This window comes from Loxodonta africana, chromosome 14 (genome assembly GCF_030014295.1).
Source record: "Loxodonta africana isolate mLoxAfr1 chromosome 14, mLoxAfr1.hap2, whole genome shotgun sequence".
NCBI lineage: Eukaryota > Metazoa > Chordata > Mammalia > Proboscidea > Elephantidae > Loxodonta > Loxodonta africana.
The window spans coordinates 85,414,875-85,486,963 of record NC_087355.1 but is presented as its reverse complement, the minus strand read 5'-3'; the positions used below and the strand labels follow the sequence as shown (position 1 = coordinate 85,486,963).

General features: G+C 40.3%; 1 non-coding gene across 1 annotated transcript; it reads left to right on the top strand.

The window, feature by feature from the left end:
• The first annotated feature begins 43,080 nt into the window (after window positions 1-43,080).
• Window positions 43,081-43,190, top strand: LOC111750119 (U6 spliceosomal RNA). Its single transcript, XR_002785274.1, has one exon. It is a non-coding gene; the product is annotated as a U6 spliceosomal RNA (small nuclear RNA).
• The last annotated feature ends 28,899 nt before the right edge of the window (window positions 43,191-72,089 follow it).

Genomic DNA, 72,089 nt, shown 5'->3' with positions numbered 1-72,089 from the left:
GCCACCCAGGGATTTCTATAGGGTGATGTAGTAGTTTAAACTGAGGAATGCAGTGCAGGGTGGGAGAGGAGAGACTGTGGTAACTAGATGAGGATCTGAAGATCAGGGGTTCTGCTATCAGCCGATCTAGTTCAAACCCAGGCCCTGGAGCCCATTAGAGGTGAGATGTGCAGCCAGTTCCCTAGTTATTATGAACTCAATTTTTGAATCTATGAAAAGCAGATAATTATAATTCCCACTGAATAGTTTTTGGGGAAGGATTAAATGACACGGTGCAGTAAAGCACTTATTAGTACCATGCCCAGAGCATCTAATTGCCAAAGAAGGTAAGATGTGACTATTTTTTAGATAATTGCCATTGCTGCCATCATGTTGTTGCTGTTAGTTGCCACCGAGTCGGTTCTGACTCATAGTGGCCCCATGAGCAACAAAACGAAGCACTGCCTGGTCCTGCACCATCCTTACGATCGCTGTTAGGCTTAAGCCCATTGTTGCAGCTAATGTGTCAATCCATCTCATTGAGTGTTTTCCTCTTTTTTGCTGAACCTCTACTTTACCAAGCATGATGTCCTTCTCCAAGAACTGATCCCTTCTGAGAACATGTCCAAAGTATGTAAAGCGCAGTCTCACCATCCTTGGTTCTAAGGAGCATTCTTGTTGTGCTACTTCCAAGACAGATTTGTTTATTTTTTGGCAGCCCATGATATATTTGGGTATATTCAATATTCTCCAACACTACAATTCAAAGGCATCAATTCATTTTCAGTCTTCTTTATTCATTGTCCAGCTCTCACATGCATAGGAGGCGATTGAAAACATCATGACTTGGGTCAGGCACACCTTAGTCTTCAAGGTGACATCCTTGCTCTTCAACACTTTAAAGAGATCTTTTTCAGCAAATTTACCCGATGCAATGCATCTTCTGATTTCTTGACTGCTGCTTCCATGGATGTTGATTGTGGATCCAAGTAAAATGAAATCCTTGACAACTTCAATCTTTTCTCCATTTATCATGGATGTTGCTTATTGGTCCAGTTATGAGGATTTTTGTTTTCTTTATATTGAGGTGTAATCCATACTGAGGGCTGGGGTCTTTGATCTTCATTAGTAAGTGCTTCAAGTCCTCTTGACTTTCAGCAAGCAAGGTTGTGTTACCTACCTAATGGATATTGTTAATGAGTCTCCCTCCAATCCTGATGCCCCATTCTTCTTCATATAGTCCAGTTTCTTGGATTATTTGCTCAGTGTACAGATTGAAGAGGTATGGTGAAAGGATACAACCCTGACACACACCTTTCCTCACTTTAAATCAGGCACTATCCCCTTGTTCTGCCTGAACAACTGCCTCTTGATCTTTGTACAGGTTCCTCATGAGCACAATTAAGTGTTATGGAATTCCCATTCTTTGCAATGATATTCATAATTTGTTATGATCCACACAGTTGAATGCCTTTGCATAGTCAATAAAACACAGCTAAACATCTTTCTAGTATTCTCTGTTTTCAGCCAGGATCCATCTGACATCAGCAATGGTATCCCTGGTTCTGTGTCCTCTTCTGAGTCCAGCTTGAATTTCTGGCAGTTCCCTGTGGATACACTGCTACAGCCACTTTTGAATGACCTTCAGCAAAATTTTACTTGCATATGGTATTAATGATACTGTTCAATAATTTTCACATTCGGTGGTATCACCTTTCTTGGGAATAGGCATAAATATAGATCTCTTCCAGCCAGTTGTCCAGGTAGCTGTCTTCCAAATTTTTTGGCATAGATGAGTGAGTACTTCCAGCACTGCATTCATTTGTTGAAACATCTCACTTGGTGATCTGTCAATTTCTGGAGCCTTGTTTTTCACCAATGCCTTCAGTGCAGCTTGGACTTCTTCCTTCAGTACCATTGGTTCCTGCTCATAGGGTACCTCCTGAAATGGTTGAACGTCGACCAATTCTTTTTGGTATAGTTGCTCTGTGTATTCCTTCTGTCTTCTTTTGATGCTTCCTGAGTCGCTTAATATTTTCCCCATAGAATCCTTCACTATTGCAACTCGAGGCTTGAATTTTTTCTTCAGTTCTTTCAGCTTGAGAAATGCCAAGCGTGTTCTTCCCTTTTGCTTTTCCATCTCCAGGTCTTCGCACATGTCATTATAATACTTTTGTCTTCTTGAGCTGCCCTTTGAAATATTCTGTTCAACTCTTTTACTTCACCATTTCCTCCTTTCACTTTAGCTACTTGATGTTCAAGAGCAAGCTTCAGAGTCTCCTCTCTGTTATCATACCACTATTAAAATTGTCACAACTATCATCATTTTAACAATTTTAATTGACATATTTCTTGGTATTGTCAAATATTAAAGTCATCCGATTGTTGGGGAATAGATCAGGGTACAAGAAGATTTCAGAGAAAATGACAGATTCGAGGCAGAGTCCACCAGGAAATAAAGACAAGTCCATCATTTCAAAAAGAAATCTGCTTCAGTCAACGTTTGTGTAGCTGTAGAAGTATTAACACATTTAATACTCAAAACAATCATGAGATGGGTACTAAATCTTGTTGTTATTAGGTGCTGTTGAGTCAATTTTCAACTCCTAGGAACCCCATGTGTCAGAGTAGAAATGCTCCATAGGGTTTTCTAGGCTGTAATATATACAGTAGCAGATTATCAAGGCTTTTCCTCACAAAGCCACTGGGTGGATTTGAACCACGAACATTTTGGTCAGCAGCTGAGCACTTAACAGTTGCCCCATCAGGGTTTCTTTGGGTACTACTATGATCCCCTTTTTAGTGATGAGAAAACTGAGGTATCAAGGAATTAAGTAGTTTTCCAGGGAGCATACAGTTGTTAAGTAGAAGAGCTGGAATTTGAACCTTGACAATCTGTCTCCAGAACAGGTGTGCTTAGCCACAATTGGCACTGCCTTTGCTATGCTACAAGGACCAGTGGTCAAGACGACTGGAATACTACTACCATTTGGCCGTTTTCTGATTTCTCCCTGTGGGTTGTATTATAATATAACCCAAAGGGACTATTACTCTAGAAACAAATTACTAGAGAAACTCATGGAAAGGGACATGACACAAAGCCTATATTATCATTTTTTCCTTTCAGGTTTCAACCTAAAAGATGCACCCTGCATTCTTGTGTCGTACAGTTGCGTGTACTCTTCAATCATCAGGGCATGCAAAGAAAAGCTATGTTCACAGATGGATGGTGTCTGCAATCAGCCTTGAACTCCCTGTGTCCAAGTGAAGAAATGATTTTCTTTAATAATGCAACATGGGATGCAGATGGATAGCCAGATTACTCTACAGTGTCTGAATGCTCCCCAGCAAAATGAACAAGACTGGAGTCAATTTGGTTTGTGTGGAGAAGTGCTATTGCTCAAACTAGCCAACCATCACTAACGTTTGTGGATAAAGCTGATGAGTTCAGAGGTCTTGGGGATGAGCAGAGCAGTGTGGAATCAGACAATACATACTCCTTGTACCCTTCAAGGCCAGCTCAAATGTCACCTCCTCTCTGAGCACTGGAAGCAGAACAAATGACTCACGGAGCACTTGGCATCTACTTCTATTTCAGTGCTGATCACAGCATATTAGATAGTAACCCTGGTACCTCTTCAACCCCACCAATCTGTGGATCTTGACAAGAGTTGCTTTAACAGCTTTTCCTTCCCAGAGGCCCAGAGTGAGGCTGCAAAATAATTTCACATATAACTTGAAAATGACAATTCCCAATGCTGTGGCTAAGGAGCTCTTGCAGCACAGTGGTTAAGTGCTTGGCTACTAACTGAAAGGTCAGCAGTTCAAACCCACTAGCTGCCCTGCGGGAGAAAGATTTGGCAGACTGCTTCCATATAGGTTACAGCCTTGGAAACCCTATGGGGCAGTTCTACTCTGTCCTATAAGGGCTCTTTGAGTTGGAATCGACTCGATGGCAACAAGTTTGTGCTGTGGCTGCTCCCAACTTCCTGCCTGTTCAACTTCCATCTCCTGCTAATCCCACTTGCTGCCACTTCCACCTGAAGGCTGCAGTATAGAATCAGACTATGTCTATCCTACAGTTTCCCCGTTGCCTGGTGCCCCACGCTAATGCCAGTGCCAGTCAGCTCATCCTCTTTCAGTAACACAGCTGCAGTCTACCCCTGCCCCTGCTCCACCCATCTCCTCTTCAGTATGCAGTTGTCTTCATTTCCTTCCCACTCTATTGTTAGAGGCAGCTGATGGAATCTTCAGGTGTATTGAAGTTGCAACAAAGCAGAGTTGCTTGAGTCCTTATTAATAGCATTCACCCAGGTTTTCCAAATATTCCAAGGAAGACTCCCCTGTGTCAGAACCCAAGGCACACAGATGGAACAGGGTAGAGCTGTGCTGGATAGTTTAATGAACAGCCTCACTACCTGCTCGCTCTTTCCTTTCCACTTCCGGTCCTCCACTCAGGCCCTCTAAGCCTGAATCCTTGATCATTTATGGAGCCCTTTTCTCTCATGAGGAGCTGTGGCAGTGCGGTGGTTAAGCGTTGGACTGCTAATAGGTAGGTTGGTGGTCTGGACCCACCAGCCACTCTGTAGGAGAAAGATATGGCAGTCTGCTCGTGAAGATCACAGCCTTGGAAGCTCAATGGGGCAGTTCTACTCTGTCCTACATGGTCGCTATGAATCCGATTCCACGGCAACAGGTTTGGTTTTGGTTATACTGGGGCTAACTGTGATGCTTGGTGAAGTAGAGAGGGTCAGCAAAAAAGAAGAGGACCTTCAAAGAGATGGATTGACACAGTTGCTGCAACAATGGGGTCAAGCAACACAACGATTGTGGGGATGGGCAGTGTTTCATTCAGTTGTACATACGGCCACTGTGAGTCAGAACTGACTCGATGGCACCTACCAACAACAACTGTGATGCAGTAGGTATGAGCTATAATTGCTAACCAAAAGGCCAGCAGTTCAAATCCACTGGCCGCTCCCTGGAAACTCTATAGGGCAGTTCTACTCTGTTCTATAGGGTCACTATGAGTTGCAATCGCTTCGACGGCAAAAGATTTCTAAGGGGCTAACTGTGCGTAGTTATAAAAAACTAAAGTGCTCTTCCTTCTTCCAGGAATGCTTTTCCCTCTTATTCACCCAAGGAGCCCTGGTGGCGCAGTGGTTAAGGGCTTGGCTGCTAATCAAAATGTCGGTTGTTCAAATCTACCAGCCATTCCACAGGAGAAAGATGTAGCAGTCCGCTTCTGTTAAGATTACAGCCTTGGAAAACTATGGGGCTGTTTTACTCCGCCCTACAGGGTTGCTGTGAGTCCAACTTGACAGCAAGGGGTTTTGTTTGTTTGTTTGTTTTCTCTGATGGCCTTGCTGTCTTTCCTTGCACCCTGCTGTTCATTGGCCTTGGCCACCCCAGTTTGCCATTTAGATCTGTATAACTGTGAACCTTAGCAACCTCATGTTCTTCCTCATGTTTCTCCTAGATGTCATGGAAGTAAGGGGATGTGACCAGTGCAACTGGATTGTAGTGAAGAGATTTGGCAGCCCAAGCAATGTGGGTACTAGTGGGAATCTGTTATTTGCCTTCGAGATTGGAGTGGGAGGAAGAATCTAACCTTCATTGTTACAGCCCAAGAACCACAGTTTACACAAAACACCTAAAGGGTTTATAAAAATGAGAGAGCGAGTCACAAGGGCTTCACCCCAGAGAAAGGGAGCAGAGATATGGGGTCAACAAGCTCCACATGTCAGCATTTGTGAATCTCACCTCCAAACCATCCAGCACAACAGCTGCATCTTTATTTGTGGGTTTGTTTTAAATCATTATTTATTCGAACTCCTGTTTATGTTTGTATTATCATCTATAACACAGAAGCCACTTGAAAAATGTTATTTTGACCACATGCTTTGCTATAAAATGCATATTTAAATGAATAGTTATTTTACACATTTGATAAAAAACTTGTAAAATGAGTACAGGATGTTTTATTTTCCAATACAAACTGAGGCACAGCTTGCCAATCTCAAAGTCAAAAGCCCCTGTAAGTGCATAATCCTGTACACAAAGGCTGTAGCAAATAATTACCCTGACTCTTTCATTGAGAGAAGCTTAAGTAGCCCGTCCGTCTATTCGTCCATTCACCCATCCATCCGTCCGTCGCTCTGTCCGTCCATCCATATATCCACCTACCCACCCATTTACTCTTTCCACTCACCCACTCCTCTGTCTATTCATCCATTTGTCCATTCACCCATCCATCCACCCACCCACCCACCCACCCATCCATCCATCCATCCATCCATTCATCAAACTATTCATGCATTTATTTATCACGTATATATTCAGTGTTTATTGTTGTTGTTAGGTGCCCTTGAGTTGGTACCGATTCATAACGAACCTATGCACAACAGAACGAAACACTGCCTGGTCCTGCGCTATCCTTACAATCGTTGCTTGAGCTCATTGTTGCAGCCACTGTGTCAATCCACCTTGTTGAGGGTCTTCCTCTTTTCCCCTGACCCTGTACTCTGCCAAGCATGATGTCCTTCTTCAGGGACTGATCCCTCCTGACAACATGTTCAAAGCATGTAAAATGGCAGTCTCGCCATCCTTATCTCTAAGGGGCATTCTGGCTGCTCTTCTCCCAAGACAGATTTGTTCGTTCTTTTGACAGTCCATGGTATATTCAATATTCTTTACCAATACCACAATTCAAAGGTGTCAACTCTTCTTCGGTCTTCCTTATTCATTGTCCAGCTTTCACATGCATATGATGTGATTGAAAATACCATGACTTGGGTCAGGTGCACCTTAGTCTTCAGGGTGACATCTTTGTTCTTCAACACTTTGAAGAGGTCCTTTGCAGCAGATTTACCCACTGCGATGCATCTTTTGATTTCTTGACTGCTGCTTCCATGGCTGTTGATTGTGGGTCCAAGTAAAATGAAATCCTCGACAACTTCAATCTTTTCTCCATTTATCATGATGTTGGTCATTGGTCCAGTTGTGAGGATTTTTGTTTTCTTTATGTTGAGGTGTAATCCATACTGAAGGCTATGGTCTTTGATCTTCATTAGTAAGTGCTTCAAGTCCTCTTCACTTTCAGCAAGCAAGGTTGTGTCATCTGCATAACACAGGCTGTTAATGAGTCTTCTTCCAATCCTGATGCCCCGTTCTTCTTCATATACTCCAGCTTCTTGGATTATTTGTTCAGCATACAGATTAAACAGGTATGGTGAAAGAATACAACCCTGACGCACACCTTTCCTGACTTTAAACCAATCAGTATCCCCTTGTTCTGTACGAACAACTGCCTCTTTGTCTATGCAAAGGTTCCTCATGAGCACAATTAAGTGTTCTGGAATTCCCATTCTTCGTAGTGTTATCTGTAGTTTGTTATGATCCACACAGTCGAATGCCTTTGCATAGTCAATAAAACACAAGAAACATCCTTCTAGTATTCTCTGCTTTCAGCCAGGGTCCATCTGACATCAGCAATGATATCCCTGGTTCCATGTCCTCTTCTGAAACCAGCCTGAATTTCTGGCAGTTCCCTGTTGATATACTGCTGCAGCCATTTCTGAATGATCTTCAGCAAAATTTTGCTTGAGTGTGATATTAATGATATTGTTCTATAATTTCCACATTTGGTTGGATGACCTTTCTTGGGAATAGACATAAAAATGGATCTCTTCCAGTCAGCTGGCCGGAAAGCTGTCTTCCATATTTCTTGGCATAGATGAGTGAGCACCTCCAGTGCTACATCTGTTTGTTGAAACATCTCAATTGATATTCCATCAATTCCTGGAGCCTTGTTTTTCCGCCAATACCTTCAGAGCAGCTTGGACTTCTTCCTTCAGTACCATCAGTTCCTGATCATATGCCACCTCTTGAAATGGTTGAATATCGACTAATTCTTTTTGGTATAATGACTCTGTGTATTCCTTCCATCTTCTTTTGATGCTTTCTGTGTCGTTTAATATTTTTGCCATGGAATCCTTCACTATTGCAACTCAAGGCTTGAATTTTTTCTTCAGTTCTTTCAGCTTGAGAAACTCCGAGCCTGTTCTTCCCTTTTGATTTTCCATCTCCATCTCTTTGCACATGTCATTAGAATACTTTACTTTGTCTTCTCGAAAGGCCCTTTGAAATCTTCTGTTCAGTTCTTTTACTTCATCAATTCTTCCTTTTGCTTTAGCTGCTTGACGCTCAAGAGCAAGTTTCAGAGTATCCTCTGACATCCATCTTGATCTTTTCTTTCTTTCCTGTCTTTTCAGTGACCTCTTGCTTTCCTCATGTATGATGTCCTTGATGTCATTCTACAACTTGTCTGGTCTTCAGTCACTAGTGTTCAATACGTCAAATCTATTCTTCAGATGGTCTCTGAATTCAGGTGGGATATACTCAAGGTCATATTTTGGCTTTTGTGGACTTGCTCTGATTTTCTTCGGTTTCATCTTGAACTTGCATATGGGCAATTGATGGTCTGTTCCACAGACGGCTGCTGGCCTCGTTCTGACAGATGATATTGAGCTTTTCCATTGTCACTTTCCACAGATGTAGTCAGTTTGATTTCTGTGTTTTCCATCTGGCAAGGTCCATGTGTATAGTCACCATTTATGTTGGTGAAACAAGGTATTTGCAATGAAGTTGTCGTTGGTCTTGCAAAATTCTATCATTTGATCTCCGGCATTGTTTCTGTCACCAAGACCGTATTTTCCAACTACTGATCCTTCTTCTTTGTTACCAACTTTCACATTCCAATCACCAGTAATTATCAATGCATCTTGATTGCATGTTCGATCAATTTCAGACTGCAGCAGCTGATAAAAATCTTCTATTTCTTCATCTTTGGCCCTAATGGTTGGTGTGTAAATTTGAATAATAGCCATATTAACTGGCCTTTCTTGTAGGTGTATGGATATTATCCTATCACTGACAGCATTGTACTTCAGGATAGATCTTGAAACGTTGTTTTTGACGATGAATGATGCAACACCATTCCTCTTCGATTTGTAGTTCCCAGCATAGTAGACTATATGATCGTCCAATTCAAAATGGCCAATACCAGTCCATTTCTGCTCACTAATGCCTAGGATATCGATGTTTATGTGTTCCATTTCATTTTTGACGATTTCCAATTTTCCGCTATGGCTGCTCACCAAAGGGTCGGCAGTTTGAATCCACCGTGCACTCCTTGGGAACTCTATGGGGCAGTTCTACTCTGTCCTATAGGGTCGCTATGAGTCGGAATCAACTCGACGGCACTGGGTTTGTTGGTTTCATACTTCATACATTCCAGGTTCTGATTATTAATGGATGTTTGCAGCTGTTTCTTCTCATTTTGAGTCGTGCCACATCAGCAAATGAAGATCCCGAAAGCTTTACTCCACCCACGTCATTAAGGTCGACACTACTTTGAGGAGGCAACTCTTCCCTAGTCATCTTCCGAGTGCCTTCCAACCTGGGGGGCTCTTCTTCCGGCATTATATCAGACAATGTTCCGCTGCTATTCATAAGGTTTTCACTGGCTAATGCTTTTCAGAAGTAGACTGCTGGGTCCTTCTTCCTAGTCTGTCTTAATCTGGAAGCTCAGCTGAAACCTGTCCTCCATGGGTGACCCTGCTGTTGTCTGAATACCGGTGGCATAGCTTCCAGCATCACAGCAACACACAAGCCCCCACAGTACAACAAACTGACCGTGTTTATTATGTGTCAGAAAATGTGGTTGACCCCGGGATATGTTATGAGCAAAAAAGGAATTGATTCCTTCCTTCAGTGAGTTTACAGTCAATGGAGAGACAGCCAATCATCAAATTATAAAACACACATATACAGCAGATCTAATAGAAGCACGCTACACAGTAAAACTGCTCAATCAACACTTTCTCATTGAACGAGTCTGTCAGGTCCCATGTATCCTGACCATGCATCACTCTTCTCTCTTAAGTGGTTCCCTTACAGCCATCTCGTCCTCTGTGCCAATGCTGTGGTTGGCCAGGGAAAGGGGGCACTGGGGACTTTAGCATAGCTCTGTTGGACCAAGCACTGACTTGTTTTTTTATCATTGTTGATGATATACACAGCAAAGCATACACCGATTCAACAGTTTCTACATGTACAATTCAGTGACATTGACTACATCCTTTGAGTTGTGCAACCATTCTCACACTCATTTTCTGAATTGTTCCTCCCCTGTTCACATAAACTCACTACCCCATGAGCTTTCTATCTACACTTTTGAGTTGCTGTTGTCAATTTGATTCCATGTAGTTAGTTGTTCAAAACAGCGCAATGCTCAAGGCAGATATTATTTACTAATTGAGCCAAACAGTTGTTTGGTTTAAAGAAGACCTCAGGAGGTATTTTTGGTTTAAGGTTTAAAGATTATCTCAGGGCAATAGTTTCAGGGCTTCATCCAGTGTTAATAGCTCCAGGAAGTCTTGATTCCATGAGAATTTGAAATTCTATTCCACATTTCTTCCCCTTTGATCAGGATTTTTCTATAGACTCTTTGATCAAAATGTTCAATAATGGTACCCAGGCAGCTTCCAGTTCCTCTGGTCTCATGGCAAAGGAGGCAGTTGTTCATGGAGGCAGTTAGCCACACATTCCATTTCCTCTTCCTATTTTTGACTCTCCTTCTTCCTCTGTCAAGCACGAACTTTCTTTGCTGCTGTTCTGGATGTGACCTTGATGCAAAGCGAGTGCTGTGCTTCCTGTCCATTTCAGAGAACTTCCTCCTTTCCTGGGCTTGCAGTACTGGAGGGAAAAAGCAGAGAAAAAAGCTGCAGTTAGAGCTTCTCTGAAGACTTGTTGTTGTGGAAAAAGAAGGGCAGCCTCACTTGCTGAAAGGCTAAAAGTCAAAGAGAGCATGTTTACTAAATAACTTGTACACTAAGTCTACGCGCATCTGTGAAAACCCCAAAGCAGAACACTGGCTAACGTTAGCCGAATGCTCACACCTCCTCATCAGCCCTTGCCAAGCTTTCTGAAGCTCATGGTTGGTCTGCACCTAACTACAGCTAGCTGAAGTAAAAAGGCCAAGCCATGCTGGTGAAGAATGAGCTTTTTGGATCAAGTAGAGACTATGTTGGCATCTCCTATCTGGAGGGGAGATGAGAGAGCAGAGGGGGTCAGAAGTTGGTGGAATGGACATGAAAAGAGAGAGTGGAGGGAAGGAGCAGGCTGTCTCATTCGGGGCAGAGCAATTAGGAGTATATAAATTTTTGTATGAGACTGACTTGATTTGAAAACTTTCACTTAAAGCACAATAAAAATTAAAAATAAAAACAAACAAACCAGCTGTCGTCGAGTAGACTTCTACTCTTAGCGACCCCACATGTGTCAGAGTCGAGCTGTGCCCCGCAGGGCTCAGTGGCTGTGACTTTCCGGAAGTAGGTCACCAGAGCTCTCTCCTGAGGTGTCTCTGGTTGAATTTGAAATGCCAACTTTTCAGTTAGTAGCTGAGTGCTTAACTCTGCATCACCCAGGGACTTCTGCACTACGTAGATGCTCTTTATATTAGCCACAGTGGAAGTTTTAAATAAAATTTAATTTTTTTTTCTTCAAGGAGTCACTACCCACCCTAAATTCATACATGTTTCCTTAGGCTGTTATTCTGTAAGTTAAACACATACACATGCACACATACATATATACACATGCACACATGCACATGTGCACATACATGTGCAAAATAGAAATTTAGAATTTTTTACGATAAAGCACAATGCTATCAGTGACATCTCAAATTGCCAAACGAATAGGACAATACATTCTCCTCCATGCGGTGAAAGTGTGTTTTGGCTTAATAAACACTGACGGGGGACCAGGTGGATCAGGCATTGACACCTGGGTGTATACTTTCATAATAGCGTGACCTTGGGAAATGACCTCGTATCTTCGTGTCTCAGTTTCCTCACCTGTAAAATTTAGAAGTCCATATATTTGAAAAAATGGGTGAAGCCAAGGAGAGGGTGTGATAAGTTTTAGGATTGCAATAAAAGTTAGCGCTCTACCATAGGCTCATCATATTTGAGAAAATAATGATGCTTAAGCCATTCTGACAACTCAGAGCACATAAGTCTATTTATCTTTTAACTATAGCTTTTAAAGAACCAAATACGATTTAAAAATCTGAACTTTGTATACATCTGTCTTGATCTGATTACATAAGAACTTACCTGTTTTAAATGTGCTGAGATTCTAAAGCTGATTTCATTATTTGCTCCCCATGGTTCAAATCTGAAGTTAGTGGATAAAAGCAGAGGGAGGCAACACAGTCTGAGCAGACAACAAATATCTCAGGGGGGAAAAAAAAGCTAGATTAGGGTGAGGAAACTTGGACTAAAACACCCAAGCCATGGCTGTTGAGTTGACTCTGACTCATAGTGATCCTATAGGATAGAGTAGAACTGCCCCATAGAGTTTCCAAGGCATGCCTGGTGGATTTGAACTGCCAACCTTTTGGTTAGCAGCCGTAGCACTTAACCACTATGCCACCAGGGTTTCCAGACTTGGACTGGAGTCCTGGATTTTCTACAACTTTCAGGCATGTTGCTCAGTATTTCAGAGTCTCATTGAAAAGAGCATCAAAGTACCTTGCATCATAAAGTTGCAATGTCAACACAGGAAATATATGCAAAGCGCCTAGCACATCCTCACTGTGCTTGTACTAAGATCTATGTGCACAGTCTATGGAAAAGCAAAGTCTCACCACTGCAGCTGTGTCTATATGTGTTAACATTCATCTATGCTTCATTGGTAGAAAACTGGCTTCAGTTAGGCTATTAGGACATTTTTGATATAGATTTCTAGTTAAAACAAAAACAAAGCCAGTTGCTGTGGAGTCAATTCCAACTCACGGTGACCCCACGTGCATCAGAGTAGAACTGTGTTCTATGAGGTTTTCAAGGGCTGTCATCTTTTTAAAGTAGATCACCAGAACCTTCTTCTAAGGCACTTTCAGGTGGACTCAAACCTCCAACCCTTCAGTTAGTAGCCAAGCACTTAACTGTTTGCTCTACTCAGGGGCTCCAGTTATAACAAAGAATGTACTAAAATGATTACAGAAATATGCATGCAGCAAAAAACACACCTAGATCATGCCTCTGTGAGTAAATCCGAGGGGTTTGGGTGCATATTTTCTGATATTGAATTGGTAGGTTGAAAGCAGCTGTACTAGTTTAGTTTCTTATCTTCTGAACCAATAAGTCCTAAAATGATGCAACTGGAATTGTAGTTATCATTGTCCATGAGATACCCGCCTATTATAGCACTTGATTACTATATTGTTCGTATGTTTCCTCCTCCCAGATGTGAGCAATTTCAACAAAGCAGTTTTGTCTTGTATATGTTTTAGTGCTGTGGATAAGAGGTTAGAAGCTGGAGACACACAGCTGAGACTGGTCCCAGCTCCCCAACTGCATGGCCTTTGGCAAATCACTGAAGTTGTTTGAATGCCATTTTCCTGATCTGTAAAAGGAGGGGTAAGTATGATGGAGATTATAGGGCCGTTGTAGAGACTAGGGGAATGTGACACACTTAGAACTAGATGGTGCAAATGGTTTGCATTGAATTGCTAACCTAAAATTCATGGTTCCAACGCACCCATTGGCACTGCAGAAGAGATCTCCTTCTCGATCACAGTTCTGCTCAGTAACACATGGGGTCACCATGAGTCTGAATTGACTTGATGGCAACTAACAATAACAATAAGCCGATCACTTATATCGTTTCAACAGGGCCCGGCAAAATGCTCAGCAAATGGTAGGTACTCCATATAGAAAGGATGAAGAAATAAATGAGTGAACGGATGAATGACTGATGTAGAATATTAGAAAATTCAGAACAATCTGGACTCCTAATGTGGGTAGTTCTGTGCCCATGTTGCCTCATATTCGGGCTCTAGTCCTGTTTTCAAAATGGGTTGGCATGGTCTAAATCAACCCCCGTCTCTTCTGCCTTTGCTCTTCTACGATTCAGAGCTGATTGTGAGGGCTCCTCCTTTGAATTCATGCTGAGTGTTTCTGAAAAACACACAGTGTCTAAGCAATTGGTTTCATCATGAGAGTGACCTGGGCTTGAGGCCAAATGCACATAAGAGAAATTATGTTGAAAACAAATGATTTCCAGAAAAATAAATTTGCGAACTGTTATGTTGAGTGCTGCTTTTCTTCTTCTCTTAGGGCACTTTGATTTAAAGAGAGAGAGAAGAGAGCCCTTTCTCAAATGCTATTTCTTGGATATTTTTTATTTTTTAAATGTTTTTGTTCCTTCTGGCAACAGCAAAATGAACAAGTAAGGTATGGGGAGAAAAGGCAGCCCTGTAAAAAACAGCTCAGGGGGAGTGGACTTTCAGACCCCATAAATATCTCCTAGGTGAGTAGGTGCTGCCTTCCTTTGAGCCAGGGCCAGGCAAGCTGGTAAGTGCTGTAGAGATGTGAGAAGCTGTGGTCTTGTTTGAAGAAGTCGAAGGAAGCAATCCCAACCCTGTTTCAAGGACTAGGGTTTGCTGTGTGGAGAACCCAGTAAGTGGCATTTCACGATGAAATTCTCCACTCCAATCTGGGATCAGATGTCTGCTGTACTGGGAAAGAGATGCCTGCCTTACTAATGATTTTTTTTTTCCCCCTAAAGGGGAAGAATTAAAGCATTAGGCTTTGCAGTGGTTAAGATCTCAGCTGCTAACTGAAAAGTTAGCAGCTCAAACCCACTAGCTGTCCAGCAGAAGGAAAGACCTGTTGATCTGCTCCTGTAAAGATTACAGCCTAGCAAACCCTAAGCAAGAGTTCTACTCTGTCCTATAGGGTTGATGAGTCGGAATCAACTGTACTGCAACTTTTGTTGGTTTTGTTTTGTGGCATTGAAGGAAAAAGGAAGAGGAAAGGAAACGAGAGAGATGGTAAGCGGAAGAGAGGAGGCGGAGGAAGGGAGAGAAAGGGGAAGTGAGGGAAGGGAAGGGAAGAGAAGAGTAAAGGGAGGGGAGTGGAGAAGAGGGGGAAAAAAAGGGAGAAGAAAAGCAAAACAACATGTGGATATCTGTGCACGGGGTCATGCTCTAAGGATGAAGGAGGTTTTTCCACTACAGAAGGTGGTAGACTTGAGCAGTTACCCCTTCCACTTGATTCTTAAACTTATCAATGTAATGTTGGCATAAACTTAACGTCAGCAACAGCCTAGAAGAGTCAGAAAGGATGCTGTAAACTTAGCACAAATCAGTTCATCACGGGCCATTTATGCCATGCTGCAGAGTTTGGGCTTTATTGTATTAGCAGTGGAGCAAGACTGAAGGAAATTTAGGTATTTGGCATGATTATTTACTTACTTGCTTACTATTTATTTAGAAAATTTCTATACTAGCATGGTAGCTCAAGCTTAGAAGTATGGTTAAAGGTTGTAGGCAAGGAATACAAAGAGACTACTCTTGGGATTGTCCAAACAAGATTCAATAACCGAGAGTGTTCATGTCTGGGACATGGATGTAATAACTATTTAGGAGGTACAGGAATGCACAGGAAGAAAGAGGGCTTAGTCATTTATCTGGTGTGAAAATGAAGGGAATAGGAAGTGATACCCAAATTTCTCTCTAGATGATGAGATGTCTGATAGTGCCAGTTGCCATGATCTAAAACCAAAACCAAACACGTTGCAGAAGAGTCTATTCCAACTCGTAGAGACTCAAAAGGACAGAGTAGGACTCTCCCATAGAGCTTCCAAGGCTGTAAATCTTTAAGGAAGCAGACTGCCACATCTTTCTCCCTTGGAGTGGCTGGTGAGTTCGAACAACTGACCTTTTGGTTAGTTTCTGAGTGCTTAACCACTGTGCCACTTATGAACTGTAAATTTTTCTTTCTCCCTCTCTCCTTCTTTTTTACATTTATAAAATTATTTAAAGTATAAATTTATTTTTAAAAAATCCTATATCCCAGACACTGGGTAGGGAGATTGCATTTTCCAAGATGGCTACACAAGTATATCCCATCCCATGTTCTTTCCACAGCGTGATGGAGACACTCCTCCATTAAGCCATGAGTTCCAGGTTTTTTTCTAGGTTGCTGTCTCTTGAATGTGGACATGGGCCAGACTTAGTGTCTTATTTCTAATGAACATTATGTTCATTAGAAGTGACTCTGTGACTTTTCAGATTGGGCCATGAAAGGTGATACAGGTGGTACCTGTCCCAGTCTCTCTCAGGTCACTAGCCCTTACAACCCAGCCACCATGTTGTGAAGAAGCCAGACCACAGGGAGAGGCCATATGTAGGTGTTCTGGCCAACAGCCCCAGCTAGAGACTCAGCTAATACCATCAACCAGATGACTTGTGTGTCGGTAGAACCTTCCTGAGATTCCAGCCTGCGAGCCGCCCAAGCTGATGCTGAGTTAGGTAGAGATGAACTGTCTCCACCACACCCTACCAAATGTGAAGATCTCTCAGTAAAATCCATGCTGCAGCTGTTTTAAGCCATGATGTTTTGAGGAAATATATTAACAGTTATGGAAACATAATATAATATTATGAGATTGCAAAACTGAATAATTCTAATTCTCCTTTCCCAATAACATGTTTCCATAAATTAGACCCATAAACATCTATATTATAAAATGAGATTAGTATCAAGGAAAATAGGTAAAATAGAGAGATAACAACCTTATTAATGATTGATGCCTACTTCAGATGCCCAACGCTTACTTTCAAGCACATACAAAATCTTGGAATTTGCCGTACTTGATGCTTAGGGTGGTATGTTCACCGTACGCTAGGTATTGGTAAATATAACCCTTTTTAACAAGGAATCACTATGGCTGAGATGTCTCAACAGAAGAGAAAGAAAAGGAATTCTCTGCATCCTGCTACACTGTTTGAAGGATGCTTTAAGCATTTACCTCCCAAGCCCACATGGAGTGAAAGAAGAAATCTTGGCTATTCCTTGCTGCCTGAATCCCTACCAACAGCTAACTTTAACGAACCATCCTTGCCTGTTAGTGATTGATGGAGAATGTGTATGCCTTGACGTGTAAGTGAGCAGGTGTCATTTTGTGTGTCAGGCCACAAGTCTGGAGAAACCACAAAACAGACCCCAATATGCTATTAGAGATTTTGGGGCCAGACAGCAGAGATCTGTACATAACTTCACCACTGGGGCATCAGCCATAGTCTTAAAAACATTTTAGGTGACAAATGTTGGACAAAAAGCATTTGTGCAGCAATGACAAGCTAAACCAAAAATAACCACAAAAACCAGTTATCATCAAGTCATTTCTGACTCATGGAGACCTCGTGTGTGTCAGAGTAGAACTGTGCTCCATAGGGTTTTTAATGCTGAAATTTTGGAAATAGATTGCCAGACCTTTCTTCCGAGGCACCTCAGGATGGACTTAAACCTCCAACCTTTCAGTTAGTTAGCAGCTGAACACATTAACCTTTTGTACCACCCAGGTATACTAGAACTCTATTTTCATGGGTATGTGGGTTTCCTACGATAATAGTTAAATTTTATTTAAAAAATAACAATCTTTTTGGTTTAAGTAGTAGGTGGATAAAGTCATTTTCTTTGCTGCGAGCGAGCCCATAGAGGGGGTACTGCTTGGTCTGAAATGGAAGTAGCTCACTAGACAGATCCAAACCCTTAACAAGCTAAGAGACTTAGGAAAGGACAACAGTACATTTGAGTAGAGAAAACTAGAGTGGTCTCAGAGTGCATAAACTGACTGCCCGATAGTCAAACAACCCAGAGTGACAAGCAGTTTTATTGAATGGTCCAATGCAAGAGCTTTGTGTCTGAAGAATGAGGATTCAAGTTCACGCCCAGCCATTTACCAGCTGTGTGACCTTGACCAAGTGATTTAACCCTTAGGAGCCTCATTTAATGCACTGACTGTGTTTAGCTCTGGTGGCACAGTGGTTAAGAGCTCAGCTGCTAACCAAAAGCTGGTAGCTCGAATCCACCAGCAGCTACTTGGAAGCCCTATGGGGCAGTTCTCCTCTGTCCTATAGGGTCACTATGAGTCAGAATCGACTTGACCACAAAGGGTTTGGTTACTTTGGTTTTTACAGTGTTTAACACAGTACCCCATACGCAATAAGCACCCAGTAAATGCTATACCAATGCCAGCGCCATGATGAAACTATGAGAATGTATTGTTGTTGTTGTCGTTATTGTTGTTGGGGACACTGGTGGCATATCCAGGTGTGATATCAGAGCGAGTGTCTATACTGGAGATGGGGATTTGGAAATAACGACTCTTCAGGATGTAGTTACAGCCATGGCAGCAGATGAAATTATTTAGGGAAAACCAGAGATTAAAGCAAAGGGAGCCGCAGGGTCCCGAGGGCACACTGTATAAACATGTCCAGATACAAAAGGATCAAGAAAAATGAAACCAAAGGGGAGAGTATTTCAAGAAGAATCTTACTAAAAGCAAACAGCCAGTACCCTATTTTTCATTAGTCCATTCCACCAGATTCCATTCCACCTCTTCAGGGTGTCTGGGGACCTGTGTATTTTAAGTGGAATATTTAGCCTTGCTAATAACAGCCATGAAGCAAACAATTAATCCTTAATATGTTGGAAAGGGGCATCTTCCCAATAGGTAGATATTTCCCCAGATGAGTGGTAGAGCGTTAATCTTTATTGTAAATCAGCACTGTGTTAGAATTATTTATCTTAGAATGAATTTCTGTGACTCCTGCTGCTTTCCTCCTTATATCTAGTAACCACCACACTGTGTGACTGGGAGGGTCTGTCCTGGCTTGAGGAAGGATCCAACTGAAACGGAAGTCAGGGGGTCCATTTCCAAAAGGAGATGCTTCTTAACAAAGCCCCGTGGGGGGTTCCCACCTGGCATCTTCTGAGAGAAAAACTCAAGCTTCCACCTTCATTCATTTCTCCCTCAGAAGGTATCTTCCTCCTGCCATTAGAGATATTCTAATCAGCGTGCCGAATTACAAGGCCCTGTGAATCACTTTGAAAGGAAAAGAGAAAAAAAAAAAATCTTCCCTACCGTAAAGGCAAAAAGAAAGACAAATTGACAATCAGTCCCCACACCAGGGTGTGAAAAACTTAACAGCTGGATGAAGAGAAAGCGATTCCAGATTCCGATTCCTTGAGTGTGAAGATACATGTTCAAAATCGGGGACAATTCAGACTTTTTGCATAAAGATAGGCTGCTGAAAAGGCAAATAAAGTTACTGTGGTTGGGATGTGACTAAATCAAAACCCCAAATCCCAATCAGTTGCATCTAGTCAATTTCGACTCATGGTGACCCTACTCCATAGGGCTTTTATTGGCTCTAACCTTTACAGAAATAGATCACCAGGTCTTTCTTCCATGGCACCGCTGACTGGGTTCAAACCTCCAATCCTTCAGTTTGTAGTCAAGTGCAGTGTGTGCCACTCTCTAAAATAAGGACTCTCCCTCAAAAGCTGTTCTACCCCAGCATATGTCTGTGATTAATTGTATGGTTATTTCAGGTCGCTTGAGTTGTCTCTTGGCTTGAGTTTGTCACTTCTGGAACAGACGATGTACTACTGGTTCACAAGCCGACAACCCTTTTACTCCTGGGGCCACCTGTAAAATTATTCTTCCATACGTTTTAGGGCTTAAATTAATTTCAACAAAACATGGAGCAAATTTAATTCGTAAGAGACAGCATGGTGTAGTGGTCAAAGGCTGGCTTCAGAGAACTTTTCAGAAATGATCTTCTCTATGTAAGACTGCTGTATAGAGAGGGTGGACTCTGGTGCCCCAGTTCTGGGGTTGACTCCCTGTCCTGCTTTCTTCTGCTTGTGTGAGCGCTGTGCCTCAGTTGCCTTATCTGTAAAATAAAAGTGACTCCTGTCTCTTCTACCTTTGAACTTTGGCAATTCTGAGCTGATTGTGAGGGCTCCTCCTTTGAATTCATGCTGAGAGTTTCTGAAAAACATACAGTGTCATATCATGGAGCCATCCTTCCCATTCAATATACTTTTCTCCCCTTCTGTCTCCTTATCACTCCCTGTCTTAGTTTTCTAGAGGCTCTGGGGGGACACAAATAGTTAGTGTCCGACTACTAACTTTGCCCTAGAAATTCAAACCCTTCCAGTGGCATCATGGAAGAAAGACCTGGCAATCTGCATCTGTAAAGATTATAGCCAAGAAAACCTTATAGGAAGGACAACACACAAAACAGGGGAAGTCACCACAACTGAACTAAACCAAAAGCTAAGAAGTTTCCTGAACACAACCAAACACTTCGAGGGACAGTGTACCAGGGTCAGGATATGGGGACCATGGTTTCAGGGGACATCTAAGTCAACTGGCACAACCAAGTTTATTAAGAAAATGTTCTGCATTACACTTTGGTGAGTGGGGTCTGGGGTTGTAAAAGCTACCCGACTGCCATCTAAGATGCATCAATTGGTCCCAACCCACCTGGAGCAAAGGAAAATGAAGAACACCAAAGATATAAGAAAAATATTAACCCAAGAGACAAAAAGGGCCACATAAACCAGAGACCCCATCAGGCTGAGACCAGAATAACTAGATGGTGCTTGGCTACCACCAATGACCACCCTGACAGGAAACACAACAGAGAGTCCCTGAGGGGAGCAGGAGAAAAGTGGGGTGCAGAACTCAAATTCTAGTAAAAAGACCAGACTTAATGATCTGACTGGGACTAGAGGAACCCCAGAAGACATGGCACCCAGACTCTCTGTTAACCCAGAACTAAAATCATTCCCAAAGCCAGCTCTTCAGACAAAGATTAGACTGGACTGTAAGATATAAAATGATACTAGTGAAGAGTGTGCTTCTTAGTTCAAATAGACAGATACACAAGACTCAATGGGCAGCTCCTATCTGGAGGCAAGATGAGAAGGCAGAAAGTGACAGAAGCTGGTTGAATGTACATAGGAAATCTGGGGTAGAAAGGAGGAGTGTGCTGTCACATTATAGGTGAGCAACTAGGGTCACATAAAAACGTGCATAAATTTTTGTATGAGGGACTAACTTGAGTTGTAAACTTTCACTTAAAGTACAATAAAAAAAAAAAAAGAAAACACCATGGGGCAGGTCTACTCCCTGTAACACATAGGGTCGCCATGTGTGGAAGTTGATTCCACAGCAATGGGTTTGATTTGTTTTGTTTTGGTAGTTTCCTAGGGCTGCTGTGATGCTGTGGTTAAGAGCTCGGCTGCTAACCAAAAGGTAGGCAGTTCGAATCCACCAGGTACTCCTTGGAAACCCTATGGGGCAGATCTACTCTATCCTTCCTATAGGGTCGCTATGAGTCAGAATTAATTTGACGGCAACAGGTTTAGTTTTTTGACTTAGAGTTGCTGTAACAAAATAACACCTAGTGGGTGGTTGAAAAAAACAGAAGTTTATTGACTCAGAGTTCTGGAGGCTCTAAGTCCAGATTAGGGTGTCTGGCGTGTGGATTCCTTCTGAGAGGTCTGAAAGAGGAATTGCTTTGTGCCTCCCTCCCAGCTTCCAGTAGCTGCCAGCAACCCTTGATGCCCCTTTGCTGCTCGTAGATGTACCTTCACATGGCATCTTCTTCCTGTGTGTGTCTCTCTGCCACAGATGGGATTAGATCCACCCTACTCTGATGAACTCATGTGAGCTTAACTGATGGTATCTTCAAAGAAAGAGTTTATTTCCGAAGAAACTTTTTAGGGGACACAATCCAATCCATAACACTCGCTCACATCTCTACTTTCCCTTGCTTCTCTTCCTTTGCGAACTAGATGCCACTGAAAGGCCTGGGAACTAAAGACAGCACCACATCTATGTAGTCTCTCCTCCCCCATGGACTTCTTCTAAAAGTGTCCCCACCCTCCTCACTGAGAGGTTGCAAGTACAACCATGTGTTTGCTAATGATTCCCTTTTCCATTCTTGGTATGCAAATGGGGATAAATGACAGAAATTAGACTAATTTGATTTATTCAGTCATTTGTTAACTGAACAAATATTTACTAAGCTCTGAGACTCATTGTCTTGCTTACTTTGGACATGTAATCAGGAGGGATCAATCCCTGGAGGAGAGCATCATGTTTGGTAAAGTAGAGGGTAAGCAAAAGAAGACAAAGATCTTCAACGAGATGGATTGACACAGTGGCTGCAACAATGGGCTCAAGCACAGGACTGGGCAATGTTTTGTTCTGTTATACGTAGGATCGTTATGAATCAGAAGGAACTTGATGGGGCACCTAACAAGTGATATGCTGGGGGAAATTAATGATTATACACATATATGTACATGTATTCTTTACTCCCATTTTCATATAAATGATAGAAAACTATATATGCTATTTCTATACCATGATTTTCTCTGATAATTTTAGGTCTTAATGATATTTCCGAATCAGTACTTATAAAACTTTCTGGTCCATTGTGATAGTTTTAAAATGTCTATCAATTCTGACACTCCTGCCATCCATAGGGGAGTCTCATTCCCCTCCCTATGAATATGGACAAGTATTAAAGACTTCTCACAAATAGAATGCGGTGGAAGTGACGTTGCATAATTTCCAAGGCTAGGTCTTTAAAAGGCACACAGATTTCACCTGATACTACTTGGAATGTTCACTTCCTGAAACCCAGCCACTATGATGTGAGGAAGCCAAACAGCCACAATGAGAGGCAGACCCTGATGAACCAGTAAGCAGGATATACACTGGCTTATAGTAAGCAAGGTACACATGGGCTTGTTCACTACAAATTGGCGAGTAAACACAATTAAGCCTGTGCATACCTTGCTTATTGGGTAATTCATCCCTGAGGAGAGGCTACTTGTGGTTGTTCTGGCTGACAGCCCTGGTTAAGGTCCAAGTCCACAGCCAGCACCAAAGAGCAGCTGTGTGAATGAATGAGCCTTCAGATGGTTCTAAACCCCATCCCTACAGATGCCCCAGCTGATGTTCCATGGGGAAGGAATGAACTACCCCAGAAGAGGTCTGCCTGAACTGCCTGTCATTGAGCTCACTAAAAGAGTAGTTGTTTTAAGTCACCACATTTTGTGGTGGTTTATTACACAGCGGTGGATGACTGGAGTATCCATGAAATCATGTTAAATATAATCTCTCTTCCTTCGTCTATACTTCAAATCTCCTCTTTCAGGAGCCAAGTTCCATCTTCAATAAAGAATTCATGCCCAAATTAACTTCAAGCATTTTCACTAGGAGGATTTACCCACACCTGGGACAGCGGAGGTTGCTCTGGAGCAATAGTGATAAAGGTTCATACCTCTCAATGTAACTTTGAGTAAGTCCCCTCTTGAAAGTCTTTGGCAGGTCCCTTCATTCTGCAGTGTAATGGGAAGAATACTTTCTGTGAATCAGCTCTACTGCACTCTTCTGAGTTTAATATTTCTAAGCCTCAATTTCTCGATTTCTAAAATGTTAAGTGAATCTACACTAAAATATTTTGAGAGCTACAAATGTGTTAACTTATATGATGGTGCTTTTAAAGGTGAAAAGTACTATATAAATTTTAGATAATAACATTGTTTTTAAGGAGTCCCCCCAGTGGTGCAAATGGTTAACATACTCAGCTGTTAACCAAAATGTTGGAAGGCTGAGTCCACCCAGAGGTGCCTTGGAAGAAAGACCTGGTGATCTATTTCTGAAAAATCAGCTATTGAAAACCCTACGAGTCACAGTCCTATTCTGACACACGTGGGTCAGCATGAGTTGAAATTGACTTGATGGCAACTTCCTTTTTTTTTTTTTTTAATTATTGTTAAAGACATACATACTTTGGTGATGGGTTAGCTGTATCAAAGGGATATTTGAGGGCCAGTGATTAACCAATTTATTAAATAAAAGTACCAAAAGGGCTGCAATGTTGTGACTGTCCAAACCAAATGTCATAAATGCTACAGGTGCAGATCATTTGAGGAAAGCAAAGTTCAGCCTTTATTAATATGCTTGCACATTTTACTGATGTCTTTGAAAATAGAGTTCTATTTTGATTTGGAAACAGGTGTTTGGGATGTATTTTGAAATGAGGTGAACAATGCTTATTCATGAAGAGGTCTGCATCTTGTGACAGCTGAAGTTAATATTGACCAAGCTGACTTTCCATAGCAGACCTAAGGTTTGAAAGCCAGAGTGATTCTAAAGGTGGCAGTAATTTCGTTATTATGATTACCATGAGACTTTAAAGGACATTTTAATTGCAGATTGTAATGATAGGACATTTATAATACTGTTCATTAATACATTATTTAATGCAAACCTATGAAAAATTTAATCGCTGTTAAATGAAGTATACCAGATAGCATTTCAAGAGATTTAATTTGTAATAAAAATAGAGTAGTCTAGCGTTTGATGCTACAGGAAAGCTAGGTGGAATTGTACATATAGGAAAGTGTGTGTATATATATATCAGGAGTCCAGGTAGCACAAATTGTTAAGTGCTCCTCTGCTAAGTGAAAGGTTGGTGGTTCAAAGCCATCCAGCAGCTCCCGAGAAGAAAGACCTAGCCATTTGCTCCCATGAAAACCACAGCCTAGGAAACCCTGTGGGACATTTCTACTCTGTCACATGGGACCACTATGAGTCCAAATCGACTCGACAGCCCCTAACAACAACATATACAGCAAAACCTGCGAAAGCCAAAACCTGTGTACAGCAGAAACCTATCAGAGAAGGAAAAATCAAATATTTTCCACTAAAATGAGTGATAGAAAACTGGCAAGACTGCATCCTGTCAAAGGTGAAAACTTGCCAGGCCCAGATAAAATAGGCAATCCTGTTGAGTTCTGGCTCTCACAGGTTTCACTGTATATCATTTTAAAATCATTTCTGTACCTATAGTTTGAGACATTCATATGATAAAAAATTAATTTCTAGCAAATTTAAATTTAGTATGGCATAATTGGAAACCCTGGTGGTGTAGTGGTTAAGAACTACAACAGCTAACCAAAAGGTCAGCAGTTTGAATCCACCAGGCACTCCTTGGAAACCAGCATAATTTTCCAAATACAGTTTCTGGAGCATGACTCTCCCACCATTAATTAGCTATACACAACCAGGCAGATTAATCTCTCTGAGCCTAAGTTTTCTCATCTATAAAATGGAAGTGATACTATAGTACCTAGCTGTGGCAGAGAATGCTAACTGTCCATATAAAACCCTCTCTCTCTCTCTGTGGTAGTCTTTATTGGTTTTATTATTGGGGGCAGGTGCACGCTGCCAAATTTCAGATATAAAACAACAAAGATTTATTTCTTGACCATGCTAGGCAGATGCAAGAAATGAAGAAATAACTGATACTCAGAGAATTAAGAACTATAGTTAATGCCAAAGTAGCTCTGAGGGCATCAGGGATAGAGGATATTGGACCAGTAATAGCTCCAGGCTTCTTGTGTTATAACTTCCATATAGCATCAAGAGTTAAATCTTGGGTCTATCAAGGCAGGAGCTGAAACCACTGCATCAAGCCAGGACACCACTTAAAAAGAGTTTGGAGAAATTCAACCCACTTTTCCAGGGTAGCAATAAGGAGTCTGCTTTTATCAATGGCCAAAAAAAAGGGGGGGGGGATGGAGGAACTCACTGAGAAAAATGTAACTCAGACATCAGGCAAACAGTAATCTAAAGAAAGCCAGTGAATAAGAAAACAATTCCATTCACATTAAGTCAAAAATAATAAAATGTTTAGGAATAAATTGAACAAAAGACTTTAAAGATTGTACACTGAAAACTACGGATCATTCTGAAAGAAATTAAATCTTCATGACTTTACAATAGACAATGATTTCTTACATGTGACACCAGAAACACAAATAATAATGAATTGGACTTAATTAAAATAAAATTGTTTTCTCTGAGAAAGACCCTGTTAAGAGGATAAAAAAGATAAGCTACAGACTAGGAGAAATTATTTGTAAATCCATATCTGATAAGGAGCTCATATCTAGAATAGGTCAATAATGCTTACAACTCAACGGTAAGAACATGAGTAACTGTAGTGTCCTTAAGGGCACAAAATGGCAGCTAACAAGGGGCAGCTACACGGCCATTAAGAGTTTCACAAGTCCACTTTACTACGTGTTCCTAGGATACACAAGAGAGGTAGAACATGGAAACGAAGCAGCTCAGAAAAGAACAAGTTGCTCTGGTGACAGGCAAAGAGGCTTTCCAGAATAAGTAATTTAAGAGCAGACCCGCAAGGCAACAGCAACAGGACTTTTCAGGGGTACAGCAGATGTAAATTTCATAGAGGATTAGAATAATGCTTACCCTTACAAATACAAGATGAGTTCAAAGGGGAACTGTTAACACTAGCACCTGGGCTTCCCTGGGCCATAAAACATAGTCCAAGAGACCACTGAGTTGATACCTGTTCTCAGACAACTTCCCAGCCAGTCGGTTGCATGACCCCCTGGCTACAGGGTGCTCTGCCATCGGTCCATTGCCGCCTTGTCTTATAAAAGTGCTTCTTAGTAAACTCCTCCAACGTCAGCAACTGTACCCCTAGATTCATCGCCAATGTTCCAGAATCCTGGGGCTGCATCGCCACCGGGGACTCTGCACCATCCAGACTCCTCAAAGACGACAACAACCCATTGAAAAAGGACAATGGATTTGAATAGGACATTTCTCCAGATAAGATATACAAATGGCCAATAATCACATGGAATTATGCTAACATCATTATTCACAAGGCAGATGCAAATCAAAGCCACAATGAGATACCACTTCATATCCACTTGGAAGGTTATAATAAAAAAGGCAGTGGAGGATGTGGAAAAAATCAGGACCCAGCAAGAAACAATTAGGGGATGTGATATCTTAGAATTTTCCATTTGCAACAACAGCAATGTATTTATCATAAGTGAAAGGGCTTTGTGGTAAAATGATTAAAATCTGTAAATAAAGTTATACTAAGTTCATTGATGGGAAGATTCAGTAACAAAAGAAAGGTCATTTACCCTAAATAAATCTGTAAATCAAGTCTAGTGAAATTTCCAGGAGTTTTCCATTCTTGATCTGAAACGTAACAGATTGATCCTTAAATCTATGTAGAACCGATAAGGGCCAAGAATAGCCAGAACTGATGAGGAAAAGAAAAAAATACGAAGAGGCTGTGCTTATAATAAGGCCGAAAAAAGTTAAGAGTGTGAATATGTAGATAAGCAATAACACTATTGAAAAAAAAGAACAAAGAACTTAAAATAAGACCCATATATTGAATAAAAGCAAAATACCTGGATGAAGAATACGTAAAATGTATCTACAAATTTATACATTGCATGGAATATAGAAAAGAATTAATAAAGGAAAAAATAAATTTTCAGTCTTATTTATAATCAGGAAAATGCAAATTAACAAAGCAAGGGAAATTAGATCATACCAACCGGTTGGCAAAAATCGAAAAGCTCATTAACATCTAGGGATTTTTCATCAGCTCCACGTTGCCACACTGGTCCAAGACCCCGTTAGCTCTTTATTGCTGTCCTAATTGTCATTTTTCTTCCACCTTTGCCCTCCTGAAGTCTGTTCTCAATACAGCAAAGAGGTGTTCTTTTAAAATGTCAAATAAGATCAGGGTCACTCCTGAGTGTAAAATCCTGCAGTGGATTCCTATTCCATTTAGATAGGGCCCGAAGTCTTCAGAATGGTTGGCAAGATCTAAAGATCTCTCCCTGTTATTCTTTTGTTCTCTTTTCCCATAACCTCTACCCTACTTATAGCCACACTGCCCTCCTTGCTTCCTGAAAACCCCCAAGAACACTCACATCAGTTGTGTCGAGCCAAAAATGAAAGTCCATACAGGGCTATGAGTTCTTGGCAAATAATTACCATACCCAGTGGTGAGATCGCAAGCTTTATTCTTTACGAAGTAATAAGGACAAAGAGAAAGTGGGTAAGATTTATCTCAGACTGGTTCCCCCCAGCAAGACCTCATCCCAGGGTGAGATGACCTCTTCTGCACACACCCCACAATACATCGTAGGAGAAGAAACAAACGGACAAAGAGCTTGTATACTTAGGACTGGAGAGGTTTACATCCAGGGGTTTGTAAGAAAAGGGGAATGGGAGAAAGAGGAAGGCAACTTGACACATTCTGGGCTCAGGGTGAGTAATGGTCTTGTGGTCATTATCTCCAGTCTTGATGGTATCAAAGAAAGAGTACTGCTTCTTCTCCTAGGATCTGAGATTAGATCTTGCCAGCATGCAATTATATAGTGAATAATATACCTGACCACAAAGGCACTAGGGGAGGGGTGAAGGTCACCCCCTAAGGCACAAGGTGTCAGTGTAAAGGTCATACACGAGTGGGGGGAGAAACTGCTTCTGCTGCCTCTGCTCCCGTGAGTTTGCTCCTCCCTATATTTTTTATGTCTAGCATGCGTTTCCCCTAGATAACTAAGTGGCATGCTCCCATATCTTCACTGAGTCTTTGCTTGCATATCACTTCCCAGTGTGAAATTTCTCAAGCAGTAATTTAAATTTGCAGTTCCTCCCCTCAACCCCACACTCCCTAGTTTTTCTGTTTTTCTCCACAATGCTTATCACCTTCTAAAACCTTAAACATCTATTTGCTCACATTGCTTATTGTGGGTGTCCAGGCACAAGCTCTAGATTCCATCAGGGCATTTTTTTTTCATTGCTTTTGTTTACTATTGCACCTGAAAATCCTTGAAGAGCTCTCGGCTTATGGTATGTGCCTTATAAATATTTGCTAAATTTACTGGATTATCATTAAGTATCAATAAGAATTAGGAGCCTGGGTGGCTGTCTTAGTCATCTAATGCTGCTATAACAGAAGTGCCACAAGTGGATGGCTTTAACAAACAGAAATTTATTCTCTCATAGTTTAGGAGGCTAGACGTCCAAATTCAGGGTGCCAGCTTTCTCTCTCTGTTGGCTCTGGGGGAAGATCTTTGTCTCCTTTCAACCTATGTGGGCCTGGCGTTCCTTGAAGACCTGTGTGTCTTGGCATCAATCTTCCCCTGGGTCTAGGAAGTTTCCAGCGCAGGGACCCAGGGTCCAAAGGATGTGCTCTGCTCCCAGCTCTTCTTTCTTGGTGATAGTGAGGTTCCTTCACCCTCTGCTTGGGTCTTTTTATCTCTTGTAAGATAAAAGGTGTGACTCAAGGAAAGGTGTGACTTGAATAAGGATGTGATGTGAGTCACACTGCCTTGTAAGGCTGTGACTCAGTATACACCCTATACTCATCCTGTCTCATTAACATACAGAGGTTAAGATTTACAACACATCACAAGGTGGAGAATAATTATATCAGATCACAAAATGTAGGAGAACCACACAACACTGGAAATCGTGTCCTAGCCAAGACGACACACGTTTTGGGGGGACACAATTCAATCCATGAGAGTAGTGCAAACAATTTCAGCTCTAATACTAGCCCAAATGTTGGAGGTTCAATTCCACACAGAGGTGCCACGGAAGAAAGGCCTGGTGATCTCCTTCTGTAAAGATTACAGCCAAGAAAACCCTATAGAGTAGTTCTATTCTGTAATATGGGATTCCCATGAGTTGGCATGGACTTGACAACAACATTTCTTTTTATCTTTTTGTTGATAAGAATATAAGGAAATAAAGACTCATGTGCATTGCAGATTGGTATAGTAATTGTTACAACCACTTTGGAGGGCAAGTTGGCCAAATCTTCTCAATATGAAGGTGGGTCTACTCTATAGAGCAGCAGATCTCTTCTAGAGAGGAAAGGAGGTACAGAGACGATTAGTGCAGCCTGGACAGCCACACATACACAAAAAAGTAGAAATGACTTACCTTTTTCTGCCATAGGGAATTGTATAAATAAATGGATTTATGCAATGGAAAACCATGGAGAAATTAAAAATGAATAATCTAGATTGGCAAATATTAACATAGATAACACTTTAAAAATAATATTAGAACATAATATAAAATGCATGTGTGCTTTATTGGTAAATCAATATACAATAAAGTACAAAAACATAAATGGAGACGCTATAGACTAAATCCCAGAGAGAGGTTAACTCCAGGAATCGTGTTAGGATGAGGCTTGAGTAGTGCCTAAACCATTCAATGTATGTAAAATATATTTGATATTGAAAAGTCAAATTATGTAAGTTTATTAAATCTGGCCAGTATCTGAATACCTATTTTATTATTTCTTATACTTCTCTATGAGGTGGTAGTGCTTTGTAATAATAAAAAAAAAAATCAATAGAAGCATGGTTGAGCCTGACTAGTCTCGATGGCAATAAACCAACTGGACTGTTTTTGTTGTTTTCTGCTGACTCGCACTCAACCACTAAGTTAAAAGTTGGTAGTTGGAACAATGTCAGCAGTGCCATGGGAGAAAGGCCTGGTGATCTGCTTCCAAAAAATCAGCCATTGAGAACCATATGGAGTGCAGTTTTACTCTGATGCACATGGGGTTGACATGAGTCAGTATCAACTCTACAGCCAAGTTGGTTTTTTTTTTCATTTAATTTATTTTTCCCCCCCTCCAGATCCCAGGTCAACCTTCCTGCTGGCCTTTCTGAGCCTGGTTCTTTAGCTTTACCCTTGAATTGGTTTTACAGTTTTTTAGTAATTTGCTGAATTTTGCCAGATTAGGTTTCTGGTGCATATAACTGAAAATTTCTAACAATTACAGCAACTTAAGCACCATGGCGATACGGGCAGGAACATGTGAGGAGACTCAGTAAAACCAAGGAAAAAAAAACAAGAACAGGTCCCTAAATCAACCAGTGACGAGTCCATGCTTGTCCTGGTGTTCTTTACCTGTGCAACACCAGGGAACCCATTCTGTGTCTCTGAATATCAGATGTTTTGAAAGTAAAATGTGCCAATAAATCATGCCTGCTTCATGTTAAATCAATCAGTACACTTGAAGACTTCGTGTGGGTAACACATTAAATCAATCAATACACTCAAACACACGTAGAAAGTGATCCATCGGTCTTTATTATCTCCCTTCAGAAAGGAAAAATAAAATTAATTCTCAGCTATTTTGGCTTACAAGTTTTGGTCCCATTGAAAAGAGGAGGCATTAATCTCTACTCTTAATAGGGGGACATTTGCCACAGGTTTATTTCCCTCTTAGACTGAGTTACTGCTAAAGACATTGGTTCAATTCACATTTTCACTCCACCTCTGCTGTGTCTCAGCAGCCGACTTCTACTAGCATCTGTGCAGTGGTCCTTGACATTTACAAAAATGCTACAGGAGAGAACTAGAAACACTGTCAACATCGGCCAGCCCTCTCCCTAAAGGAGTCCGTGAACTCGCCAGGTACTCATTCCTGAGGGGGTGGAGGGGGCGGTAAGCTGGGGAACCTAAACAGAATTCAATTGTTCTTCTCAAAACTACCAGGGACCCTCGTCAGTAAGAAGAGTGTGAGAGACAGGGGAGATTGGCCCGTGTATTTTCATGTTTGATGAACTTAACAGACAATTAAAGGAGACTTGGTGTAACAGGGAAATACTAGGCTTGAAGTGAGGAAGCATGTTTTGTGGTCTTGAGTCTTTCAAATCCAGCTGTGAGACTCAAAGCTGCTTTCATCTCAATTTGTCGATAAGAGGTGGGGGAAGTTACAAACGCACATCGTAATCAGATTAGGCAAATAGATATGTGTCCCTAGGTGGTGCGAATGGTTTGCCCTTGACTACTAACCTAAGCTCACTCCTCTATGCCAAGAAATTTGGAAGACAACTACCTGGCCAACTGACTGGAAAAAGATCCATATTTATGCCTATTTCCAAGAAAGGTGATCCAACTGAATGTGGAAATTACTGAACAATATCATTAATATCACATGCAAGCAAAATTTTCTAAAGACCATTCAAAAGCAGCTGCAGCAGTATATCAAAAGGGGACTGCCAGAAATTCAAGCCGGATTTAGAAGAGGCTGTGGAACCAGGGATATCACTGCTGATGTCAGATGGACCCTGGCTGAAGGCAGAGAATACCAGAAAGATGTTTTTACCTGTGTTTTATTGACTATGCAAAAGCATTCGGCTATGTGGATCATAACAAACTACGAATAATGTTGCAGAGAATGGGAATTCCAGAACACTTAATTGTGCTTATGAGGAATCTGTACATGAATCAAAAGGCAGTCATTTGAACAGAACAAGGGGATACTACATGGCTTAAAGTCACAAAAGGTGTGCATCAGGGTTGTATTCTTTCACCACACCTATTCAATCTGTATGCTGACCAAATAATCTGAGAAGCTGAACAATATGAAGAAGAATGGGGCATCAGGATTGGAGGAAAACTCATTAACAACCTGCGTTATGCAGGTGACACAACTTCGCTTGCTGAAAGTGAAGGGGGCTTGAAGCACTTACTGATGAAGATCACAGATCACACCCGTCAGTATGGATTCCACCTCAACATAAAGAAAACAAAAATCCTCACAACTGGACAAATAAGCAACATCGTGATGAACAGAGAAAAGACTGAGATTGTTGAGGATTTCATTTTACTTGGATCCACAATCAACACTCATGAAAGCTGCAGCCAAGAAATCAAAAGACGCATTGCATTGGGCAAATCTGCAGCAAAAGACCAACCTCTTTAAAGTGTTAAAAAGCAAAGATGTCACCTTGGGGACTAAGGTGCACCTGACCCAAGCCATGGTGTTTTCAGTTGCCTCATACTCATGTGAAACCTGGACAATTAATAAAGAAGACCAAAGAAGAATTAACACTTTTGAATCGTGGTGTTGGTGAAGAATATTGAATATACCATGGACTGCCAAAAGAATGAACAAATCTGTCTTGAAAGAAGTACAACCAGAATGCTCCTCAGAAGCAAGAATGGTGAGACTTGGTCTCACATACTTTGGACATGTTATCAGGCGGGATCAGTACCTGAAGAAGGATATCATGCTTGGTAAAGTAGAGGATCAGCATAAAAGAGGAAAACCCTCAGCAAGATGAACTGACACAGTGACTGCAACAATGGGCTCAAGCATAGCAACAATAGTGAGCATGGTGCAGGACCTGGCAGTGTTTCGTTCTGTTGCACATGGGGTCGCTGGGTCGGAACCAACTAAACAGTTCCTGACAACAACTAACCTAAAGGGTGGCAATTCGACCCACCCAGCAGCACTGTGGAAGAAAGACCTGGCAATATTCTTCCATAAAGATTGTTGTTATTAGGTGCCATCAAGGCAATTTTCGACTCACAGTGACCCCATATGATAGAGTAGAACTGCCCCATAGGGTTTTCTAGGCTGTAATATTTAAGGGAGATTAATGCCAGGTTTTACTTTGGTGGAGCTGCTGGGTGGATTCGAACCACCAACCTTTCGGTTAGCAGCTAAGGGCTTAACCACTGTATCACCAGGGCTCCTTTCATAAAGATTACAGCCAAGAAAGCCCTATGGAGCAGTTCTACTCTGTAATACGTGGGGTCGCCATGAGTAGGAATGAACTCCATGGCAATCGGTTTTTTTGTATGTTTGTTCTTATGACATGTCATTATTCAATTAATATTAAATTCCTAGGTATGAAGAAGATTCTGTTGTTAGGTAAGAAAATGCATTTATTCTTAATTAGTGAATTAGTTAAGGATAAACTGTCATGATATTAGCAACTTCATTTCAAACTGAATACAACTTATGTGTGCCTATGTTGGTGTGTGTGTATGTGTTTGTAGAGACAGTAAAGGAGAAAGTGAGTATATAAAGGAAATATGGCAAAATTCAAACTGGTAAAAATTGGCAAATCTAGGTGAAGGGTAAATGGGTATTCTTGACCCCGTTATTTTGATTTTCTGTAAGTTTGAGTTTTTCAAAATAAAATAAATGGACCGAACAGGCTTCAGAGAACATAACAGACAGAATATAAGTAATATACTAGACTCTCGGCTCACAATATTTTCCTAAGTACAATTCTTACATGTTAGGTATTATTACTGTTTTTGTTTTAGTAAGACAATATATGGGGAAAGAGACATTCATTTTCCAGTCCATAATAACCAGTTCACCCAAAGTTGATCTTTTTATATCCAAGCAGAAGTGCATTTTGTAAGAAGCTGGCGTATCTCTGGTTGCCCTGGGGAAACTTGAGCAGCTGAGTCCTCTGTAATGCTTCTCTCTCGACATAATGAGATTATTAAGCAGCCCAGGCAGTCTCTAACCTAGGAAAAATTCCCAAATGATAAGCCTAAACTTTCTATTGCTCATTTTAAGTAAGTCATCTCTAATCAGTCACTGAATGAATAGACTCTATAATGAGTTTCTATTCTGTTAGTTAATCTGTTAAGATATTAGAGACCAAAAATAAATTAAAAACCTACTAAGATACTATCTCAATCCTCAGGGTACTTACAAACAATTTGGAGAGAAGAAGCATATAGAGAAGTAACTCAACTTTGTCTAAAAGCATCAAGTCATGGGAGAATCAAGATGACATGCTAACATCAAGGGGGATGAAAATTCAGTCATTCAGTTGCTCTTTTCCACCTGTAACCCTCCAGGCAACTTTACAAAACCGTCTGATTCTCATAATACATACTATTTGTTGAGGCAACAGAGACTCAAAGAGTTGAAGTGATTTCCTCAAGGTTGTATGGTTTAAATTAATGTGCAGGCTTGAGATTAATTCCCAGATTTACCAGCCACCAAATTCAACGACTTCTTACCTAGGCTCAGTGCTAAAATTCTAGTATCAGAGATAACAGTAATTGATTTCACGAGTCGTTCAGTGGCCCTTCATGGGGTTTGTCATGTAATTTCTTTTTTTCCCTTTGAACATCCAGTGAACACTTTTAAATTAACATATTCACAAATTATAGAATCCCCTTTAAATACTCCTGCCACGATATTCCCTAATTCCTAATAAATCATATTTTAGATAACCCAATTAGGTTTAGGTGATGTACACTCTGATTAAGAATATGGCATTCTCAATTTCGCCCATTGGGGAGGAAGTTTTGTGGTATCTTTGGCACGCATTTGGCCTCTGAATACCCTCTCTTGGTTTGGTGAGCGGAGAGGGAAACCAAGGAGGGAGGGTGGTATTATGCCACTAGAACATCTGTGGAAAAGCCACCTCATCACTTAACTCACAAGCATCTAACAGGTCTGTGCTGGTTACAGAAGTCTGGAGTTGTGGTAAAAAGTGGTCCATGATGGCTGAACACCAAGAGTGTGCTGTGGGCAAGAAACAACAGCCCATGGTGGTGGCCGATATCAAATAAAAGTCAGATCTAAACTTAGGCCTCCATTCAATATTTCCCATCTACCACCCTCTATTAGTGGATCCCTCACTTTTGGTCTCACAGAGCTTTTTACATCTAGTGTGCATGGCATCTGTGATCCTTTCTCTTTATTCATTCATTCACTTTTTGGTCAAAGTATACACAGCCAAAGATATACTGTTTCAACAATTTCTGCATGTACAATTCAGTGACACTGATTACGTTCTTCAAATTGTACTACCATTCTAGCTCTCCTTTTGCAAATTATCCTACCATCATCATCGTAAAACTCATTGCTCCTTAAGCTTCCCACGCAACCTTTCCAGTTGCTGTTGTCAGTTTAATGTAACATAGATAATTCTTTAAATGAGCACAATGTTCAAAGCAGATATACGTTACTTATTAAGATAAGCTATTTTTTTGTTCAAAGAAGACTTCAGGGGATAGTTTTGGTTTAAGGTTTATCTCAGGGCAATAGTTTTAGGAGCTCATCCTGCTCCAGAATGTCTGAATTCCAGGATTCTTCTATAGAATTTTTGATCCAAATGTCCAGTAATGTAGCTGGGTACCATTCAGTTCTTCTGATCTCATGACAAAGAAAGCAGTTTTTCATGGAGACAATCAGACATACGTTTGATTTCTTCCTCCAGTTCCTGGCTCTCCTTCTTCGTCTGTTGGTTCAGGTGAATACACACCAATTGTACTTTGGTGTGATCTTTTCTCTTTACGACTAGACACTGAGATCCTGCTGAGGGGATGACCATTGTCACCTTCCTTGCATATCAAGTATTGCTTCATAAGGTACGTGCTCTCAATTGGTGCTAAGGGTCCTTGACTTCGTGTCTGTCCATCTGCTGACCTTCCATGCTAGGTGAATTCTTTTATCCTCTCTGGCTTTGCTGAAGTTTAGAAGACACTTGTTTGAGTATTGAATTTTCCATTTATTATCTGTATAAATGTGGTTAAAATGTTTAAGCCTATTAGGACCCAGTTTCTGCATTTGAATAGTAAGAATAATACTGTTTAACTGAAAGGGCCATACAGATGTGGAACAAGACACTTCAAGTTTTGACAAGCTTAATAATTGCCAGTTGTCGTTGTTGGAAGGGTGGGCTGCCTCTCTGCCTGGTGCCTCCAGACCCTGTGCACCAGAGCCAGTCACAGGGAGTGGTTCAGATTTCCAGGGAAAAATATTCTCTAGGAAACACAATGACACATTTAGAAAAAGCACTAGCTTAAAAGTCAAAAGGCTAGAGTTATTGTGCCTGCTGTACCTAGTCTTTATCTTGTGATGCTAAGTTAATCAGGTAACTGACAAACATAAATAATAAAATCTGCCTTGCAGTCCTCAAAGGAAATGTTAAGATTAAATGGATTGAAAAGAAAAGCTTCTCCCAACTGAAACATGATTACAGAAATATCATCAATATTATTTTCAGTAAAAAGGGCAAATTCAGTTTTTATTTTGCCTAAAAAGCATTTGCTTTTTTTCAACATTTAACTCTCTCTCAAAAAACAGCTAGTAATTTATGCAAGGAAAGAATATAGGCTATTACCCCTTGTGATTCTTTCAAAGAAAGCATTGTCTTTTTTTTTTTTTTTCTGATTGGCTAATTGATTTTAAGCAATTAGTCAGTGCAAGGAACATGTAACTAGTTAATTAGCTTATTAGCCAGTGTTCTTGGATTTTGCTCCCTGGGGAGCCATTAGAATGTGGATTTACAGCCTTCGATGAATTACAGAAATAACGGCATAGGAAAAAAAAAACAAAACCCACTGCCATGGAGTCAGTTTCGACTCATAGTGACCCTACAGGGCAGAGTAGAACTGCCCCATAGAGCTTCCAGGGAGCGCCTGGGGAATTTGAACTGCCAACCTTTTGATTAGCAGCTGTAGCACTTAACCACTATGCCACCAGGGTTTCCCAGCATAGGAAACTCAAGGGATTTATATTTTTAAAGAAAAGGAGAATGCCCAAAAGAGGGAGGGCTTCAGCAACTGGATTCCGAGAGCTAGTTGCCTGGAAATTATTTGTTTCACTTAATTTGACTTTCATATTATATCAGTTAAGAAAAAATAACCACAGATAATTAAAAACACCCATAATCTTACTACTTATAACCACTATTAATAATTTCATGTGTCCTGTTCTAAAATTTACGCACACACACACCCAAACACACACACACACACACCCATTTCCAAATCAAAATTTTTTAATTTACACCAAACCAAAAACCAATTCCGAATCACACGGTATGCCGCTTTTGAGTGCCTATCGTGTATCAGGCCCAGTGTTTGAGGGCAAAAATACCCAGGGTTTATAATCTTCTGGACAAAAGTGGATTATAAAGTGATAAACTTTCCTGCCTCTTCATTTTTAGAGTTACGAATGTTTCAATGTGATATACAGCTTGGAAACTGAATTTTATAACACTCAGACATGGGGATGGAAGAGGAACATGGCCTTAGGGTCAGAGAAACATTAGGGTTCAGGATGACAGGTGGCTTTGCTTTGGGGATGTTACCTGTTAGGCATGACAGTAGAGATGAAGACCTGAGAGTCACCACATGACCAGGGATATTTCCAGGCCTAGAAGAGAAAGAAACCATTAATAAAAATTGCTCAAACTTAGAAGCATCCAGACAAGGGTTGCACCTTTGGAGTACAGGTATCCTGTGTTTTAGTAAATAGTGTATTCACCCATATAATGCACACGGGGTACCTAGGAATATAATGCGCACAAGGGTTGGGCGGTTGGCCAAAAAAAAAATATATATATATATATATATTATATATGTGTGTGTTATTTGTGTAAAAGTACAGAGCTTCAATGAGATAAAGTTCCAGCCATTGGGAATTAATCAAGAAGAGGTCTTTACTGTAAAGTCAACTTCCAGTTTTGACTTGTTCACAGGGCTGAAGAAACACTGCCATAAAAAGTGCCCAACTCCTCAGGCAGAAACAACACATCTCAGATGCACAAAGAAGGATCCATTACTACTTACTGACTGCTATTATTCAGGAATCATTCCATGGTTGAAAACTCCCATTATAATGAATGATGAAACAAAACAAATAATTATATCCCAGCTACGCTTGTCAAAATATGTGAGCCAAGTACAGTTTTAAATCCAATATCCTAGTTGCATTACCTATTAATTTCTAGAAAGCCATTTTTCCCGATAGGTTTCTTAAAATTAGTGTTATTTAATATGCCTAAACTGGATAATTTTGCCTGTAATTTTTGAAGTAGGTTTGAAACAAGCTGAATTGCAGGAGTGATTTACGACCACAGGAAAGCAAAGAGATGGGACAGGTTCCTCTAAATGATTGTGTTTAAAATATTGTGTGTGTGACCTTTTTATTAATCTCCATCTCAATAAAACAATCTGATCTTTGTAAAGGAAACCAGCATTTTTTTCTTCACTCAGTATCTGACATGCAGGATATATTTTTTAAGTGAAAAAAAGAAACTTACTTAAAAAGCTTTGAATCCCCAAGGGGATGGAGGTAACAGGGATCAAAGGGGTGCTGGTGACTCCTAACAAAATGCTTTTCTACGGTTAAGTGTGGAATATGGAGGAGGTGGAACAGAATATGTGGACAGTGGGGATGACAGTGATAAATATCTTAAAGAGCTGCTGGGCAAGGTCTCAAAGAAGTAGCTTGGGTGGTGTGAATGATTTCTGGTCTGCTGTTAACCCAAAGGTTGTCTGTTCTAACCCATCTAGCAGCTCTGTGGAAGAACAGCCTGGTGATCTGCTCCTTAAAGATTACAGTCAAGAAAACCCTACGGAGCAGCTCTACTCTGTACCACGTGAGGTTGCCATGAGTCAGAATTGACTTGACAGCATTGGCTTTGGGTTTGGTTTGGTTTAGGTATAAGGTTTCAAGCATGTTGTTGTCTTGTTGATGTCCAGCATGTAAGCTATAATGCAATACAATAAACAGAGTAGTAATGACAGTTGATGCATTGCATTTATTATAACGTTGATTAAGCACTCCATCCCTTTCAGTAATGCTGCCATAACACATAGACTTCAAAACGTCAGTGGCACACAGAATGGAAGTTTATTACTTTGTCACAGGATGCTACTGTGCGGTGCTCCTGGTTAGCGGCAGCTTTCCTCTGTGGTCCCCTACCCTGTGCCTCTGCCATCTTAGGGCCTTGGCACCCTCTCCATCCAGTAAGCAGATGGGGGTGGGAGAAGGGAACACCCTACTTGTTTCTTAAAATCACTGGCCCTAAAGTAGCGCACATGATGTATGTGCACAGGTCTTGGGCTGGAACCCACAAGTCAGCATGTGTGGATGCAAGGAGGACCAAGAAATGTGGTTCTTGGTGTCCTAAAAACAGCTCTACGCTATGAAGTGGGAGCAGGTAGTTTAATGACCAACCAGCGTCCTTGGTCACAAAATCAAACTGTGTTCTAAGTGAGAGTTCATGGCCCTTGTATAAATTATCTCACTAATCCTCAAAACAACGCTATGCATTAAGGAGTATTATTAATATTTTGAGAAAATAAAAGGTAAAATTACTTATATTTATATTTACATTCATATATAAATTTTAGGTGGCATACCTAGGATTTTTACCCAAGCTAATAAAAAATAATTTTTTTTAAATAGCACTTTCAAAATTCTTAACTGTAGAGATGATATATCCCTTTATGTATGTATAATTGTAACACAACTGATCAATAAATGGAGAATTAAATCTAAGTCTTGAGGATCCAAGCATTGGAATTTTTTACAGTATTATCTCCTCTTTTATAAAGTTTAAAGAAAATAATCTGGGACAGTACCAAGAGCATGATCAGTAAGTAAAAAAGTGTTATCTATTATTTGAATATTACACATCAGTAAGTGCTTCAAGTCCTCTTCACTTTCAGCAAGCAAGGTTGTGTTATCTGTAGCTGCAGGCTGCTAATGAGTCTTCCTCCAGTCCTGATACCCCATTCTTCTTCATATAGTCCAGGTTCTCAGACTATTTGCTCAGCATGAAGACTGAATAAGTATGATGAAAGGATACAACCCTGATGTGTATACCTTTCCTGAGTTTAAACCACACAGTATCCCCTTGTTCTGATTGAAAAACTGCCTTTTGATCTATGTAGTTTCCTTATAAGCACAAATAAGTATTCTGGTATTCTCATTCTTCATAATGTTATCCATCTGAGATCAGCAATGATATCTCTGGTTCCATGCCCTCTTCTGAATCTCGCTTGACTTTCTGGGATTTCCCAGTCGAAGTACTGCTGTAACTGTCTTGAATTATCTTCAGCAAAATTTTACTTGTGTGTGATATTAATGATATTGTCCAATAATTTCCACATTCTGGTTGATCACCTTTCTTTGGAATGGGCACAAGTTTCAGAGTTTCTTCTGACATTCCTTTTGGTCTTTTCCTTCTTTCTCATCTTATAAATGACTTTTTGCTTTTTTCATTTACAATGTCTTTGATGTCATTCCACAACTTGCTTGTTTTTCAGCCCGTAGTATTCAACACATCAAATCTATTCTTGAGATGGTCTCTAAATTCAGTTAGGATATGCTCAAGGTCATATTTTGGCTCTCTTAGACTTGCCGTAATTCTCTTCAGCTTCAGCTCGAACTTGCATATGAGTAGTTGATCTGTTCCATAGTCGGCGCTTGGCCTTATTCTGACCGATAATGTTGAAATTCTCCATTATCTTTTTCCACAGATGTAGTTGATTTGATTCCTGTGTATTTCATCTGGTGAGGTACACATGTGTAGTCGCCATTCATGTTGTCGAGAAAAGGTATTTGCAATGAAGAAGTCATCGTTCTTGCAAAATTCTATCATGTGATCTCCAGAGTTATTTTTATCACCAAGGCCATATTTTCCAACTACTGATCTTTTTGTTTCCAACTTTCACATTCCAATCACCGGTAATTTCAATGAATCTTGATGGTATGTTCGATCAATTTCAGGCTGCAGAAGTTGATACAAATCTTCATCTTTAGCCTTAGTAGTTGGTTTATAAATTTGAATTATGGTTGTATTAACAGGTCTTCCTTGTAGGGGTATAAATATTATGTTATCACTGGCAGTTTTGTACTTCAGGATAAATGTTAAATGTCCTTTTTGGTGATGAATACAGCCCCTTTCATCTTCCATTTGTCATTCCCAGCATAGTAGACCATATAATTGTCCCATTCAAAATGGCTAATTCCAGTCCATTTCAGCTAACTAATGCCTAGAATATCAATCTTTATACATTCCATTCCGTAATGCCTAGAATATCAATCTTTATACATTCCATTCCGTTTTTGACAACTTCCAATTTTCCTAGATTCAAACTTTGTACATTTCATGTTCCAATTATTAATGGATGTTTGCAGCTGTTTCTTTCTATTTTGAGTCGTGCCACATCAACAAATGAAGGTCCCAAAAGTTTGGCTCTGCCCAAGTCATTAAGTTCGACTCTACTCCGAGGGGGTGGCTCTTCCCCAGTCGTATTTTGAGTACCTTCCAACCTGAGGGGTTCACCTTCCTGCACTTTATCAATGTTCCACTGCTATTCATAAAGTTTTCACTGGCCAATTCCTTCAAAAGTAGACCATCAGGTCCTTCTTCCTAATCTATCTTTGTCTGGGAGCTCCCCTGAAAACTTACAACTATGTGTGACCCTGCTGGTATTTGAAATACCAGTGGCAAAGCTTCCAGTATCGCAGCAACTTGCAAGCCACCACTGTATGACAAACTGAAAGATGAGTGGTGGGCTGACAGAGGAGTGGTGTTCTTTTATGCCCCTAAAATTGTGGGTTTACTTTTTGCTAGCATTTGGCCTATACTAATACAATCATAACCATGGAAGGATAAAATTTGAGCACATGGGCTTTGGAGAGTGACATTAGGCCTCTCTAACTTGCCCAAGGACATCCTTTTATAAGCAGCAGAGCTGAGAAACACATTCGGCTCTACCTGATACCAAGTCTTCCTCTTCTGTGCCTTCAGTTTCTCTTCCACTGTGGAACCGTGGTAGTGTTGGTGGCTACCAGGTTGGCAGCTCAAATCCACACAGCAGTTCCAAAGGAGAAAGATCCAAAGATCTTCTCCCATAAAGATTCCAAAACTCATTGCTGTTGAGTTGATTCTGACTCATAAAAACCTTATAGGACAGAGTAGAGCTGCCCCATGAAGTTTCCAAGACTGTAATCTTTACAGAAGCAGGCTGCCAGCTCTTTCTTCTATGGAGCTGCTAATGGGTTTGAACTGCCAACCTTCCAGTTAACAGCCAAGTTGCTTAACCACTGCACCACCAGGGCTCCCTTCCATAAAGATTGCAGCCTAGGAAACCCTAGGGAGCAGTTCTGCTTTGTCATATGGGGTCGCTATGAGTTTGAAATAACGGCACCTAATAACATCATGATTTCCCACAGGACACTGGCTCTGTTCTTTTGCATTCTCATGGAGAAAAAATGACTTTGCTTCAAACTTAATATGTTGTAATAAATGGGACCAGTGCTTAGTCTAGCCAGTCTTAGAAGTGACATTCTCATCCCAAACTCCTTCAAAGCTGAAGTGTGGGCAGCCGACATGTTTTATGTCCCTTCAATTTTATTCACAATGGAAGAATTTCACTCCCACTGGGAAAGTTGGAGGGCATGTGACTAAGATTTATGGCTTTTGTTAAGCAAATGCATAAATAGTAATTTCACTAATAATTTGGTGCAAGCAGCTTATTTAAAGTCTGTGGCCTCCCCGGAAAGAATGGTGGTTCTCTGACTTGGTGGAACTACTGAATAATGAATCCTCCATGAACATGTTCTTTTCACTAATGAAATTATAGGAGAAATTCTATTTAATTCAATTTTTTTTTTCTTTTTAGGGTTCATTAAGTAAAGGTATAAGGGAGAGAGAGTTGAATAAAGGATGATTCCTGCTTGCATGAACATACGTTTTATGAAGTATTATAACAGTGCTCGCTTTAGCATTATTGGAATGATACAGAGAAGATTAGCATGGCCCCTGTGCAAGGATGACATGCAAATTCGTGAAGCGGTCCATATTTTTTGATGCTGGCATAACTGGATATCCATCTGCAAAAAAAATAAAACAAGACCCATACCTCACTCATACTATGTACAAAACCTAACTCAAAATGGATCAAAGACCTACATATAAAATCTAAAACAATAAAGATCATGGAAGAAAAAATAGGGACAGTGCTAGGATCCCTAATACATGGCATAAACAGAATACAAAACATAGCTAACAATGCACAAACACCAGAAGAAAAACTAGATAACTGGGAGCTCCTAAAAATCAAACACTTATGCTCATCGAAAAACTTCACCAAGAAACTAAAAAGACAACTTACAGACTGGGAAAAAAAATTTGGCTATGATATAGGTGATCAGGGTCTAATCTCTAAGATCTACAAGATAACTGCAAAACTTCAACAACGAAAAGACAAAATAAAGATGGGCAAAGGACAGGAGAATAGCGCATCCTTTGGACCCCGGGGAGCCCCAGCCTGGAGATGCTTCTAGTCCAGGGGAAGATTGACGACAAGGACCTTCCTGCAGAGCTGATAGAGACAGAAAGGCTTTCCCTGGAGCTGGTGCCCTGAATCTGTACTTCTAGCCTACTAGACTGTGAGAGGATAAATTTCTGTCTGTTGAAGCCAAAAAGAAAGGGCAAAGGATATGAACAGACACTTCACCAAAGGAGACATTCAGGCAGCTAACAAATACATGAAGAAATGCTCTCAATCATTAGCCATTAGAGAAATGCAAATCAAAACTACAAAGAGATACCATCTCACCCCAACAATGCTAGCATTTGTCCAAAAAATACAAAATAATAAATGCTGGAGAGGTTGTGGAGAGCACATTTATACACTGCTGGTGGGAAGGTAAGATGGTACAACCACTTTGGAAATCAATTTAGTGCTTCCTTAAAAATCTAGATATAGAAGTACCATACAATCCAGCAATCCCACTCCTTAGAATGTATCCTAGAGAAATAAGAGCTTTCACATGAATGATATATGGACGCCCATGTTCACTGCAGCACTGCTCACAATAACAAAAAGATGGAAACAACCTAGGTGCTCATCAACAGATGAATGGATAAACAAATTATGGTATATTCACACAATGGCATACTACGAAACATTAAAAAAAAAATCATGAATCCTAGAAACATCTCACAACATGGATGAATCTGGAAGGCCTTATGCTGAGTAAATTAGTCAGTCACAAAAGGCCAAATATTGTATGAGATCACTATTATAAGAACTCAAGGAAAGGTTTAAACATGGAAGAAAACATTCTTTGATGGTTATGAAGGTGTGGAGGGAGGAAGAGAGGAATTCACTAACTAAATAGTAGACCAGAATTATCTTAAGTGAAGGGAAGGACAACACACACAATACAGGGGAAGTCAGCACAACTGTGCTAAACAAAAATCTAAGAAGTTTCCTGAACACAACCAAACACTTCGAGGGGCAGAGTAGCAGAGGTGGAGGTCTGGGGATCATGGTTTCGGGGGACATCTAGGTCAATTGGTATAACAAGGTCTCTTATGAAATTTTCTGCATCACACTTTTGTGAGTGGCTTCTGGGGTCTTATAAGCTTGTGAGTGACTGTCTAAGATGCATCAACTGGTCCCAACCCACTTGGAAAAAAGGAAAATGAAGAACACCAAAGACACAAGCAAAATATTAGCCCAAGAGACAAAAAGAGACACATAAACCAGAGACTCCATCAGCGTGAGACCAGAAGAACTAGATGGTGCCTGACTACCACCAGTGACCACCCTGACAGGGAATACAACAGAGAGTGCCTGACTGAGCAGGAGAAAAGTGGGATACAGAACTTAAATCCATGTGTAAAAAAAAAAAAAGACAATGTTCTGACTGAGACTAGAGGAACCCCAGAATACATGACCCCCGGACTCTCTGTTAACCCAGAACTAAAACCATTCCTAAAGCCAACTCTTCGAAGATTAGATTGGACTATAAAACATAAAATAACGCTGTAAAGACTGTACTTCTTAGTTCAAGTAGATTAAAAAAAAAAATTTTTTTTTTTTTTTTTTTTACGAGATTAAATGAGCAGGTGCTGTCTGGAGGCAGGATGAGAAGGCTGAAAGAGATAGGAGCTGGTTGAATGGACATGGGAAACCTGGGGTGGAAAGGTGGAGTGTGCAATCACATTATAGGGATTGCACCTAGGGTCAAATGACAATATGTGTATAAATTTTTGTATGAGGAACTAACTTGAGCTGTAAACTTTCACCTAAAGCACAATTAAAAAAAAAAAAAAGTATTGTAAGAACATACACAAGTACATATTGCTTAAATTCTTCATGGAGTTTAGCAGAGGAATACAGATGCCTACGAGTCAGTTCCCACTCACAGCAGACCTACGTGCAACAGAACAAAACACTTCTGGTCCTATGTTATCCTCACAATCATTACTATACTTGAGCCCATTGCTGCAGCCACTGTGTCAATCCATCTTGTAGAGGGTCTTCCTCTCCTTCACTGACCTTCCACTTTACCAGACATGATGTCTTTCTCCAGGGACTGATCCCTCCTGATAACATGTCTAAATTGTGTGAGACATAGCCTCGCCATCCTTGCTTCTAAGGAGCATTCTGGTTGTACTTCTTCCAAGACAGGTCTGTTCATTCTTTTAGCAGTCCGTGGTATCTTTAATATTCTTCACCAACACCATAATTTAAAGGCGTCAATTCTTCTTCTTTCTTACTCATTGTCCAGATTTCACATGCATATGAGGCGATTGAAAGCACCATAGCTTGGGTCAGATGCATCTTAGTCTTCAAGGTGACGTCTTTGCTTTCCAACACTTTAAAGAGGTCTTTTCCAACAGATTTGTCCAATGCAATGCGTCTTTTGATTTCTTGACTGCTGCTTCCGTGGGTGTTGATTGTGGATCCAAGTAAAATGAAATCCTTCACAACTTCAGTCTTTTCTGTTTATCATGATGTTGCTTATTGGCCCAGTTGTGAAGATTTTTATTTTCTTTTTGTTGAGTTGTAATCCATACTGCAGGTTGTGGTCCCTGATCTTCATCAGTAAGTCCTTCAAGTCTTCTTCACTTTCAGAAAACAAGGTTGTGTCATCAGCAGAACACAGATTATGAAAGAGTCTTCCTCCAATCTTGATGCCCCATTCTTCTTCATCGAGATTTCAAAGGGTGGCCCAAGAAGACAAAGTAAAGTATTATAATGAGATGTGCGAAGAGCTGGAAATAGAAAACTCAAAGGGAAGAGCACACTCAGCATTTCTTAAGCAGAAAGAACCGAAGAAAAAATTCAAGCCTCAAGTTGCCACAGTGAAGGATTCTAAGGGGAAAATATTAAATGACACAGGAAGCATCAGAAGAAAATGGAAAGAATGCACAGAGTCACTGTACCCAAAAGAATTGGTCGATGTCCAACCATTTCAGGAGTTAGCATATGATCAGGAACCAACGGTACTGAAGGAAGTAGTCCAAGCTACACTGAAGGCATTGACGAAAAACAAGTCTCCAGGAATTGACAGAATATCAGTTGAGATGTTTCAACAAATGGCTGCAGAGCTGGAAGTGCTCACTCATCTATGCCAAGAAATTTGGAAGACAGCTACCTGGCCAACTGACTGGAAGAGATCCATATTTATGCCTATTCCCAAGAAAGGTGATCCAGCCAAATGCAGAAATTATTCAACAATATCATTAATATCACAGGCAAGTAAAATTTTGCTGAAGATCACTCAAAGGCAGCTGCAGCAGTGTATCGACAGGAAACTGCCAGAAATGCAAGCTGGTTGCAAAAGAGGACCTGGAACCAGGGATATCATTGCTGATGTCAGATGGATCCTGGCTGAAATATTGAGCACACAAAGGCATTCGACTGTGTGGATCATAACAAGTTATGTATAACTTTGCAAAGAAAGAGAATTCTGTAACACTTACTTGTGCTCGTAAGGAACCTGTAAATAGATCAAGAGGCAGTTGTTTGAACAGAATAAGGGGACGCTGCATGGTTTAATGTCCGGAAAGGTGTGTGTCAGGGTTGTATCCTTTAACCATATTTATTCAATTAGTATACTGAACAAATAAGATAAGCAGGAGATTTCCTTAATAAAAGGCAAGGAAGTCATTGGTTTAAGGCAACAGATACTACTTAAGTTTACAAGACTATATAAATACTATATTATATATATAGTGTACGTATGTACACCTCTGTCTGTATGTGTATCTATATCTCTGTCTATCTACCTGTCATCTCTCTATTTCTTTATCTATCTATCTATTTGCACTTCAACTTATCTATTTGTCCCCAGTTTATATTGCAGTGGTTGTATTTAATTAATGTGTTAACACAAGATTGTAGTAAACTAACAAATAAAGTATTTTTATTTTTATGGTATGCCAATTATTAACCTGCAAACTTAAAAAACAAACAAAAAAACAATCTTTTTGTCAACCAGCTCTTCAAGGAGTCCACAAAGAGCATCTAAATCCCTCCCTAACTAAGAATAGACCAAGACTATGCCACTAACCAGTAACCAATTATCATCACGTTGACACTGACTCATGGCAACCCCATGTGTTTCAGAGGAGAATTGTGCTCCATAGGGTTTTCAATAGCTGCTTTTTTGGACATAGATTTCCAGGACTTTCTTCCAAGGTGCCTTTGGGTGACCTTGAAACTTCAATCTTTCAGTTAACAGCTGAGCACGTTAACCTTAACTTATTAATTTTCAACCCATTATGTTTTATCTTTTAAATGAATGAAATAAGAGAGACTCAGAGGAAAGATGAAGAGAGGGAAAGTGAAAGAAATTGAGGGAGAAATAAGAGGATGTCATAGGGAGAGAAGGAAAATGTATACCAGACAATTTCTACCTTTGGGATTATAATATTGTGAAGTCGCTGGTCTAAATGATTTCAAAATGCAAGAAACAAAAAAGAAAAAAAAAAAAAGGGGATATAGCAAATTACACTTTTTGATACTAGCTGTGGCACAAATGGTTTGCACTCAATTGCTAACTATAAAGTTGGCCGTTCGGACCCACACATCAATACTGTGGAAGAAAAGGCATGGCAATCTGCTTCCGTTAAGCTTGCAGCTAAGAAAACGCTAGAGGAAACTCCTATTCTGTCACTTGGGGTCACCATGAGGCTGAATCATCTTGACAGCTCCTAACAACAACAACAGCAGCAGTATATATTATGTTAGTTATACAGATAGCCCCCAACTTATGATGGCTTTCTGTTCCTGTGACTACTCAGTCCTAAGTCATTAGGATGTAAGTTGATGACCTCATTTTTTCTTTTTTAGTTTTCATAATTATTGCCTTTTATTGTCAATATCTTTATGAATCTGTTCTTTATATATCTTTGGGGGTTGGAAATATTACATCTGAGAATGATGATATCTGCAAAGTACATGCTGCAACATAGTATGTGGTACATAATACTAATGATAAGATGTATCAAAATAAAAACAAATGGTCATAAGTGTGATGTGTCCTAACTCAAATACGTTGTAGGTCAGGGTCTACCTGTATTTGTCACCACTACCCTTCCAGTCTATGATGTAGTTATTCTCTCTTTTATCCGCATGCCTTTGCTGAGCTATTTCACACACCTCCATGTGCTGACATAGTTTGTCTGTTACCCTCATCACATTGCATGCTCCTGGTGAGTGGGGATGGTGTCAGACTTATCCTCTACTTTCAGAGCTGGGACACCTTGTAAGAGCTGAATCACTAGCTTCAGTGTGTTGGAATAAATGGCTCATCTTACTGGTAATGGCAGACCAAGAAGCTTCAATGTGCCATATATTTTCCTGTGGATTTTTTAGTGTCTATATCAATCGACATCTTTACCCAGCTTTCTACTCCCCCGTCTGTCATTCCTTTCCTGAACTTTGTCATTAAATATATTCATTAAACATACAAACAGGACATTTAGAGAACAACATACATCGAAGAAAGATAATATTTCTTGTTCAGATGCATCCAAGTTAAGACAGAAATATGAAATCATTTTTATGTGACAGATTTATAGTGTAATATTCCCTTTTTTAAAAAAATATTTCCGTGCAGAACAAACTTCTTGTCTGTAGATGGAATCCTACTGTTATATTTTCTATGGAAATAAAATTAATGGCTTATAAAACTACCTCAATCGGTGGACATGAACATGGTGGGAGAAGACATTGAGGGATTCTTTTTTTGGGCGGGGGTGAGGAGAGCAGGGTACCTTTTATGAGGTAACAGGACTTGTGGTTTTTCCCGGTACCCGACTTGGTCAATACGTGGAGTAGCTGGCTGAGACATAACCTGTTGTTGATGTGTGTTGTTGAGTTAATTTTTATGGACTCCATGTGAAAAACGAGAGCTGACCTATAGGGTTTTTTAGGCTATAATCTTTATGGGAGCAGATTTCTAGGTCTTCCTTCCATGGAACCACTGGGTGGGTTTGAACTGTCAACCTTTCAGTTAGCAGCCAAGTGTTTAACTGCTGCACCGACAGGGCTCTTCAGAAACCTGGAAAGTGATAAAAGGAGCCCAGCCAAGACCAGGGGAGCCTTGTCAGTCACTGGATCCAAGGAACTGTTGTGAAGGTATGAGTCGCAAATATCCCAAAAGGCAAGAGTCTGGAGGTCCAGAAAAATCTCCCAAGTGGAGAGTGAGTCTGGTGAAACAAAACAGCTCAAGATAGAGCTAGGATTAAAGCATGGCTATCAGCAGATCTCACCCCCAGCAGCTGGCTCCATGTCATTGGATGTTTCAGGGTAGGGAACAATATAAGTCAGCTTAAAAAGCACAGGGCAAACTGGAAATAATTCAAAGAAGTTTGTGTTTAAAAAAGAAAATAGGAGACGGTCCAAGATGGTGCTATAGTTGGACAACTCATAACGTCCCTCTTACCACAAAAACTCAAGAAAACAAGTGAATTGGATATAGATGACAACTTTGGAACTCTGAGCATCAAAGGCAAGGCTGAAGAATCAGATCGAGTGCCAAGTGGAAGGAGCAACTGTAGAAAAACAGTGGACACAGAGAATTACAAATTGCTGGCAACCTGCCAGTCAAACACGCTGAGTGAAATCAGTCAATCACAAAAGGACAAATATTGTCTGAGACCCCGTACTATAAAAACACAAGAAAAGCTTTACACACAGGGCAAAATAATAATAATTTGATGGTTACCAGGGATGGCAAGGGAGGCGGCAAAATTACAAACTAGATAGAAGACAGGTGTTAATATTGGTGAAGGGAAAGGCAATACACAACATGGTTGAAGTCAGCACAACTTGACTGTGTCAAAGGTAGATGCTGAGAAGAACACAAGAATAAGGGGCAACTACTGGCAGTGTAGTGGTTAAGTGCTGTGGCTGCTAACCAAAAGTCTGGCAGTTTGAATCCACCAGGTGCTCCTTGGAAACTCTATTGGGCAGTTCTACTCTGTTCTATAGGGTCACTATGAGTCAGAATCAACTTGATGGCAATGGGTTTGGTTTTTTTAGCTTATGATAATTGATATAAGACAGACAATCCTGCATCAATAGCATTAAAAAAAAAAAAGTTGTCAAGTAATTCTGACTCATAGTGACCCTACAGGACAGAGTAGAACTGCCCCATAGGGTTTTCAAGGGTCACCTGGTAGATTTGAACTGTCGACCTTTTGGTTAGCAGCTGAACTCTTAGCCATTACGCCACCAGGGTTTCCAATAATAGCATTAACAAATAATAATTTATGAATGTATTCATAGGTAGAGAAGTATGCTAAAAAGGTGTGGGAGGGTGTAAGGGAGCAGACCCAACTGCAGATATACGCTTGGTTGTCAATATTTCTACATACATAATTGTAGGTGCTCCATGTATATTAATATAGACAAGAGAGCACACAAGCAGCACAATCATGGAAACATGTTAGATATAACTAAACACCAAAGGGACAAAGTTCCTAGGCTAGAAGATGAAGGACCATAGACTCAGGGGACAGCTACATCAATTGGTACAACATAGTTCATAAAGCTATAATAGTCTAACAGAGACTGGAAGAACTCCTGAGACTATGGCCCTAAGATACCCTTCTGAACTGGAACTGAAGCCATTCCTGGAGACCACCTTTCAGCCAAACGATAGCCAGTTCCATAAAATAAGCAATAACATCCGAGAGGATTGTGTTCCTTAAAACAGTCAATTGTAAGAGATCAAAAGAACAACATTTGGATCAAAGCAAAGACAAGAAGGCAGGAAAGGGAAGAAAATCAGAAAAAAGGAAACAGTGAGCCCAGGGTGGAAATGAGTAGAGTGCTGACACACTGTAAGGAATGTAACCAATGTCATGGAACACTTCACGTACAAAATGTTGAATGAGAAACTGATTTGCCCTGTAAACTTTCACCTAAAGCATAATAAAAAATTAAAAAATGAAAATAATAATAATGCTAAGCCCCTGCCCTATATTAGTTGTCTAGGACTTCCATAACAAAATACCACCATGTGGGTGACTTTAAACAATGTGGCTTTAAATTACTTTGCAGTTGTGGAGGCTGGGAGTCTGAGATCCAGGTGTCGGCCATGTTGAACTCTTCTGAGACTCCAAGGGATAATCTGTTTCATGCCTCTTTCCTAGCTTCTGGTAGAAACAGGTATTCCTTAGCTTGCAGCTACAGCATCACATGGCATCCTCCCTCTGTCCCTCTGTGTATCTTCTCCTCTTTTTATAGGGCACTGCTCAGACGGGATGGGGGCCCACCTTATTCTAGTGTGCTCTTACATGAACTGATTACATTATCAAAAACCCTATTTCCAAACAAAGTCATGTTCACAGGTACCAGAAGTTAGGATTTTGTCACAAATTTTGGGGGGACACAATTCAGTGCATAATACACTGTTCTGAGAATTGTGTTAAAAACTAAAATTGAAAAAAGTAAAATATCTTTCCCAAGCCAGCAGAGTTAGATAGAATTATGAGTCCAGTTTTACTTTGTACCAAAATATATGTTATAGACACTTTCTGCAGTGATAGACAGTGACACACCAGTTCTGCATCCCATGAATTTGGGAAGGCAGAACAGAACAGACCAGGCATGGCAAAGCTGAATTTTTTTGGAGCCTTTTGTTAAAAAAAAAAAGAAAAGAAAAATCTCTCACCTTCTTGTACATTCTAGAGAAGGTTTGAGTCCCTCGGTGGTGCAAATAGCTAACACGCTCAGCTGTTAACAAGAAAGTTGGAAGATTGAGTCTACACAGAGACTTCTCAGAAGAAAACCCTTGGTGGTCTACTTCTGAAAAACCAGCTATTGAAAACCCTATGGAGCACAGATCTACTCTGATACACATGGGCCACTATGAGTCAGAATCAACTCAAAGGCAACTGATTGGTGGAGAAGGTTTGTTGCGAACAGGTGACAGAGGCGGACTTATGGTCTGCTCTGTTTAAATAACCATAGGATAGTTGCTTCCCTTATCTTGACAAGCTTCCTTTCTCCAGGGGCCCAACCCTTATGACCCTCTCTCTTCTAGATCGCCCAGGATCCAGGTGATTTTATCATAGGAAAGGAAAACATCCCACTTTGTCTCAGGGGAGTTGGAGCTGGTCTCTCTCTCCCTACCATTGTGTGGTGCTCTTTTCTCCCCTTTCTTTACTCCTTTCTCTTCCTTTTCAATCATCCTTTTTGAATAAAATCATCCTTGCCTGTTTTAACATTGTGTGGTGTATTTTTTTTCCTTTAACAGAGGCACCAAGCCAAGGTAGACAGTCTTCTTGCCCACATTCTCTCTGTAGCCATCCTTCTCTTAAGTTAAGAGAAAAATAATTATCTATGATATATTTAGTCATGCCAAAGCCCATCAGAAGTTACCCCATCTGAGGACTGGCAAACATCTTGAAAATTCTTCTTCTCCAATAAGCGGTAATAATGGAAATAGTTTATACATGAGAGTTTTCTCCACAGTCACATTTATAAACAAGAAAAAAAAAGGTACGATCTGGATTCTTAGGGAATATTAGGACATGTTTGTATTAAAACATACAAACTAGGATGAGGATTTCATGTCATAAAAAAACCTTATGAATTTGTAATAAGTAAAAAACAGAATCCAAATTACAGTATATAATATTCACAACTATAAAAACAAATAAATCAAACTAAAATTCAAACACCAAAAAGGCAGGGGAAAAATTCAAATGTCAACAGTATAGAGCGTCACTGGTCAATAAAACTTTCTGTGAAGACGGAAAAATTGATGCTGCCCAGGGCAACTGCCACTGGCCACATGTGGCTACCGAGCAGTGGAATTTGGCTAAAGAGACTGAAGCACTAAAGTTTAATTGTATTGAATTTTAGCTAATGTAAAGGTGATTTTAAATTTAATTTCTACACAAATATTTACCATGGCCAGTGGCTATGAAATTGTACTTCACATATAGAGAACTTTTCATAAATCAAGATTTAGTTCCACCATTCATGTGCAGAAGCAACTTGAGAAAGATAAACATACTTACCTGTAAAATGGGACTAACAGTAGAATGTAGCCTATTGTTTCATTGTGGAGAATAAATGAAAAAATGAATTTAACAAAAACCACTTAAGAAATGCCTACCCCCACCCAGTGCCATTGAGTCGATTCCAACCCATAGTGACCCTATAGGACAGAGTAGAACTGCCCCATAGAGTTTCCAAGGAGCACCTGGTGGATTCGAACTGCTTTTGGTTAGCAGCCATAGCACTTAACCACTATGCCACCAGGGTTTCCAAGAAATGCTAGCAGATAGTAATCATTTCATATATATAAATAGTTATAATTCTGCAGCTAAGAATATTAGTCTCCCAAAAGGGTAAAACAGCGGGTTCTCCAAAGCATAGAGGCTTAAGCCCGGGGAAAGATTTGGAAAATGGCCTGGCCTCTGTCTAACTATAATTTTAGGATTCAATTATTCCCAATTTAAGATAGTCATGGAGCAACTTCAACATATATATAGTAGAGAAAGCAAAGAATAAGAGTAGTATAAAAGTAAATCTTCTCAGGTCTATATGGCGAGTTTGGCATATTTGCTCTAATGTATTTAGCAATTGTTCTACTTTAGAGATGGGAGAACAGAGAGTAATTTGATATGACTCAGATAACCAGTTGTTTATCTCAGTTTGTTGTACTATGATGATTTGCATGTTGCTATCATAAAAAAAAAAAAAAATTTTTTTTTTTTTTATGATGCTGGATATCAACCCTCAATAAGCAGATGACACAGCCTTGCTTGCTGGAAGTGAAGAGGACTTGAAGCACTTACTGAAGAAGATCAAAGACTACAGCCTTCAATATGAATTATATCTCAACATAAAGAAAATAAAAATTCTCACAACTGGACTTACAAGCATCATGATAAATGGAGAAAAGGCTGAACTTGTCAAGGATTTCATTTAATTTGAATCCACAATCAATGTTCATGGAAGCCAAGAAACAAAAAACCAAACCCGCCGCCTGAAGCAGCAGTCAAGAAATCAAAAGACTCATTGCATTGGGCAAATCTGCTGCAAAAGACCTCTTTAAAGTGTTAAAAGGCAAAGATGTCACTTCAAAGACTAAGGTGTGCCTAACTCAATCCATGCTATTTTCAATCACCTCATATGCATGGGAAAGCTGGACAATGAATAAGGAAGACCAAAGAAGAATTGCCGCATTTGAATTATGGTGTTGGTGAGGAGTATTGAATATACCACGGACTGCCAGAAGAACGAGCAAATCTGGAAGAAGTACAGCCAGAATGCACTTTAGAAGCGAGAATGGTGAGACATTGTCTCACTTACTTTAAAGGTATTATCAGGAAGAATCAGTCCCTGGAGAAGGACATCATGCTTGGTAGAGAGTCAGTGAAAAAGAGGAAGACCCTTATTGAGATGGATTGACACAGTGGCTGGAACAATCAGTTCAAACATAGCAATGATTGTGAGGATGTCACGGGACTGGGCAACATTCTGTTCTGTCAGCTTGAAATGAAGGCACCCAACAATGGAAAGGAGTCTGGTGGTGCAGTGGTTAAGCACTCCATTGCTAACCCAAAGTTCAGTGGTTCAAATCTACCAGTCGCTCCAGGGGAGAAAGATGTGGCAATCTGCTTCCGTAAAGATTACAGCCCCGGAAACCCTATGGGGCAGTTATTCTTGGTCCTATAGGGTCACTATGAGTCAGACTAGACAGCAACGTGTTTTTGGCTTACGATGCTGGAAGCTATGATACCAGTACTTCAAATACCAGCACAGTCACCCATAGCAGGCAGGTTTCAATGGAGCTTTCGGACTAAGACAAACTAAAGAGAAAGGCCTTGTGATCCACTTCTGAAATTTCTAGTGAAAACCTACAGCATATTATCTAAGGCATTGACTAACTTACCTTATATATGTCGTCAGGAGGAACTGATTGCTAGAGAAGGACATCATTCTTGGCAAAGTAGAGGGCCAGCAAAGGCACAGGAGACCCTCAATGAGATGGACTGACACAACAAGTGCAATAATGGACTCAAACATACCAACAATCATGAAATGGGGCTGGACTGGGCAATGTTTTGTTCTGTTTTACATAAAGTCTCCATGAGTCAGAGCCAACTCTACTGATATGTAACAACATGATCATATATCTTGTTTCAGTGGAATGCGAGGGCACTACTTTTATACGGAGGATGAAGCAAAATAAAAGTTAAAGAAGTAAGAAGGCAAAGTGAGAAGAAGCATATAGCGAAATTGCTCCAACAGTTTGTCCTTGGGTTCTTTCTTTTCTTCTAAATTTCATTAGAACGCTTCTAAGAAGAGAACGTTAATTCCCATCTCTGGCTTCTCTGAAGTCGGTGTGACTCTCACTGAGGACTCCAGTATTCATGATCTTCAGCTCAAATGAGATACCTCAGAGAGTGTTACAGACCTATTAAAGAAAGAAGAATGCAGAACCTGACCTAACAAAGGAGAGAGACAGGCAAACAGTTATGTCTTCTGCATGTTTTATTAATATGGTTGCTGCATTTTAATTAACAGAATTCTTTATTGTGCCTGTGCCCTGAGGCTATTTAAGAAAAGGGCATGGTTTTAAAAGTCTACAGAGTAGATAAATAAGCAAATATTGCCTCAGACAACATTCCCCCACACACATTAGTAATGTGTATTAATTATTGGTTTGGGATCTCACAAACGCAATCTGAGCAATTGGGGCATTTACCTTTCTGCCCCTAGCTTCAAGGACAGAAATGATGACAACAAGCATTTAAAAGGGAAACAAGGAAGCATTTGGGAATTTAGTTAAACTGTAATGAGTGAAAATATATGGAAATTTTAAAAAATTCAATATTTTTTATATCTCAGTTTGTGTTGCCCCAGAAGCAAACCCTGAGACAAGGATTTGAGGAGGTTGCCATGAGTCGGTATGGACACAGCTTGACAGCAACTAACAACTACAATAACAGTAGTTTATTTGAGTGTGTATCTCATGAAACACCAGTAAGCCAGTGGGAAAATGAGACAAGGAAGGAAAGATGGCCAATAAAGTTTGCAATAATATCCAGTAGCCGCTGTGGGCAATGGAAGCAAAATTTCACTGGGAAACACTAGGAAACACTGTGTAGCACACCTCAGCATTATCCCAACTGAGAGATAAGGACATGAACACATCCATCCACTATTCCTCCTCTGTCCTAGGATGAGGCTGCTTCTCTCTGAGGGCATTAACCTTCTGGCATTACAGCTTGCCCTACAGGTAACCCCAACATCCTCTCTAGCCAAGATTATTAAAAAACAAAACAAAACACACACACAGGAGTTTGTAGTAAGTGCCCTTCCCTGTGTAAAGCTGAATGGTGTGGGGATGTGAGCTAGGCACCAATAGCATCGGTTTCAATCACAATACACTCTTTGATAAAAAGTAAACATTGTGTGTATCTGTCATTGATTACCTCTGATTCTAGAATGTGCCCACACTCTGGAATGAGACAGGCCAGAATTTGAATTTTCAGTGTACACCTCTATGTGGGTGACCTTGGGTAGTTCGTATAATAACTTCAGTGTACATCTGTTTTCTCACTGGTAAAATTAGGATGATAGAATATATGTGGTTGCATGCTTATTTTAAAAAGTATATGAGATAATATATGGTAAACTCTTTGATATCTAGCATATGGATATAACCCGTTAAAAAACCTGTTGCCATCTAGTCAATTCCAACTCATAGTGACCCTATAGGACAGAGTAGAAATGCCCTGGGACAACTGCCCTGCCTGGTGCTTCCTGGGAATGAGTGAGCCCTTCACTGGGAAGTTGTGAGTAAAGGTCTCCAGGGAAACCTGTGCTGGGAAAAATACTTGACCAGTTGACCAGGGGCAATGAGAAGCCATCTACTGCCAATAGGAAACCTGGACCAGGAAGAGTTTCTCCAGAATAGGAGAGGAGTGTGAAGAGGCTCAGAGCAAAACACAGCATTGTTCACTGAGAACTGTCAATATTTTGCTATTTCCATTAGAAGGTAAGTTCCCTAAGGAAATAGACTTTTAGCTGGTTCCTCCTAGGCTCTCCCTTTACTGATTTTGTGCCTGAAGCTGGTAGACACTCCTAGCCACAGAGAGGATGGAAGAATAGGGGGGGGTAGGATTGTGAACACTACACCAAAGTGCTGGGATTAGAACCTATATGCAAAGAGAGGTTTGTTACATAGTTAAATGATGGAGAGATGAGAAACATTTAGAAGTTTGTCCTGTTTTCAACAAATAAAAGATTCTTAAATATAATAATAATTAGACACTTAACTATTAAAGAATACACATTTCAAGGAGAAGGAAGTAATGATCAATTTGACAAATGGAAGCAAATTCCAACTTTGTTTAGAGTCTGGACTAGTTTTCTTATTGAAAGGCATCGCAGCCATTCACCAGATGGGTGTGTTAGAAACCTGGCGCAACATGTTGTTGTTGTTAGGCGCCCTTGAGTTGGCTCACACTGTATGGTTGCTGTGAGTCAGAATTGACTCCACGGCAATGGGATCGGGTTTTTGTATAGCAACCCTATGTATAACAGAATGAAACATTGCCTGTTCCTGTGACATCCTCACAATCCTATGTTTGAGCCCATTATTGCAACCACCGTGTCAGTCCATCTCATTGAGGGTCTTTCCTCAATTTTACCAAGCATGACGTCCTTCTCCAGGGACTGATCCCTCCTGATAACATGTCTAAAATATGTGAGATATAGTCTCACCATCCTTTCTTCTAAGAGGCATTCTGGCTGTACTTCTTCCAAGATAGATTTGTTCATTCTTCTGGCAGTCCATGGTATATTCAATATTCTTCACCAACGATGCAATTCAAAGGCACCAGTTCTTCTTTTGTCTTCTTTATTCATTGTCCAACTTTCATATGCATATGACGTGATTGAAAATACCATGGCTCAGGTCAGGTGCACCTTAGTTCTCAAAGTTACATCTTTGCTTTTCAACATTTTAAAGAGGTCTTTTGCAGCAGATTTGCCCAATGCAATACGTTGTTTGATTTCTTGACTGCTGCTTCCATGGATGTTGATTGTGAATCCAAGTAAAATAAAGCCCTTGATAACTTCTATATTTTCTCTATTTATCATGATGTAACCAGAGTCAATATAACCAGAAGCCTCAGAGTTCCTGTTTTCCTTTTCAAAGCAGCCTTCCATGTACTACATCCTGAAGAAACTACACATATAAGAAGACTGTGATCATGGGATCTGAATGCTAGGCTTCCAGCTGAAGATTAGCTTTTGGACTGGATCCATTTCTCCACAAATAGCCTATTCTGGGTCTCCATATCCCACCTCCTGCTTCCTCTAAGTCACCCTCCTGAGGATCAGGGCTTCATGGGAGATCCAGGCGTGGAACTCTTGACCACAAGTGGATAGGCCCAGGCTCTTTCCATTCCCCCATGCAATTCATACTTCATCTATAAATGTCACAGAAGTTCTCTTAAAGAATAGTACTGACTTTTTTTTTGTGGCTGGTCGATGTTTTTTCTTCCTCCTAAGAGTAATGGGGAGTTCAAAAGGAATGAAACCTAAGTGGGTCATTGCCTGGAGCCAGCCAGCTTCTCCAGAACGTAGATCTGGTATTTTGTAGAATTAAAAGAGAAAGTCAGCATGCCTGTGGCCTTCAGCTACCAAGAAGCTGGATTGGAGAAGGAAGGATAATTGAAGGTGACAAGAAAACACAGCTGAAATAAATATGGATGAGATTTCCTGGTTCTGATTTACTCTACCTCCCAGAGATAGTCACCAGCCCACCCTGTTGATCCTTACCTTGACTAATGCTTCATGGTGACCCCAAGTGTGCAGAGTAAAACTGTTCTCCACAGGATTTTCATTTCCACGGCTGTGACTTTTAGAAAGGAGCCTGGTTGTGCAGTAGTTAAGTGCTCGGCTGCTAACCGAAATGTCTATGAATTGAACCCAACAGATGCTCTGTGGGAGACAGAGGTAGCAATCTGTTTCCATAAAGATTATAGCCTTGAACCCCATGGGGCAATTCTACTCTGTCCTATAGGGTCACGATCTATCTGAAGCAACTCAAGGGCAACAAGAGAATCTTTTGGAATTAGATCACCAGGCCTTTCTTCTGAGGCACCACTGGGTGGGTCTGAACCACCAACCTTTAGGTTAGTCAAGTGCTTAACAATTTGTGCCAGCCATGGATGGTCTTACTTTGACTAGAGATGGATATTTCAGGACAAGAAGTCAAATGCACAGTCATGGTTTTGGAGAGTTCAAAGAGTTTTGTTTTTTTTAATCCAGAGATACATCTTAAACAGCCCTGCAGGAGGGAGCTGGGATGACAGAAGAGCCTCGTTTCTGGAAAAGAGCCCTGTATGTCTGCCAGCCTAGATGTTTAGATTCATAAAAACGCTTTGCATGTTTTGGTGCATTTTGCAAAAAAAACCTTTCCCTATTCCTATATGTAGTCTTATTTGATCCTTAGCAAAACTGTGAAGTAGGTATTATGGTTACTATTAAACAGACAACTCAGGGTCCCCATAGCTCTTTGTACATATGGAAAGGAGAACCCACTTTTATTCATTCCTATATGCCAAGTGCAATGCCAAGAGTCTTTTGCATAAAGTCTCTAAATTAATCTCCCAAGAACCTTGGGAGGGAGATTTTATTATCCCCATTTGCAGATGAGAAAAACACCCAGGTTCAATAAATTGTTCAAAACAGTGTTATTTCCACTCTGTCTCCAATGAGGTATGTGCATATTACTATGACTCTAATATACTGCTGTAATTCTTTTGGTTTATATGGCATTGCCCTTATAAGTCTTAAAGCACTCTGTAGCCAGTCCCTTTTATCTCTGTATTCCCAGCACCTAGATGTGTTAGTTTTCCACCTGTCTACACACCAGGGTGCACAATGAAAACATCAATGTGTTCAATGTGTGGTCTGTGCTCTTTACTAATTAAATAACAATTTCTCAGAGTGAGGGCCTTACATTTTTTCAAGTTTTCCAAGTAACTTATAAGTGCATTCAGGAATGGAACCACTAGTCTAGGGCATAGAATGTGTTAAGTTACTAAACTTAGTCTTACTCTTGGTTTTAGTCTCTCTATGCCTGGCTGCTAACCAAAAGGTCAGCAGTTCGAATCCACCAGACACTCCTTGGAAAACCTAGGGGGAAGTCCCACTCTGTCCTGTAGGGTCGCTATAAGTCGGAATCGACTCAGTGCCAATGGGTTTGGTTTTTTGGGTTTTATCCTTAGAGTTGGTAAAATGATATCTTTGTGATAGGAAAATTTGAAGGTAGTGTATGTAAAATAGTTCATCATGTTGTTTGGCACATACGAAATAGTGGGTAAATACTTAGCGCACACTGTTGGTTCAGGAAATGGTTAAGTGCTTGGCTGCTAGTGGAAAGGTTGGCAGTTTGAATTCACCAGCTGCTCCTGAGGAGAAAGATGTGGCAGTCTGCTTCTGTGAAGAGTTACAGTCATGGAAATACTAAGGAACATTTCAATTCTGTCCTACAGGGTCACTGTGAGTCAAGGTCTACTTGGTGGCAATGCTTTACTATTATTATTAATGGTATCCTTGTTATCATAATGCGTGTTAACTGTTTGATGATGAAATAAATTAATACCTAAGATGTCACATCTCATCAGTGACAGTTTTGAAGTAATATCAGCAACCCCACTACTTTATTTAGTATTAGTTCTACTGTAAACATACCAACAAATGTTATGACTTTCTTGAAACTTCTCCATCTGAATTTTCCTCACTCAGTTGTTATTAGATTAACTAAGGGGTTCAGTGCAAGAGACCAGGCTGATTCCAGGGAAAAGGACACCCCAACATTCATGCTCAGTGATCATGGAACCCCACCTGCTCTGCATATCTTTAAGCTCAAGAAGGTTGGGCCACTGATAATGTGCCATTTGTTGTTAGGTGCTGACAAGTTAGTTCAGACTCATAGAGACCCCGTTCACTAAAGTCCCATCTTTTGCCACCCTTAAAATCATTGTTACTTTTGAGCCCATCGTTGCAGCCGCCATGTCAATGCATTTCTTTATAGCTGACCCTTTACTTTATCAAGCATGATGGCCTTTTCCAGGGACTAATCCTTCCTGAAAACATGTCCAAAGTACATGAGACAAAATCTCACCATCCTCACTACTAACGTGCCAGTAGATCCAGTTAAATTCCTGGTTGGGGGGTGGGCCAAGATGGCTGACTAGGTAGATGCTACCTCGGATCCCTCTTGCAACAAAGACTCTGAAAAACAAGTGAATCAATCACATACATGACAATCTACGAACGCTGACCAACAAACACAGATTTAAAGAGGTGACCTGAGTGACAGAGATGGAGAACAAACAACTATGTGGAAGCAAAGACTGTTTTTGGAGCCTGGAGCCAGCGTCCCAGCCAGGTAACCTTGGCGCCGGCTTAGGACTGGGAGCAGAGGAGCTGAACACCACATCCTGTGATGGCGCAAACACGGAGCACAGCCCTAGCCCCCTGAACTGACCCCGGGAGAGGGCCCGGCCGGTCCGCACGGGTGGCACGGTGACGCGGCTGCCGGGAGGAGAAGTCCCCGGGAGGCAGCAACTGGTTTTGGAGCCGGGAGTGCAGCGTTTCAGCCGGGGAACCTTGACCCTGGACTTTGGACTGGCAGCAGAGGAACTGACCGCGGCTTCTCCAGGCCTGACCCTCGGGGGCAATCTCTACCCAGCCAGCACAAATAGGCGACATGCTCCTCAGGAATCTCAGATAAAATAGTCATCCCAACCAAGATAAGTAACTTTGTCTATATTCCGGGGTGCTACTCTCTCCTGTTTTTCTGAATCCTCCCCTCCCCTTCCCAGCTGCTTCATTAACATTGGAATTTCCTGAACGAGAGGGAGAAATGCTTCACGGTTTTTCTTTTCCCTTTTTTTTTTTTTTTTTTGGTCTTTTCCTAACCCATTCTTCTGGCCTGAGAGAAGCAACCACAAAAAACCCAGGGACCAAAAATCCTTCCCTACTTGGACTAAAAACACAGAACCAGCTCCAGCCAAGCATATGTGATCCACAGTCTCCGGCTTTCAACCCTACAGGGAACAAGGTGGCTATCATAATGCAAAGGCATTTCTGATAGGGATCTGACTGCATTTTTTTTTTTTTAGCAGATTTACTGGAAAGACAAGTTTCCCAGGTCTGATATCTCTGCATATTCAACAGAGCCCTCACTGACGCACAACAGGGAACTGAGGGCTGAAGCTCCCCCCCAGACCACCTAGCCTCCTGTCTTAGGGGTCTAAGGAGGGTGACACCTACCAATCTGTAGAGGTACTTGCATTGGGGCCTAAGGTACAACTGCAGAGCCCTCCCACCAAGGTGCTTTAGGAATAGAGACACACCTACCTCACTGACACTTGGGGGAAGCCTGTCAGCATCCTGCCCCCCCCCTGGAGTGTAAACCCCAGCTGCTAAAAGAATCTGGTGCACACAACGATCACCACTACTTCTCAAGGTGGATAGGTGATAGGGTGCATCACACACGTGATGACTCAAAATCAGATTCTACTCAAGAATAGTGAATGGACTCAGGCATATATATGTGGTAACAGCCAAAACCAGCTGGTAATAGGTCATAAGTAAGTCAAGGGCTACAACAATCAAGACAGCACAATCTAGTAGCCCATCCATGTATATTGAAAGAAAACAAAACAAGATAAGACTCAGTGAGCAAATATAGAATAAATCACTACAATATCTTAGTGATGGCTCTGAGACAGGAGTCGATATCAAATCACATAAAGAAGCAGACCATGACAACTTCTACAACCCCTCAAACAAAAGAATCAAAATCTTTCCCAAATGAAGATAAAATCCTGGAATCATCAGATACAGAATATAAAAAACTAATTTACAGAATGATTCAAGACATCAGGGATGACCTCAGAAATGAAATAAGGCAAACCGCAGAAAAAGCCAAGGAACACACTGATAAAACAGTTGAAGAACTCAAAAAGATTATTCAAGAACATAGTGGAAAAATTAATAAGTTGCAAGAATCCATAGAGAGACAACATGTAGAAATCCAAAAGATTAACAATAAAATAACAGAATTAGACAAGGTAATAGGAAGTCAGAGGAGCAGACTCGAGCAATTAGAATGCAGACTGGGACATCTGGAGGACCAGGGAATTAACACCAACATAGCTGAAAAAAAATCAGATAAAAGAGTTTAAAAAAATGAAGAAACCCTAAGAATCATGTGGCACTCTATCAAGAAGGATAACTTGTGGGTGATTGGAGTCCCAGAACAGGGAGGGGAGACAGAAAACACAGAGAAAATAGTTGAAGAACTCCTGACAGAAAACTTCCCTGACATCATGAAAGACGAAAGGATATCTATCCAAGATGTTCATCGAACCCCATTTAAGATTGATCCAAAAAGAAAAACCCCAAGAAATATTACCATCAAACTTGCCAAAACCAAAGATAAAGAGAAAATTTTAAAAGCAGCCAGGGATAAAAGAAAGGTCTCCTTCAAGGGAGAATCAATAAGAATAAGTTCAGACTACTCGGCAGAAACCATACAGGCAAGAAGGGAATTGGATGACATATACAGAGCACTGAAGGAGAAAAACTGCCAGCCAAGGATCATATATCCAGCAAAACTCTCTCTGAAATATGAAGGCGAAATTAAGATATTTACAGATGAACACAAGCTTAGAGAATTTGCAAAAAACAAACCAAAGCTACAAGAGATACTAAAGGAAATTGTTTGGTCAGAAAACCAATACTATGAGATACCAGCACAACACAAGGTCACAGAACAGAACATCCTGATATCAACTCAAATAGGGAAATCACAAAAACAAATTAAGATTAATTTTAAAAAAATGCTCAAAACAGGGAATCAGTGAAGTCAATATGTAAAAGATCACAATAATCAAAAAGAGGGACGAAATACAGGTGGCATAGAACTGCCATATGGAGAGGGATACAAGGCGATATAGGAAAATACAAGTTAGGTTTTTACTTAGAAAAATAGGGGTAAATATTAAGGTAACCACAAACAGGTATAACAACCCCATAACTCAAAATAAAAACCAAGAAAAACGTAACAACTCAGCAAACATAAAGTCAAATACTATGAAAATGAGGAACACACAATTTACAAAGAAAAATGTCTCAGCACAAAAAAGTAAGTGGAAAATTGAAATTGTCAACAACACACATAAAAAGGCCTCAAAATGACAACACTAAACACTCATCTAAAATTACGCTGATTGTAAATGGACTAAATGCACCAATAAAGAGACAGAGAGTCTCAGACTGGATAAAGAAACACAATCCGTCTTTATGCTGCCTACAAGAGACACACCTTAGACTTAGAGACACAAACAAACTAAAACTCAAAGGATGGAAAAAAATATATCAAGCCAACAATAAGCAAAAAAGAGCAGGAGGAGCGATATTAATTTCTGACAAAATAGACTTTAAACTTAAAGCCACCACAAAGGATAAAGAAGGACACTACATAATGATAAAAGGGACAATTGACCAGGAAGATATAACCATATTAAATATTTATGCACCCAATGACAGGGCTGCAAGATACATAAATCAAATTTTAATAGAACTGAAAAGTGAGATAGACACCTCCACAATTATGGTAGGAGACTTCAACACACCACTTTCGGAGAAGGACAGGACATCCAGTAAGAAGCTCAATAGAGACACAGAAGACCTAATTACAACAATCAACCAACTTGACCTCATTGACTTATACAGAACTCTCCACCCAACTGCTTGCAAAGTATACTTTTTTTTCCAGCGCACATGTAACATTCTCTAGAATAGACCACTTATTAAGTGATAAAAGAAACCTTGCAGAATCCAAAACATCGAAATATTATAAAGCGTCTTCTCAGACCACAAGGCCATAAAAATGGAAATCAATTAGAGAAAAGAAATCAAATACTTGGAAACTGAACAATACCCTACTGAAAAAAGACTGGGTTACAGAAGACATCAAGGAGGGAATAAGGACATTTATAGAATGCAACGAGAATGCAAATACTTCCTATCAAAACCTCTGGGACACAGCAAAAGCAGTGCTCAGAGGCCAATTTATATCGATAAATGCACACATACAAAAAGAAGAGCAAGCCAAAATCAGAGAACTGTCCCTACAACTTGAACAAATAGAAAGTGAGCAACAAAAGAATCCATCAGGCACCAGAAGAAAACAAATAATAAAAATTAGAGCTGAACTAAATGAATTAGAGAACAGAAAAACAATTGAAAGAATTAACAAAGTCAAAAGCTGGTTCTTTAAAAAAATTAACAAAATTGATAAACCATTGGCCAGACTGACTAAAGAAATTCAGGAAAGGAAACAAATAACCCGAATAAGAAACGAGATGGGCCACATCACAACAGACCCAACTGAAATTAAAAGAATCATATCAGATTATTACGAAAAATTGTACTCTAACAAATTTGCAAACCTAGAAGAAATGGATAAATTCCTGGAAAAACACTATCTACCTAAACTAACACAATCAGAAGTAGAACAACTAAACAGACCCATAACAAAAAAAGAGATTGAAACGGTAATCAAAAAACTCCTAACAAAAAAAAGCCCTGGCCCGGATGGCTTTACTGAAGAGTTCTACCAAACTTTCAGAGAAGAGTTAACACCACTACGACTAAAGGTATTTCAAAGCATAGAAAATGACGGAAAACTACCTAACTCATTCTATGAAGCCACCATCTCCCTGATACCAAAACCAGGTAAAGACATTACAAAAAAAGAAAATTACAGACCTATATCCCTCATGAACATAGATGCAAAAATCCTCAACAAAATTCTAGCCAATAGAATTCAACAACATATCAAAAAATGAATCCACCATGACCAAGTGGGATTTATACCAGGTATGCAAGGCTGGTTTAATATAAGAAAAACCATTAATGTAATCCACCATACCAATAAAACAAAAGACAAAAACCACATGATCTTATCAACTGATGCAGAAAAGGCATTTGACAAAGTCCAACACCCGTTTATGATAAAAACTCTCACCAAAATAGGAACTGAAGGAAAATTCCTCAACATAATAAAGGGCATCTATACAAAGCCAACAGCCAACATCACTCTAAATGGAGAGAGCCTGAAAGCATTTCCCTTGAGAACGGGAACCAGACAAGGATGACCTTTATCACAGCTTTTATTCAACATTGTGCTAGAGGTCCTAGCCAGAGCAATTAGGCTAGACAAAGAAATAAAGGGCATCCAGATTGGCAAGGAGGAAGTAAAATTATCTCTATTTGCAGATGACATGATCTTATACACAGAAAACCCTAAGGAATCCTCCAGAAAACTACTGAGAGTAATAGAAGAGTTTGGCCCAGTCTCAGGTTATAAGATAAACATACAAAAATCACTTGGATTCCTCTAAATCAACAAAAAGAACATCGAAGAGGAAATAACCAAATTAATATCATTCACATTAGCCCCCAAGAGGAGAAAATACTTCAGAATAAATCTTACCAAAGATGTAAAAGACCTATACAAAGAAAACTACAAAGTACTACTACAAGAAACTAAGAAGCACCTACTTAAGTGGAAAAACATACCTTGCTCATGGATAGGAAGACTTAACATAGTAAAAATGTCTATTCTACCAAAAGCCTTCTATACATACAATGCACTTCCGATCCAAATCCCAATGACATTTTTTAATGTGATAGAGAAACAAATCACCAACTTCATATGGAAGGCAAAGAAGCCTCGGATAAGTAAAGCATTACTGCAAAAGAAGAAGAAAGTGGGAGGCCTCACTCTACCTGATTTCAGAAGCTATTATACAGCCACAGTAGTCAAAACAGCCTGGTACTGGTACAACAACAGGCACATAGACCAATGGAACAGCATTGATAACCTAGATATAAATCCATCCACATATGAGCAGCTGATATTTGACAAAGGCCCAGTGTCAGTTAATTGGGGAAAAGATAGTCTTTTTAACAAATGGTGCTGGCATAACTGGATATCCATGTGCAAAAAAATGAAACAGGACCCATACCTCACACTATGCACAAAAACTAACTCCAAGTGGATCAAAGACCTAAACCTAAAGACTGAAACGATAAAGATCATGGAAGAAAAAATAGGGACAACCCTAGGAGCCCTAATACAAGGCATAAACAGAATACGAAACATTACCAAAAATGACGAAGAGAAACCAGATAACTGGGAGCTCCTAAAAATCAAACACCTATGCTCCTCTAAAGACTTCACCAAAAGAGTAAAAAGACCAACTACAGACTGGGAAAGAATTTTTAGCTATGACATCTCTGACCAGCGCCTGATCTCTAAAATCTATATGATTCTGTCAAAACTCAAGCACAAAAAGACAAACAACCCAATCAAGAAGTGGGCAAAGGATATGAACACGCACTTCACTAAAGAAGATATTCAGGCCGCTAACAGATGCATGAGAAAATGCTCTCGATCATTAACCATTAGTAAAATGCAAATTAAAACTACGATGAGATTCCATCTCACTCCAACAAGGCTGGCATTAATCCAAAAAACACTCCAACATAATAAATGTTGGAGAGGCTGCAGAGAGATTGGAACTCTTATACACTGCTGGTGGGAATGTAAAATGGTACAACCACTTTGGAAATCCATCTGGCGTTTTCTTAAAAAGTTAGAAATAGAACTACCATACAACCCAGAAATCCCACTCCTCGGAATATACCCTAGAGAAATAAGAGCCTTCACACAAACAGATACATGCACACCCATGTTTATTGCAGCTCTGTTTACAGTAGCAAAAAGCTGGAAGCAACCAAGGTGTCCATCAACGGATGAACGGTTAAATAAATTGTGGTACATTCACACAATGGAATACTATGCATCGATAAAGAACAGTCAGGAATCTGTGAAACATTTCATAACATGGAGGAACCTGGAAGGCATTATGCTGAGCGAAATTAGTCAGAGGCGAAAGGACAAATATTGTATAAGACCACTATTATAAGATCTTGAGAAATAGTATAAACTGAGAAGAACACATACTTCTGTGGTTACAAGGGGGGGAGGGACGGAGGGTGGGAGAGGGTTATTTATTGATTAGTTAGTAGATAAGAACTACTTTAGGTGAAGGGAAGGACAATACTCAATACATGGAAGGTCAGCTCAACTGCACTGGACCAAAAGCAAAGAATTTTCTGGGATAAACTGAATGCGTCAAAGGTCAGCGGAGCAAGGGCGGGGGTTTGGGGACCATGGTTTAAGGGGACTTCTAAGTCAATTGGCAAAATAATTCTACTATGAAAACATTCTGCATCCCACTTTGAAATGTGGCATCTGGGTCCTAAATGCTAACAAGCGGCCATCTAAGATGCATCAATTGGTCTCAACCCACCTGGATCAAAGGAGAATGAAGAACACCAAGGTCACACGATAACTAAGAGCCCAAGAGACAGAAAGGGCCACATGAACCAGACACCTACATCATCCTGAGACCAGAAGAACTAGTTGGTGCCCAGCCACAATCTATGACTGCCCTAACAGGGAGCATAACAGAGAACTCCTGAGGGAGCAGGAGATCAGTGGGATGCAGACCCCAAATTCTCACAAAAAGACCATACTTAATGGTCTGACTGAGATTAGAGGAATCCCGGTGGTCATGGTCCCCAAACCTTCTGTTGGCACAGGACAGGAACCATTCCCGAAGACAACCCATCAGACATGGAAGGGACTGGACAGTGGGTAGGAGAGAGATGCTGATGAAGAGTGAGCTATTTGTATCCGGTGAACACTTGAGATTGTGTTGGCATCTCCTGTCTGGAGGGGGATGGGAGGATAGAGAGAGTTGGAAGCTGGCAAAATTGTCACGAAAGGAGAGACTGGAAGGGCTGACTCATTAGGGGGCGAGCAAGTGGGAGTACAGAGTAAGGTGTATATAAACTTATATGTGACAGTTTGACCTGATTTGTAGACGTTCACTTGAAGCTCAATAAAAGTTAATAAAAATAAAAAAAAAATCCTGGTTGAACTTGACAGTGTTAAAGACTCCTCTGTAGATTAAACCTGAAAGCAGGGGGAAAAAAAATTGCAAATCATCTGGCTTAGTGCAAATAAATTCCCCTCTTTAATGAGGTCAGAAAGATTGTAAAGTTAGAGCTATTTGGTGGCAGCCTTGCTCGAGAATGTTTGGAACTGCTAACCATTAGTTGGAAACACTGGCGGCATAGTGGTTAAGTGCTACAGCTACTAACCAAAAGTTCGGCAGTTTGAATCCACAAGGTGCTCCTTGGAAACTCTGTGGGGCGGTCCTACTCCGTTCTATGGTGTCCTATGAATTGGAATCCACACAATGGCAACTTTTTTTTTTAAACCATCAGTCACTGATTTTCTTTGAGCCTCAATTCACTCCCTAAACTGTAAATTGGGGATGACAATCTCATCCCCCACTGGTCTTGTGAAAACCCAGCAGGAAGCATTACGGGAATCTCCTTTAAAAACTATATCTTTGCGCAAAGATGAAGGGGTCATTGCTAATATCATTAGATTTAATTTAGAATTTTTTTTTGTGAAAAAAAATCAGAAAACATGCAGTGTAAACTAAGGAAGTTCTCTAGAGCCTATCTAGTTTAATACAGTAATTTTCAACATGAGGAGCCCAAGGCTAAATGATCTTAATGACCTTGACCAAGGTTCCACAGAGCATTTCTGTCTCACAGTCTGTCTCACAGATGTGATGTTGTCTAAGGGATTTCCTTCAAAACGCCTCCCTTCCATATTTGATTGAAGTAACAGAGGAATAAGGCAGATTTTCCAGGAGTGACTCTTTGCATAAAGTCATGTTTAATGTGATTCAATTTAAATGGCCACTGAGTTTGATCAGACCTTTTTTTTGCTAGACTATTTCAAACTCCTAGATAATTATAAACCAGTCACATTTCCACAAAGCCATGATTAACTTATTCAAATATATAACAAGTGATTATATTCTAAGAGCAATTCAGCTAATTACATTGCATTAAAAAATTAGAAATAAATCAATTCTAAAAGCAAAGTATATACTCAAGTTTTCTATGTAACAGCTTGGGCATAAATATTTAATGCATATGAAGTCTTTGATGGGGAGCGTTTGGCAAACATTCACTTGGGAAAGAAATCAACAAATTATGTGATAATTGCTTTTGTGAAGCTTGGTTCAAGACTTAGAGGAAATTGAATTTGGGAGTTTCAGGATTTAGGATATTCTCAGACCTGTATGCCTTAAGATGTTCACTCCTCTGAAGTCTTAAAATATGTTATCAGTATTTTTTTTTTTCTGCACATTGTCTTTTCCAGCTTGTATTGAAAGTCAAAGAGGTTGTTGTCAGCTTCCTAGGTGCCATCGAGTAGGTTCCAGCTTACAGCAACCCTGTGTACAACAGAATAAAACACCGCCTGGTCCTGCACCATTCTCAAAATCGTTGCTATGTATGCTTAAGCCATTGTTGCAGCCACAGCGTCAATCCTTCTCATTGAAGGTCTTCTTCTTTTGCACTGATCCTCTGCCTTACCAAGCATGATGTCCCTCTCCAGTGAATTGTCCTGCCTGATAACATGTTCAAAGTACATGAGATGAAGTCTTGCCATCCTCACTTTCAAGGAGCACTGTGGCCATACTTCCAAGAGAGACTTACTTATTCTTCTGGCAGTCCATGGTATATTCAATACTCTTCACCGATGCCATAGTTTCAAAGGCATCAATTCTTCTTCCATCTTCCTTATGCATAGTTTAGCTTTCCAATGCATATGAAGTGATTGAAAATATCATGGCTTGGGTTTGGAACACCTTAGTTCTCAAAGCGACATCTTTGCTTTTCTACACTTTAAAAAGGTCTTTTGCAATATGTCATTTGATTTCTTGACTGCTGCTTCCACGGGCATTGATTGATTCAAGAAAAATGAAATCCTTGAAACTTCAATCTTTTCTCCATTTATCATGGTGTTGCTTATTGGTGCAGTTGTAAGAACTTTTGTTTTCTTTATGTTGAGATGTAATCCACACTGAAGTCTGTAGTCTTTGATCTTCATCAGTAAGTGCTTCCATTCTCTTCACTTTCAGCAAGCAAGGTTGTGTCATCTGCGTATTCAAGTTGTTAATGAGTCTTCTTCCAGTCTTGCTGTCTCCTTCTTCATATAGCCCAGCTTCCCAGATTATTTGCTCAGCATACAGATTGAATAAGTATTGTCCAAAAGGGTACTAGGTTATTCACTTTGTCATATTTCTCATATTTTACAAGTGTGACTTTGTAAAATTAGTTTACCTTTCTGAGTACCAATTTTCTTTTATTGTAAAATTCATTGATTGATGGATTAATTTATTCATTCTAATATTTTAGAATGCCTTCAGTGTGGTGGGCCCTGTGACAGTCATTAA